The sequence below is a fragment of the Microtus pennsylvanicus genome, chromosome 11 (genome assembly GCF_037038515.1).
Source record: "Microtus pennsylvanicus isolate mMicPen1 chromosome 11, mMicPen1.hap1, whole genome shotgun sequence".
Lineage (NCBI taxonomy): Eukaryota > Metazoa > Chordata > Mammalia > Rodentia > Cricetidae > Microtus > Microtus pennsylvanicus.
The window spans coordinates 5227478-5299566 of NC_134589.1; positions in this window are offsets into that span (position 1 = coordinate 5227478).

Genomic DNA, 72089 nt, shown 5'->3' on the forward strand with positions numbered 1-72089 from the left:
AGATTCTGCTTAGGGAGAGTTTACCAAACAGAGGCTCTGCCTTTCCCCTTTTTCATTCTCCCTTCATTTTTTTTTCAGAATAAAAGTCCCAGAACAAAAGTCTTTTAATTTTCTGTTTTAAAGCTCGAGATTCTTGTGATCTTATCATTTTGTTACCTACTTATAGACTTTTCTATCCTGTTTATATTCATATTTAAGTACTCACGTTTTATGACTACACCCAACTGTGATGTAACAGACCATCACAAACAAACCTTCAACTCTACCTTTCACTATAGTTTTCAAAGGCTTTAGAAAACTTATGCCCTGATTTTTCCCATATTAGGATTGTGCACACAAAAAGCACTAGCTCATCGTTGTCAGACTGCCGATGACATTACTAGTAAAGTGTCCACAGGCTTTCTTTCTTCAATTCTATTTGTATTATAAGGTTCTACTCCAAAACATATAACAGTTACTTGTCCTGTAATATTAACTGTTGTGAGATATTTGTACACTGTGTGAAAATGTATTGCTGTGATTGGTGAAATAAAAAGCTGGAGGGCCAATAGCTAGGCATGATGTGTAGGTGGGACTTCCAGGCATAGAGAGGGGAAGGGGAGAAGATAATTGAGGTGCAGAGATGCCAAGGAGACATGGAGGGAGTCTGACATACAGGATGAAAGAAAGGTAAAAAGCCATGAGGTAAAGTGTAGATTAATATAAATGGGTTAATTTGAGTTATAAGAGCCAGTTAGGCACAAGTCTAAGTAAGTTACAGTCAATTAACAAGAAGTCTCCATGTTGTTATTCGGGGAGTTGCCAGTACAGAGAAAGACTCACTAAAATTAACCACACCTTCCTATCTGCTTTCAGAAAGTTCTTCGCTTATTCCACACTTAACCACACTCCTACCCCAGCTTCTTCTCTGTCTTTTGAATGTTCATTCCTCCTCCCTGCCTTGCTTCCGTCATGAACCTTACCAATGATATCTTGATTTTATGTTTCTGTCTTTTTGTATCTTTGTTTTCTTTTTCACTTGATCTGGTTCACGCAGGAATTGCCAGAAAACATTTGATTGCTAGCTCATCATTTAATTGCAATCAATACACATGTATGCATTGTTATTTTGTATCCTTTAAGACTTGCTTTTTGGTGAAATTGCTCAGTGGTTAAAGATGCTTATATCCAAGGCTGAAATTAATCCTGAGGACCCGCTTCACAGAAGGAGATAACAAGCTCTTGCCAGTGTCCTTTGCCACAGTCGCTCCGGAACCCATGCATGTGCACAGACACACACAAAATAAATAGGCTATGATTCCAAAATCCTACTTTCTAAGATATACAATGCCAACTTTCGTATTGTTTCTTTCACCTGTCACTTTTCACTATACCCTGCCCCTTGTTAAGAATTGATTCTAGAACTTAGGGTAAAGCTACTACTTCCTTTCCCAGACTCAAGCTACTGTATTGTGGTGGACCCCAGAGCACGGCCAAACCAATCACATTCTCTAGAGACTTTGCACTTCTACCGAGACATGCATTCTGACCTGTGATGGTTTCTTCATTTTGGAGGAATCAAATCCAAAAACTGTAAGGACAGACAGTCCATAAAATAAAGGAGTTATACTAAAAAATGTGCAGGTCAGAGAAGAAGAGGGTGTAGCTATAGGGTATTTTCTTGATTTCTGATTGATATAAGGAGGGACCAGCTCACTGTGAGCTGTGCTATCCCTAGGCATGTAGCCTGGGCTGTTTAAGAGAACATTAGCTAATGTGAGCATGACAGAAAGTCAGTAAGCAGCAGCGTTGCTCTGTAGGCCCTGCTTCAGTTCCTGTCCTAAGTTTTCTCAATGGTAAAAGTGACTTGGAAGTGTAAATCAAATAAACCCTTGCTTCCCCAAGTTGCTTTTGGACATGGTGTTTATCAAAGAACCATAAAATCAAAATAGGATATTGTGTGTGTGTGTGTGTGTGTGTGTGTGTGTGTGCATTAAAGAGGACGATCTAGGGTATGGTTGTACTTTTCTACCTTTTTCAAGGCAAGTTTTTGTTATTGTTTTCCAGTTGCTGGAGATATTCCATCTTTAACTCTATCCCCCTACAGGAACATTAGTGTATCCAGATAAGATTATATGTATCCTGGGGGTTCAGATTCAAGTGCTTGCACTTGCCTGGCAAATGTGTTACACACTGAGCCGTTTTCCTAGCCCTGATAATTTTAGTCCCATGTTTTTAGTCATAGCAGACTACATCATTCTCTTCCCTGCAACAGCATGGAGAGTTAATCAAAACTAATTTTCTTTTGAAGCTGTGAGGCTGAAGATAAAACTTAACTGAGGTGTGGAGTTTGAAGTCAGAAACACTGAGGTTTAATTGCTTGTGGACTTCATCCTCACTGTAAGTGTCTAAAAGGAATGCCGAAGAAGTAAAAAAAAAAAGAGAGAGAAAAGTGTAGCTGGATGCCTGGGAATGTTGCTCGGTAGGTAAGAGATGAGCACTGGCTACGCAGTAATACAGGCCTGAGTTTAAATCCTCCAGCAGTCAAATGCCAGGCTTAGCCATACACACCTGTAACCTCCACACTGCAGGATAAAGACAGGATGATCATTGCCTACCAGCCAAGTCCTACCAGCCGCATCCCAGGTGCAGTGAGAGACCATCTCTGTAATTAGATGGACCATGAGAGGGCAGAGTGATTGCCATCTTGCTGTGGCCTCCATGTCTGTGCACATGTATGCAGACACATGTGTGCATGCATTCTCACTCACACACACACACATACACAAGCACACACAAGCACACACACACACAACATACATAAGGAAAGGAAAAATGCAGGTGAAGCCAAATTATAGATAAGGATTAAGCTATTCTTCTCAAGGTTCTGGTACCAGGAGATCATTCTAGATTGAGAGATATTTTGAGAATTATAAAAATTTCCTAATTATAAAATTGTAAAATAATAGGGGCACTAGACATCTAGTTGGATTGGATTCTGGATTGAACTAAACTAAGACTCTACAGGGAAGATTTTTGCTCTCCAAGAATATCTCCCCCCATGACTTGCAAACTGTCTCCTCCTTCCCGAGAAAGGAAATTGGGGCCAGGGTGTTGTTTGTCACCAACTTCCCTACAATGACTGTGGTGAAGAGCTGAGCTATATAGCATAGAGGTTTCTAGTGAAGCTCTTTATTTCAGTTCTGACCATCCCTGCCTTGGACTGGACCACCGTCATCACTGGTCGGCTCTCCTTTGGTATAGTTCAACACTGTGCTTGCTTCCACCCACCCTTGTCTGTGCAGTCTATTAAAGGCATCACAATCAGCGGGATCCTTTAAAGCTATAACTGAAACCCCATGGTTCTGATAAGGGTGAGTGTTTATTTCTGTCTAAAAGCAGTCCTTCCCAAAACCTTTAAGAGCTCTTTTTTTTTCTCTTTCTTTTTTATTATTACTTAAAAAAAATACCAATCCAAATTCTCACTTCCTCTCCTCCTCCCAGTCCTGTCCCTCTCCCTCCACAGACCCTCCCCCAACCCCTCCAACCCTAAGGGAGTGCCATGCATCCCGCCCTGTGGAAAGTCCAAGGCCCTCCCTACTACATCTAGGTTGCTCTTGTGCCTAGGTCCTATTTCCATTCCTTGGTAATGTACATCTCAACAGGCCTTTTCCTTTCATGATTTCCAGCGGTTTGGTTTCCATTCTGGATCTCAAACATCTGGAATATGTCTTCCCCTTAGGCCTTTCCACTGACTGTATCCCCACCAAGGATGTTTATCCTTCTGTTAGCTACAGGTTTAACTTTCTATCTTAGATCGCTTTCTAGAATGTATCTTCTTTGAAAGAGATCTACTACTATAGCAATTAAACTCTCCTGTTTTCTCTCTCAGGCTCCATCTACCCTGCATTACTTCTCTTAATATGTGAAGTAATTTAATTATTTAGTATTTTTTTTAAATGTCACTTAGCCCTAATTAGAATATGAGCTTACTCAAAAACAGAGCACACGTGTTCACTGATGTATTCTAAACACTTGCAACAGTACCCAATATGATGTATGCTCAATAAGTATTTACTAAGTTTTTTAATTGCTTTGGGGAATCCCCATAAGAGCACTGTAGCCATTTTTAGCATTATTTTATTGTTTATGATTGAAGCTTTAATTAGCTTCCTTGACTTTTCCCTAATTTTGAAATTAATGTTGTATAAAGTCTTACATACACGACCCCACATTATTTATATAATTTACATTTTATGAGAACTGGATTACGGCTTAAAGGAAATTTCTGAAACACGATGTGGCGTGATTTTTAAATTTATTATTTCTGCTTAAGTGAATTTACAATCCTTGGAGCTAATAGGCAGCATTTTTATTGAAAACATTTGCTTTGAAACCTATAATACTGCCGCACAAAAGTCCTTTTCAAACATTCTAATCAATCTCTCGTTTCTGTTTACATCTGAGAATTCCAGTTCATCACTTCCACTAAAGACTGCAGTCATTTGCTCCTAATTGGGCATCTTGTGCACTCTATCTCAATTGCAGAGCAAAGCTGCCCGAAGCTCCTCATTACAGAGGCAGAAGGCTGGCAATAAACATCCTTGTGCAGCCTCCATTTCTGCCATGAAATGAGCTTGCCTTCTCTGCCTGGCTAATGGTGCTCTCAGCCTATAATTGCCTTACATCAGAAGTCACGGAGTGCTTATGTGTTCTCTCAACCGAAGAAACAAAAGCATCCACATGGTGGAATGTGTAGCTCCATCTCATCACAGGAGACCCCCTTTGAGGGATAGAGCCAACCTGGCTCAGCCACAGCTCCAGGGACTTAGAAAGGAAGTAGCTTAACAGTGTAAGCCACTCTCCAGAGAGCAACCACTAGTGCTAAACTAATTTTCCTCCATTTCCCCTCCCTTTTCTCAAGTGTCCTTTCTCCTATTCTTCCAATGTTCTTGGAATCTTAATAGTTACTCCAAAGACCAGAAGGCAATAGATTCTTGTAAACTCCTGTGCTTTCCAATTGAAGAGATGGGTCAGAAAAGGTCAGATATTTAGGGATGAGCATATTCCAGATAGGAAAAAAGAAAACAAGGCACTTTAGAAATAGTTTGGCCATCATCTTTTTAAATTGAGTGCAATTATAAAGGTCCCATGCTCTTAACCTAGGTTCAAAGTAATTTTGTAGAATTTGTCACTGTTGATGCTTGACTAGGTATTATTGATCTGTGACTTAATGGTAGCTTCTGGGACACAATAAATATACTGTAGATATTTGCTGTTAGTAGTAAAGGCAAGATGAATATTCTCGTTATCCAACATTATTTCTGTGCAACAGGTCTGATGAGCCTTACTTTACCCTTCAAACTTGCTTTCAGTTTTCTGAGAAAACTGAAAAAGGTTTAAATTGTGCTGCAACTTTCACGTGGTCATTCTGCTTAAAGGAATCTGCCACACGGCTATGGAGTCATATTTATGTAAATTCCTGGGCATTTGATCAAAATGCATCTGGTTTGTCTCACAGATAAAATTATTTAGTCTTTGACACACACATTTGCAGTTTGGAGTGCAGTTTGGACTGAGTAATCCTCTACGATGTTCCTTGCTGCTTTCTGCCGTTCTTATACATCAGTCTTGCTCCTGTTTTCAATACAGATTCACTGATGGCCTCTGACATGCCAGGCGATGTCATTAGGGCGGATGATAGAACTTTAAGCATGGTATATAAAAAGGGCTTGCTCTCAAAGGAGTTTACAATCTCTGCACGAGGGCAGTTGTTTTATAATGGAAATATAAAAAGGGGGAGGGCAGGAGAAGGGAAGGGAGGGGAAACTGGGGCTAGTATGTAAAATTTTAAAAAATTAAATGAAAAAGATGGCAATTTCTTTGCCACTAGAGGCATCCCTAAATAGGCTTCCTCGCTATGTAAGATTATAAGCCTATATATGTATATATGGTATAAGAGCACCCTAAGTTGCAGGTATCATATATATTTATTTTCTGAAATAGACTTTGTAATCCCTTTGTACAATGGGATTTTCACCTTCAAGGAATGCTTCTTCTGGTTTAGACAGTGTCTCCAGTATTATAATGCTAAAAACATATATTTTGGAAGAATGTTAGTATATATGTTGTAACCATTTTTCCATACATGTTCAATCTACATGGGTAATGATAGGGAGTCTAAGGAGTTACCCATGCCATGGTAATTAAAGTCCCATCTGAAGATGATCTTCTTAGACAAAGGGATACATTTTCACAAATATACAAAGTGAACTATAAAGAGAGAAGTTGAAAAGACTATTTGAACCTGGTCTAAGCTGCATGAAGAGTTGGGAACTAAAATAGAGTATTTTTCTTTTTATTTTTAACTCCAATTTGTCACACAGATAACACTGGAAGTTAGTAAACATTAAGTTTTGATGGAATTATATCTAATGAAACATTACTCTTTGTGTTTGGCAGAGTCCTTTAGTCAAACAGGATCAATATGACCTGCAGGTATGGATGTAGATGTGTTGAGATATAGGCATAGATATCGACATAGATGTAAGAGGTTTATTATTAAGGTTTTTTTCTTATTATTACAGAGCATGAAAATACTGACATTCTGTTGATGACCCAGTTCTTTTCGCTCTTAAAGTTAAGATCTGAGAATTGGGGCTCATCAGAAAGTTTGGGTCTGAATCGCCCCAAACCAAGGCATCAGAACCTAGTGTTGTGATGTCTTAGGGCAGGAAAAGATTCATTAACACTCACATTGAGCAGAATAATGAATTCTTCACCCTCCACCTATCTTTAATTTAGATTCTTAAAAGATCAAAGGATGTGCAGGTATCTTGAGGACTATGATGTTCTTTGTTCTCTGAAACAGTTCATATGCTAATCTTTTCTACACACACATTTTTAGATATGCCCAGACATTACCCTATCTGCTGCATATGTATCTGCAACACAGGTAAATAGACATATAAAGTTAGCCATTGCATTTACCATTATCGAATGGACTTTGTGAGTTCCTCATGTTGAGGTGACACACACTTCACTGGAAAACACGAGGAGGAATTCTCAGTCGTAAATGGGTGCAGAGCACTGTCTTGCACCCCCAGGTCCTATCTTTGCGGTTTAAACCCTGGTAGGGTACTGAGAGGATGGTAGCAGTGATACTCATTCAGAAATCTCCATGACTCTCTTTCTTCCCTGTAAATTTGGTGCACGGCATCACCTGAGCTTAGAGTAGGGTACCAGAATGGTGTCATCTGGAATTGTCTTGGTACTCTCGTCACTGAACTGTGGTGTAGCACTACTTGATGTCCCCTTCAAAATGCCACAGCTATTGTCAATCAATCCATAACCTCGCTAACATCTTGATTTCCACTCTGGTTGGCAGTACATGTTTTACAGCCTCATTCCTCTTAAACCTTATCGATCTTGTGTGTGCATTTGTATTTGTATGTGGGTATATGTTTATGTACATAGGTGCCCCTGTGTGCATGTACTTATGGGGGTTAGACAACAGCTTCACTTGTTTCTCAGGTTTTGGGGACAAGGCCTTTCATCACCCTGGATCTTGCCAAGTAAGCTAGGGTGGATGCCCAAGGATCACCAGGGGTCTGCCTTTTTAGGCTTCCCCAGCACTGAGAATATGATCTGTTATCACCACACCTAGCCTTTTACATGGGTTTCTGGGACTGAACTCAGTTCTTTTTGTTCATAAGTCATGAACATTTCTAATTAAGCTATCACCCAGCCCAGTCTCTCTCTGTGCTTTTCTGTGTGTATCCATTTTTATTTAATTTATTTGCAAGTATGTGTGTGCACACACGAATGTATTTATGTATGTATGTATGTGCCTAAATAGGCCAGAATATGAATGATGTCTGTTTTCTAGGCAGCTGGGATCTTCCAGATGTGGATGTTGGGAACTGAGCTTAGGTTCTCTGAAAGACCAGAAAATGTTCTTATCCTCTTGTAGTAGGAGCTGCGGGCCTCTTCCCACAGCCCGGCTCCTGGCCGCCTGGCTAGCTTACGCCCTGAAACAACAACACACAAACTGTATTCATTTAAACACTGCCTGGCCCATTTCTAATAAGTGTGTAGCACAGAGGTGTGCTTACCGGGAAGATTCTAGCCTACATCCATCCTGGGTCAGAGCTTCATCGGTGTCTCCCTGGAGAGGAGAGTGCGTCTGAGCTCACTTCCCTTGTTCCCAGCATTCTGCTCTGTTTACTCCGCCTACCTAATTTTCTGTCCTATCAGGGCCAAGGCAGTTTCTTTATTTAACCAATGACCTTCCTCCATCATCCTCTGAGTAATTTCTCCAGCCCCTTAAATAGTCAATTTCAAGCTAAATTCAACTTACATATTTATTTTCTGTCATGACTCTGACTAACTCATTCTCTAGCTCTAAATGTTAGCATTGGCTGTTTCTCATCATTGTCTATGCCTAAGAAGTGCTAAATGAATTATTGAGTTAGCTTTTTTTTTGTATTTTTCCCTCCTTGCACATTGCTAGTTTGGCATTTTTTATTTTTCTCCCATCACAGCTAGTGAATTGTTCTATTAGTTTCACCATTGTCCAATTGAATAAGATGAAGCCAGTAAAATAATTTGCCCTAACTTAGCCAAATAGGAGCAACAAATCAAACCCAAGGAACTTGGCGACAATTATAATGCATTATAGGTGGAAAAAGAATGGACTCATGCATGGTGGTGTATGAAATAAGTCCACTAAAGAAAAGCAAATAATTTTCAGGGATGAAAGTCAGCAAACAGTGACAGGAAGGCCCTAAAAGGAAAAAAATGAGGAACTGAATTTATAAAATGATTGAAAATGGGATCGTTTGTCTTATTTGTTCAGAGGACCTGAGTTTGGTTCTCAGTACCCGTGTCAGGTGGCATATGTTCACATTTAACTACAGTTCCAATTGAGCTGAAGCCTTTCTCAGACTTATGTAGGCATCAATATCAAAGTAGCATGCATGTATACATACCCACATATAAATAAAATTGATGTATATATATACTCATTATTAATCTTATTAAAGTAAGATAATTTATGGAAAAGTATTTTAACAAGATAAAAACAGATGTTTTAAAGAGTTCTTATAAATTAATTTTCATTTACATTGATATCATGATCCTATTGTACATTATTTTATGCCTTGACACTTTATAAGAATATCTTCCTAGTAGAAGAGGAAATGGGAAAATTCTATTTCTTTTATGATATATTAATAAAAGTAGAAGAAATACTGGATGAATTCAATTTGAGTTCAACTGGAATTTCTTTTCCTATTTCCATCTCAATTTTTCTTAAGAAAAAAAAATCTCCCCCTGCCACAAGCAGCAGAGAAAGGGCATTTTTAAAGAGAGAAGGAAAGTGAAAATGATGCTCAAGTTATACTTTGGATCCTGGGCTAATGAGACCTTCATTTGGTAACTAGAAGCTTTGTAAGCAGTGACGTTTTTGTACAGCAAAGCTTTTCCCTGGAAGTCTTGGGCACTTGGATGCCTTCTGGATTAGTCACACCCCTGACCTAAGACATTTTCTTGCACACAACACAAAGAGAGCCCCTTCTTATTCATCTTATAAATGTATTATATATGTTTATTTCCACTTTTCCATTTCTATTTTAGGTATTCAAATATTCAGTGCTTTGAAAAAAATGAGAATGAAATTATTATAAGCAGAGTATGAGATAAAATGCTACCAAAGATGGAAATAAACTCCACAGCTGTCTGTTGAATATCAATAGAGAGTATTTGATCTGTTGTTTGCTTAATGTGCTACGTATTAAATAACTCCTTTATACTCACAATTCAACTTTGGATATTTTAACTATAATTTTGTAGCAGTCAATAAATACATATACCATAAATTTACTCTGAGTTTCAGTAGGTTTATTTTTGAAGAGCACTATAGAATTTACTACCTTTTTATTCATGAATGTGTCTTCTGGGAAAGTTAGTATTGTATTACATACTTTGTCTATTTATCTTCTGAAGAAGTCAATTTCTCTCTTATCGTAGTTTACTAATCTTCATCTACAACTGATATAGAATAGTTTTAATCAATCTGAGAAAAATAGAGATGAAATGTTTATAAGAAAACTCAGCAGTAGGGATATATTGGGTCCCCACCAAGGGCACATAGACTAGAAATATTACAATGTTCTCTTGGGAGAACTGTGTCTACTCTTGACCCCAAATCAATAAATCTTTTCCCATCCCTCAACCAAATCTTTATAATTCTTCCACCTTCATGTTCATTATATTATCCAGCTCTCAATAATAATTCAGACTCTCAGTTCCGATAGCAAACATCGTGCTGCAAACTTGGATCACAATATTTCAAAAAAGTCCCTGGCATTATGTCAAGATTACTCAGTAGAGAATCCCTAGAGGGAGGCTTCCCCATGGAAAAGAGATGTGTATAGTAAAGAATACCTGTAGAGGTGACTATAAGCATGCTAATGTCTTCTTCATACCCTTCCCTTCATCGGTGGTTTCTGAACTTTATCAACACTAGCTTGTTTTGCATCCAACATAAATTTAATTTAGTGGGCTATCATTTAAAGTTGTTTTGGTAAATGCGCAGACTCTACTAAGGGCAAAAGTCAATGAGATCAACTGAGATTAGAGCTGGAAAATTTTATGGACAAATTTTATATGCAATGACTAAAGGTGAATATATTTATTTCTACTGCTGACAGCTCAGATCACTATTCTTAGATTCCTTATTTCCCTTTTTGTTCCATATTCCTGCTTCCACAGCCTTGAGTATTGAAATTATATCCTATTTTAAAATTATGTATTAGATGCTAGAGAATATTTCAAAAATACAAAATGTGTATGTTGGTATTATATATATAATATATATTACATATACATGTACAAAACAGCTATTTATAGCCTTTAACCAATGAAGCAGCATGTCCCTGTTACTTCCCACACAATGTAATAGGAAATGGAGTTTGTTAAAGTCACTGCAGAGAGCTCCTCCTGCCAAGGGTCTAAATGCTCTCGTTGAACTTACCTCCAAGTTAATTCTTATTCATGATTATTTTCTCTTTAGTGATTTCACTCAGTCTTCGGCCTGGATATGTGGTCACTCTCATTCCCGCATGCATTAAGTTCTTATATTTCTTTCGCGGTATCATCTGCATTTTAATCTTTCTGTTGGAAGGATTACACATAACATCTGACGCGGTATCATCTGCATTTTAATCTTTCTGTTGGAAGGATTACACATAACATCTGACTTCCAAGCCTGCCCATCGTATCCCCAGTAGAACAGTTTGTTTCTCCAGGAGGAAGAAAGAAGATACTTAAACTCTGGGCAGTAAACTTTTCTTTCTCCTCCAAAGAATTCTGGTGTGTGTCTATTGTGTTGTACTATGAATTATATTCAACCTGATTTTTCATCAACGAGGTTAGTCTGGTTCAACAGGTAGATGCCCCTGCAGCAGTCAGCTCATCATCACTGGAGCTAAATACCCGAGATAACTCCCACAGAGTAGTTAAAGGCTTACTCTAGTTTAGTTATGGAGGGTCCAGTCCAGGACTGGGCAGACTCATTGCTCTGGGCCCCCAGTGGGCATACTACATGGGTGACAATATGACAAGCAATAAACCAGGAAAGCCACTTACACCAAATGCTAAAGTCTGGATTGCTTTGTACACATGAGTCCATCATTTCTTCCCCAGCACTGAAAAAGAAAGAGGGGGCAGAAGGGAGGGGAGTGGAAGGGAAGGGAGGAACAATAATGAAAGAAAAAGAAAAATGAGTAGGCTAGCTAGAGTCTCCTGAATCCCCTTAAAAGCCATGCTCCAGGTTACCTAAGCATATCCCGTCAGCCCTCATATCCTAAAGGTGTCTTTACCTCCTAATAATTGTACAGGGACCAAGATATTAGGACATGGACCTAGGGACACATTTTACATCCAAACTACATTGCTGCCAGTATAGCTCATTTTTGTATAAGGACACAGGGCAGAGATAAATAAGGAGTATGTTTGGTTATAGCTCATTTTCATATAAAGACAGAAAACAGAAATAGATAGTTTGCTTGGCTAGCAAAGGGGTTTTGAATAGCGTTCCCTGTTCAAATGCTACAGATTTTCTATTACAACTTTTTTCTTTTCTTGCTGTCCAGGACTTATCTCTAACCCTCAGGCAGTACTCAGTATCTCCTGCTTTCTTTCTAGCAATTATCCATATCTCCGTCTCTTTCTCCTTTCCTGCTCAGAGCATTTTAACTTGATTTATTATAAACATATTCCCAGAATACAACCTTTCAGTTACCGTTACTTAGAAATGAAGAACAATAACACACACACACACACATATTACATGGCTTTCAGAAATACTATTTTAATAATTAGTACAAAACATGGGCATAGCTATTATAGTTTCTTTAAATAATATTTGCTTCATATTTAAGACCATTTCATGATAATCATTGCAATAATTTAACCCAACTAAATTTATTTTATGTCAATTTTTTTCTTTTTTTATTGTGACTTATTGAAGTAGAACTAAACCCTTCAGGAGAAAAAAAATGTACAAAAATCTTTGACCTATACTGAGTCTCAAAAGCAATGTATGGGAGAATCATTTTACCAAACCTAATCATATAGGGGTGTATAGAGTATAACCTTTCAAAAAGATGTTCCCTAATAAATCAAAATGATTTAGTTCAGTTTTCATATCTAGTAACACATAATTGTTTACAGGCTGGATGTTGGGTTTGTCAGTTTTATAATTGTACAGTTATGCTTTGAATAAATCATGAAGCATTTAGTCATGCTGTGATAATGTACCAACCACAGAAAATCAGTGGCTTAACACGCAGCCATTTATTTCTCAATTATGTAAAGCTGTTTGGGATCCAACTACGCTCTTGGGCATTTCCTCTGCAACAGGAGCACAGAACAGGCTGTGTCACCTGGAAGCCATGACTTCCCGAGGTGCTAAGTCAGGAGAGGACACGGTCCCATGCCAACTTTTTGCAAGTTCAGCTCATGAGGCGGTCCACATGTGGATGCAAATGCACGTACACAGGCGTTCTTTGTGGAGGTCAGAGGAGGATGTTAGCATCCTTCTCTATCAGTCGTCACTTGGTTCCTTGGAGATGGGGTTTCGTACTGAGCCTGAAAGCAGTCTGGCAGGGCTAGCTACCCGACTTTCCACCCTGCACAGGCTGGGTTTGCATAGGTCACAAGGCCACACCCAGAGCTATACATAAGTACTGGGGGCTAGAGTTCAGGTCCTCAAGCCTATGCAGCAAGAACTCTTAACATAATAATCTATCTCCTCAGCCCTCATGATTTTCCTTTTAAAGCATTTGCGTTTGCCTTCTCTTAGTATGTTTTGAATTCGCAGTGGGACCTTTTCTGTCAGAAGTGCTGGAAATACCTAGAGAAAACCAAGGTGTTCTATTATTTGTGCAAAAGTTAAGAGCAAAAGCTTGTCTTGAAGTGATGATTTCTCTAAAGAAACCGGTGTCAGGTGAGACCTAAAGAGGGCGCAGTGTCTGATGAGGAGGTGCTAACATTGGGACCACACAGGGAAGGAGAAAAGTTCAAAAAAGGGATGTCATTGAATCCAACTGTTTACTTGAAAACAGGCTGCTGACATTGCAAATCCAAAGTCCAGGTGCTTGTCTTTTCTGAAGTTTTTTCACTTTCATTATGGTTAAAATTTCCCCAGAAGATCATTTGGATTCTGTCTTCTCGGAGGAAGAGCACCCACACAAATGAATTAAAATACAAGCTAAATTCAGCCTTGTTCAAACGCGCCTCCACCTAGCGTCTCACCCCTTCTCCCCATCCTGCATCCCACCCCCACCCCTACCCAGGAAGAAAAGAGGACAACATGGCTATATCCCTGCTTTGAGCTAGAAGGTACTAGATCTTTCTTTATTTCCTTGACATTGCCACCGACTAGTAATTGTATGAAACTTGCATTTTGACCAAAACAACTTCACTGTAATTCCTTATAAGTCTCTGACCTGTCCCAAGAAAAGCAAGGGATTGATGAGCAACATTGTAACCACTGTGGTCCCCAGATAAGCACCTCAATGACATTTCTTCCTGTGTTTCTTCCATTCCGCCTTGATGAGCAAGCTCTCTCCCTCTGAGGTTCATTGTACAAGTCTCCTTGCTTCCTTCTTAATGTAGACAGCAATTTCAGCCCATCCCAAAGCATTTATTTTGAGTTGTTTTACTGAGCTTTTTTTGACCTAGAACTTTAAAATTTAATTTTAATTTTAGCTGAACTCTGCTACTGAAATTGCTTTCCTGTGCCTTATGTAATTTTACACTTAATTTCCATTACTTCTGCAGTCTGCTTTGCTACAAGTAACAGGGATAAAATATGCCTATTAAGTCTCCCAAGGCAGCTCATCACTGGCTCAGTTTTGCTAGAAGATGGTATTTAAATGAAAAGGAAAAAAAAATCAGGAGTTCAGATAAGTTACCACACAATTTTACACAGCAAAGTAATTGGATTAGTATCAGAGCTGCCTGCCCCAGGCCACACAGTAGAGCTGACCCTGTTGGTGGAGGCCAGAGCGAGCTGGCCCTGGGGGTGTGAGAATGGGGTAGCTAGTCACACCTCGCTCCTCCATCACAAGGTGGGGAGGGATAGGGAACGGTGCCCCCCTTCTTGCCCCTGCCACCTATGGTACCTGTGGGAGTCAAAGGAGCTGACCCACGCCCTACAGCTCACCTGAGCAGCACAGTAGAGCTTACCCAAAGGACAAAGGTTCAAGTAAAAAAGCTAAGAGCCTAAACAAGCAAGATCTGGCCCCGCCCCTCATCCGCCATGTGGTGGTGTGAGGGAGGTAGGGATGCTCACCAGTCCTTTGCCTCCTGTGGCAGGTGGAAGAGCTGGCCCTGCCCCTCTCCAGCTGTAGCACACAGGAGAGTGGTCTCTGCACCTTGTCTGGGCAACACAGTGGGGCTGCTCCTAATGGGTGTAGGTGTGGAAAGCAGGAGAACTGGCCCCACCACTTGCTCATCACTGCAAGAGGTGATCTAGTTGGGGCAGTGCCAGAGAGCTCACCCTGGTGCTGAGGACAAGGGAAAGCTGGCCAACCGCTCAACCCTGCAACTACCCAAGCCCTCAGAACCACTCTAACATCCACCCCATCTATGATCTATGGGAGCAAGTGAAGGGGCCAGGCCTGAGACCCAAAACTGCAGGATTTCCACAACGAAGTACAACAACAGGATGTTCAAAGAGGAGTCCCAGTAAGGGTCGAGGATCAACAATATAGCAGAAACTAGACCAATGACTCTTCGCAAGGAACACTTACAAGTAAAGATACATGGACCAAAAGATCTACTGAGTGTCTCACTGTGTCACACTACAGCTTCCATGGCAATTTTTTTCCTTTCTTCTTTCTTTCTTTTTCTTAAATTATATTTCATTTGGGGGTGAGTTGCATGGGCAGAGGGCAGATACGAACGACAGAGAAATAAAAAGGAGCGAGATGCACGATATGAAAGACACGAAGAATAAATAAAATGAAAGTTAAGAAAGAATCAGAGTGGCCCTCTACTAGTAGGAAGCATATGTAGGAAAACAGAAATTACACAAATAAATGTGTTTAAATATCTAATTATTAAAAAAGTTGCTGTCCTTGAGGCAAGCTGCAAGCATTCATGTTATTAAAAACTTGCTTGATTTGAGGCAAGTGTGGTGACACATGCCTGTAAGACAGAGAGAGTGGAGAATTGCTACTGATTTAAAGCCAGCTTGGGCTACAAAGTAAATATTAGGTGAGCTAGAGGGGTCTTAAAAGCAGACAAACATACATGCATACAAACATACAAACAGGCTGGGCGGTGGTGGAGCACGCCTTTAATCCCAGTACTCGGGAGGCAGAGACAGGCGGATCTTTGTGAGTTTGAGGCCAGCCTGGTATACAAGAGCTAGTTCCAGGACAGGCTCCAAAGCTACAGAGAAACCCTGTCTTGAAAAAACAAACAAACAAACAAAAAAAAAAACAAAAAACAAACATATAATACATGCATAATACATACATATGCACTTGATGTCTGATGAGATTTAAAACTAAATTTCAGAAAGAAGTATCAGTAAGGGGAAAGATCCCAAAATATTTATTTAGTTTGCAACATTGAGTTTTTTGAATTGTGGGGAAGGATGGGTAAGCACGAATAGTTTGTCACAAATTGCTTCTTTCCTAGGACGCAGATAACTGTTGAAGGACCTAAAGAGGTCCTACTTGGCTCACTACCAGGAACACAGTTTTAGATATAGTGTCTTAGAGCAGAGGAAATCACCATCTCACACACTGCATAGATAGCGCGTAAATGAGTTCCTGAAATCTAGGCAAAGCATTTTACACACATCAGGCTGCGGAAGCTCATGGAGATCTAGGATCCCGGTAGGAAGAGCAAGAATACGGAAGTCTGTAATGTTGCCAAAATTCCTAAGTGTTTTTAGCTCCTCCTTGGTGGCTGAGGGAAGAGAGCTATGCTCACGAGCATATGGCCAAGGTTGATAAGATCTAATTATAAGTTTGCAGCTGCTGTGAATCTGTAAATATCCTAAAGTTGGTCAACATTATCGACACATGACAAAGGCAGTATAAATAAAGGAAATTGGTGAAAATTTGAAACAACAACAACAACAGGCCCTTTTGAAGGGAGGAAATTAGACTGAGTTTTCTAAGTGTTACTTAAATAGTTTAAGGATCAGAACAGCAGTGTTCTATGCACATAAGAGGTTCACACCTTATTAGCAGGAGCAGTGGGCATAATATGGGGGGACTGCAGGAACTCTTAAAAATTTTCTCACCAGTATGGAGCCCTTTGAAGAGACACAATTCATCAACGTTATTAAAGAACTAAAGCAATCATTTAGACAAACTTTAAATACGATTACCATCCATGGCAAACCATCATTCAATCATCTTTTTTTTTTTTGCATGGGGACTGTAATGTCTGCAACAGGTCCTCTGCATGAATATTATGGCTGTTAGTCTGGTGGGTTTGTGGGACGTAGGTGTATCTCTGACTTTCTTTGCCTGCCCATGGGACTGTTTTCCTCCTCTTGGGTTGCCTTGTTCAGTCTCTGCATAAGGGGATTTGCCTTGTCCCATTTTATCTGGTTTTGCTGTGTTTGGTTGTTATCTCTTAGAAGACAACTCTTTTCTGAAGGGAAATCAAGGGGGAGTGGATTTAGGGGGGAAGGGAAGAGAGAGGACTTGGAGGAGTGGAGCGCAGGGAAACTATAATCATGTTGTATTGTGTGATAAAAAGAATCTATTTTCAATAAAGAAAGGAATGAAGAAAGCAAAAATATTATTCCATTCAAATAGGTGGGAAGCCGGGAATTGGAAGTGATTAAAATCCTGGTGATCTATGTTAACTGTTGGGCCAGGTCATAACAAGTTCCTACAACCAGGACTGGAGGTAGCTAGGAATATAAGGGATACTTATAGCCAGGAGCTCTCCAGACTCTCACAAACAGCACTAGAGGTAGTTAATAGACCAAATAACTTCTATGACCTCTATGTATGACCAAGGCCAGGCCAGAGCCTTCCCTAGGCCCTTCAACTAATGCAGGTAGCCTATCACTAGAACCCATCTTCTCGGAAGAAATGACATGCTTGCTGAGTCAAGTTTTGATGTGATTATGCTTCCTTGCACACTAGAGATTGTATTACACCAGGAAATATGCTGATACAGACCCACCTGTCATCTGACTCCTTAAGTCTGATTCCGACTAATAAAATCTACCTTAACCGAGTTGTCATTCTCATCACTTAGTGGGTTCGCTTTCTTGCCTGGACACCTGCAGAGTCCCCCTCATTTGGCCATGCTTCTTCTTGGTCATCTATTGCTCTGCCTTCTCTCCTTTTTGCTCTCTCTCTCTCTCTCTCTCTCTCTCTCTCTCTCTCTCTCTCACTTTTCCTCCTCTGCTCCCACTCCTCTCGTGACCTAGTTCAGTCTATTGGCCATGTTTAATCTACTACATTCTCTCCCTGTTCTGGAATCTTCCAGCTGTCTCAAACCCTACTCTCCTGTAGAAGGAGCTGCAGGCAAGCCTGCTTTTTGTCTTGCCTGGCTCCAGCATGGCTAGCTTAGCCCTAGAAATAATAACACAGAAACTGTTCCCTGAGTCCTAAGTGTAGGGACTGCATTGTATTGCTTTACTCATAGAGAACTAACTATTGGATTTTCAGGTTGAATGAATGTAAAGGGTATTTGAGCTATCTATAGACTGTCTCCACAGAAATTTCATGCACTGGGGGAACTTCAATAAGTGATAGTTACTTGCTAATGGTAAGTATGGTGGCTTCAGAGATAAAAGGAAAAGAGGCAAATCAGGGTTGGAGTGTTTGCCTAGCACTAGAAAGGCCCTTCATTTGACAATCCAGAATTGGGGGTGGGCTTAGGAGTTGTATTCGTTATCCAGGAGAAGAAATAAGTAAATCTCATGATATCCAAAATAGTTAAAGTCATGGCACATTCTAAAGTATAATCTTACTATTACCATTGCTATTGTTTATGGCTTAAGTAAAAAGAAAATGTCAGTTAGGTCTTTCAGTAATAATGTAGCCTAGAATATGACCGTGCTTATCTGGATCCTCAGAGTGTACTCTTTTTTTTTAAATACGTTTTTTAAATTAAAACAAAATAACATCACTTCCCTTGTTCCTTTTCTCCCTCCAATCTCTCCCATGTTCATCCCCCAATGATATTTCTCATATTCATGACCTTCTTCTCTTTTATTTTTGTAACATATGTCTTTGATTGATCTTACACTCACAGACACACAGATACACATATTCTTAAACAAATAAATATATCCGGCTTAGTCATGTTATGCTACTTATATGTAAATGATTATATGATTTCAGGACTGACCATTTAGTATTGAATAGCAAATAGGGATTTGCTCTTGTGGGGCATACTATTTCTCTTACTCTCAACCATCCTTAGTTGCCTGGAGTTGTTATGGGAGATGAAAAGGATGTAAGCATTAGAGGATCAGGGAGTTCTTTGTGAGATTGTGCTTTTTAGAAATGTCAGGGAAGCAACATCCATGAAATCTCAACCAGGCTGACAAAATAAAACCTGAATAAAGAAGATGATATCCACAGACATGAGAAAGACGTCAGCCATTGGCATGTTTACATGTAAGGGCAAATGTCATGGTTTCAAACTTGGGTTTGTTCTGCTTTGTTGTCAGTCTCCAACAGACAGTAGAAATGCACATTATCTATGTCAGAATTAATAACTGTGTCTTTAGAAGACAGACTCTATTACACGCCTAATAGTTCCCCGCTATTTGTACCTAATTTTCACTGATACCTAGGCTCACGTGTCAATTGTTTGGCCCATCCATGAAGATGATGACATGTAATATCTTAATAAATGAAGTTCTGATTAAATGGTTTCCTACTATAAATTCAGGGTTCGAGGAAGGCAAATCCCATTCCCGTATAGTTGCTTGTATTGAAAACTATAAAATAGAGATAGTATCAAAAGAATGGAGAAGTGATTGTTACCAGTTTATAAGAGAAGCAGACAACTATCTTCCCTCCATAGTGAGATATTGAGATAGTACACGTAGAAGACAAGAATCAGGGGTCAAACAAGCTTTAAAGTTTTAGATATCTTGCAACTTAAAAGGTTGAGAATATTTAAAGACAGGAAATGAAAAATGAAAACTAGCAAATGACTCTCTACCTGATTGGCTGTGAGTGGTATATTTGAGAAGTTACTAATAGACATTTTACACTATCAAGAGTTTGTAATGGGAGATTTAGGTGAGTGATTCCTGCTGTATTCAGATGACTATGACTATCAGCTGAAGTCATAAACATATTTACTTTAGAGTCTGTTTGCAATAGACAAAGAACAGAAGGAATATAAATACATCTGAGTTCTCCCTGTACTCTACTGACTGCACAGAATTAGTCAAGAAAATAAAGTTCCTGTGTTTCTCCCGTAACTGAACAAAGAAAACAAATATCGATATGAGATTTTCTAACGTTGTTTGAGATAAACGCTAAGGAGGAAATCAAGCAATGTGAAGAAAATACAAAGGGAGGTTCTTGAAGTTTTATCAGTGTGCGTCAGAGCGTGCCTCACTGGCAAGGTTTAATTCACAGATGAAGAGAGAAAATGCACGAAACAGAAATGATTCAATAATGATATGAACACAGGCATGCTTCAAGGAGAGGAAGAGTGAGTCTAAATGATGTACGATCTTGAAGTCAGGTCTGAATTCCAGCCCCTCAGAAGATCAAGGTAAGAGAATTAGAAGTTCAAAGCCAGCCAGGGCTATGGAGTGAATTCAAGGTCACCCTGGACATCTGGGGGACACCCTGGCCAAAAATCAGAAATAAAATAGACATGAGCGTGTGCCATAGTTATGGAGCACAGACCTAGCAAGCACAGGGCTCTAGATTCTAACCCTACAAAGAGTAAATAATGAATGAATATTTTTAAACTAAAAGAAATTGCATATTAGCTTCCACCAAATCTAAGGAATTTTATCAATTGAATATAGTAAAGAAACAGGGAAATGTCAGCATATTCTGTACTACAGACATGTAACCAGGGTTTTCTGATGAACATGTGCTAACATTTAGAAAGTTATCATGAGTTACAATGCATTCCCTAAGCTCTTTAGTATGAAAAACTACTTAAAAATAATTCCTGGATCTTTGAGAAAGTTAAATCTGTAATTTTAGACTAAATAACAATTATTAGCAACATGGTACTTTGAACTAGAGCCAACAATAAAATTCAACATTAACTTCAGTTGTCAGAACATATGAAAACAAGTCAAAGGAATGTACCTGAAGTGGCTAGAAAAAAAACAAAAATAAAAGGGAAATATTGGAGAATAAATTCATTAGTATGAAACCAGAAACTGATGGGTGAGGTAACATGCAAAATGATCTAAAAGATAGCTCTCCTCTCTGGGGCAGACGCGATGAGCTCCTACCCAGGATGGACATAGGCTAGAATCTTCCCGGTAAGCACACCTTGGGGTGCTACACACATTATTAGAAATGGGCTAGTCCAGGTGCGAGAGTTAGCCGAGAAGAGGCTAGATATAATGGGCCAAGCAGTGTTTAAAAGAATACAGTTTGTGTGTTGTTATTTCAGGGCATAAGCTAGCCAGGAGACCAGGAGCTGGGGCGGCAGGAACACAGCCCGCAGCTCCTACTACAATTTTCAATGTTACTACACCTGTACTATTTAGGTAAAAATATAAAACTTTAGGAACATAAGTGATAATTATGGTCCTGGTAAAATTTGTTGTAAAGCATACAAGGGACCTTATATAATTTCATTTGAAGCTTGACTGTGCAGGATATTTTTATAGGAAATATCAACTGGATAATTGTCTCATTAAAAACATCCAACAGTGTTAAACTTGAGAAATGAAAAAGTAGCAGAATAAATCAATAGGGGGAGAAAAGAGTCAGGTACCAGATAAACTTTTCTCTATGGAAATCAGTCCTGTATTAATTTTAACTGAAGTTGTATAAATACAAAAAAGATGAACGTGCATGCTTCCTATACCCTCACTGTGTATGAGTTGATCAATATCCATATTCTCATCTCTCAAAGACATGCTTCCACAAATGTTTAAGCTCACAGGTTTAAAGCACCCCCTTCAGCTAATTGTATTTCCCTTCCACTATTTTCTTTTCTTCTTAAGCATCCACTCAAGGGCAGAGGGTGACAGGGAAATAATTAAATTTAAAAAAAAAAAGGGAACCTATTTGGGAAAGGAAGCAACTTGTATCCTTGAACCTCAGAGGCCTCATCTTTTCTTGGACTATTGATTCAACATGTGCTCAATAATTATCTAATTTCCCTTAATGAGCCTATAATGTTTTCAGGACTGGAGGTGATCCCCAAAGAAAACAGCCTTACAGCGTGCAAAAGTTCCACACACTACCAAGAATCTACTACCCATGTCTTCAATTCAGCATCTGTAGAGTGCTTCTGTTTAAAAAACATTGATTTCTTTAGCAAGAAACCTAGCTCTAGAAAAATTCCCAGGAATCCACAAGGATGACCCCAGCTAAGACCCTAAGCAATAGAGGAAAAGGTACCTGAACTGGCCTTTCCCTGTAGTTGGACTGATGATTATTTTAAATATCACCATATAAACAGAGGCAGAGACCCACATCGGCACACTGGACTGAACTCCCAAGGTCCAGTTGAAGAGTGAAAGGAGTGAGAGTATGAGCAAAGAAGTCAAGAGCATGAAGGTTTCACCTACTGAGACAATGTGCTTGAGCTAATGGGAGATCACCAACTCCAACTCGACTGGGAATGAATGAGCATGGGATCAAACTTGTCCCTCTGAATGTGGTTGACAGTTAAGGCAGACTGAGGGGCCAATGACAGTGGCACTGGGAATTGTCTCTAATGCATGTACTGGCTTTTTGGGATCCCATTTTCTTTGGATGTATACCTTGCTCCACCTAGATGTAGTAGGGAGGGCCTTGGAATTTCCACAAGGCAGAGTTCCTTGCCCTCTCTTAGGATTGGAGGGGGTGGGGAGGAGGGTGTCTAGAGGGAGAGGGAGGGGAGTGGGAAAAGGGAGGGAGTGAGAATTTGAATTGGTATTTTTTAAAGTAATAAAATAAAGTACTATTAATAAAACGATTGATTTCAGCATAAACACTAAATGTAAGGATGACTATCATGCCCTTGTTAGTAGAAATTGTGTTAATCACAGAGCTAGTTGACAGAGTTGGCACACCAAGATTAAATTATAAAGATTTTTAAAAAATGGGGATAGGCTCACAGAGGTTTTAGAAAATGTGTCAAGGGATAATGCAACATTCTGTGGCAATAAGCATTTGTAAACACAGCTGAGCAGGCAGAGGCAGGAGCCATAGGAACCCTAACAATGAGGAATAATACAGAGCCTTCTCTGAAGGTTTGCAGCCAACCTATAGAAACACACCAGTGTGGGTCAAGAGAAAAGAGTGCCTGGAACTCAGTTGTCCAATACTGTCAGTTCTTGATGATTCCATCCTCCACCCCCTGCAAAGATCAAATTCTGTGAAAAGGCAGAGAGCAAGACCATCCATGTAAGCAATCTTGATGGGTCGACTGTCTCCTGAAAAAGAGGTGGAGAAAGAACAGCGAGTAACCTGTAAGGGTAAATAGTGCATCTCAAATAGAATCCTGGAAACTTGCGCCTCTATCATTTAAAAAACAAAAAACAAAAAACAACTCTCCATTTTCCTGTATCTTCAGATGTATTTGAAGACCTTTTGTAATTTGGCAAGCATTAAGTTGGCAGAAACTTCAGAACATGCTATTTCATGATTCTGTGGAAAAATGAGCCTGCCCTACCATCGCTTGGCCACAATATACTTACAGAAAGTTTTTACATTTCTAAGCATTTATCCTTAACCATATTCTGTAAATCTTCAATACCAGACGCATTTACTGAGCCCGAAGCAAGAGATGAATAGGAAGCCCACATACCGTTTGTCAAACAAACATTACATTTCATGCTAACACACTGTTAAAATAAAACCTGTTCTGTCATTTATTCTTGACAGAGATATTTTCATAATTATAAATCGAAATATATGTTCTATGATTTGTCTTTTATCAGACTTAGAAATGGCAAGACACCAACATGAGCGAATCACTTGTTACTGAGCCTACTGTTCTGTTTATTGTTACAAGTCTGAATGAGTAATGAAATAGGCTATAAGTATTTTATAAACAACTGCATGTTACTAATATTTATTCTTATTATTTATACGAAAACCAATTTGTATCTGTTTTTCTTAATAAACTTACCTAAATAATATACTACTGATAAACATGAGTTACAGTCTTAACATTGAGAATAAACAAAGCTAAAGATCACAAAACTATCTTTAAATTTTATCTACTTATTTAACAACTATTTTAACAGTAAATCAGCAACTTTTTATTATCATAATACAAAATATATTTGAATAAAAATGATGTTTATTTTCTACTTTCAAAGCAACATTTTTTTTCTAAAATATTTTATGCTGTTTTTGAGACATGTTCTTAGATTTGAGCCCATGAACTTACTACGTGCCCAAGTTAAACAAGAAGTCTTGGTGATATTACTGCTTCACCCTTCCAAATGGTGAGATTACAGGCATAAGTCATCTTTCCCAACTTCAAAGGCACTTAAAGGGGTTTGAAGGAAAGTGGCCCCCAAAAGGAATGGCACTATTAAGAGGTGTGTCCTTGTGGGGGTAAGTTTGTCACTGTGGTGGCAGGCTTTGAGGTCTCTTTTGCTCCAGTTTTTCTCAGTGTGACAGTTTGTCCGACTTTCTGCTGCCTTCTGGTCAAGATGTAGCCAGCAACATGTCTGCCAGCATGCTGCCATGTTCCCCGTCATGAACCTCTGAAATTGTAAGCCATCACTTCAATTAAATGTTTCCTTTGTTAAGTATTATCATCATCACGGTGTCTCTTCGCACCAATAAAAACTCAGACTAAGACAGTATTTATTCAAATTCAAAGATAAAATGCAAGACATGAGGAGCTTGTTCAGATCATAACGTACATGCCTTGTAAGCACATGGCCCTGAGCTAGAATCCTAGATTTTACACAAAACAGACAAGCATGGTGTCGTATGCTTATAAACCCAACACTGAAGAGGCAGAGATAGAGAACATAAGAAGTCCTTGTGTTCACAGATAAGCGCCGAGGAAAGCAGTAATGTTAAACATGCAGTATTGTCTCTTCAAAAACAAAGATATATAACCCATTTTCCACCCAGAAGGCTAAGAAGGCATGCGATCTATACCCTGGTGACCTCTGCACTAACTGTATGGTCAGACCACATCTGAATCCCCCAAACTTTTACCTTCTAGGTGTAGAGATAGACTCTAGCCTGTGAACCTTTGCACCCTGTGACCCATCCTCTAGATCCTCCTGAGACACATAATATATCATAATCTATATAAACCATCTTTGTGGAAAAGGTCACATGTACTTTACAAAGAGTTTCCATGTAGTCAGGCCTTCAGCTTTATTGTGCACACAGATTGAGTTAATTATCACCAGGAAACTTTCCCAAATTTTATTGTACTTAAATGTGCCTGAAATAAAGTGCCTAGTGTTAGACTTTTGAAGTTTGAACCAACACTAGCTACTGAGTTGTTTCACATGTATGAATACTCTAATGTCTTTGATGGTCTCAAACATCCCTCTCCCCTAAACAGACAGGCAGGTGAGAAACCCTTATAAATAAGGTGGACAGTGTTCCTGTGTAATGACAGTGTCCAATGATGCCTTATATTTCCTGATGCATGTGCACACACACAGACACACACAAATATACACACACTTCACAGAGGAACACACATGCACACATAGGAATACACACACATACACACACAGATACACACATCAAAGGTGGATTTCAAATTATAAATAGTAGATATCATAATCGATATCTATTGTTTTAACTAAGATAAAAATTTAATATATATTTAAAATTTAAATTTCATGAATTTTATTTTCTAAAACTATTGGAAAGTAATTTATCTCATAAACTATTAGGAACTTAACAATCCATGTCTTTTTAGTTAAAACAAAAATGATGAAAATCTAAGGGGTAGGTATGAAGTTCTTTGACAGAGTATTTTTCTGACAAACACATCGTCCTGGGATCAGTCCCGAGCACTGGAAAGAAAATGAAAAAAAGGAACCTTCCTGCTTGTGTTATCTAGATTAGATACCTAGAAATTCAAAGTATCAATAAGAGCTAGTTCCAGGACAGGAACCAAAAAAGCTACAGAGAAACCCCGTCTCAAAAAACAAAAAATGAAAAAAAAAAGAAATATGTACAAAGTCACGAATTGAGACTTCACAATTAAATCAGGTAACCTTGGTGCTACTAAAAAAGGAGACCCATAGCCCATAGGTCTTAACACTGCCTCTAAAGAGAAGGTGATGAGGTAACTAACACGTCTGTTCCTCTTATGAAGAATCTCTGCTAAGCACTTGAAGTCTCCTTCCTTCTCTGAAACATTCCTAAAATATTGTCTCAAAATATTGGATGAGGTCCAAGTCGAAAGTTCAGTGTGTGCAACTTGCTAGAGCTGTGACGCAGCAAAGAATTCAGGAGTTATGGAGCTGCATCTCAGGGATGGTCCTGGAGTGTGCTCCCCACTGACAGAAGTGCTGCAGACTGTGGAGGGCACTCTGCCTATAGAATGCCAGCATGTGGGTGAAGCTCCCACACTTCTCCACAGCATTCATTATGTGCCTGGAATCTGCTGGATTCCCCGACATACAAGGCTCAAGTATGGATTCACTTGGATGAAGAGTCATTTCTCAAAAGATAAAAAAATGTGTATTCAAATAAAGGTCTCCGTATGCATCCACCTTCACTCACATCCCCACTATGCCTCTGTTGAGGTGCTTACACCTCTTATTAGCATGTAGATGGAGATTTATCTGACAGAGCTGTTTAACATTTGCTGTAAATCCTGTCAGGTACTTACAATGTTCAAAATATAGCTGTTACGCAATGAGTGACCCATCTTCAGCCTGCTGAGAATCCAGTTCAGAGAATAATGCTCTTAAAGAGGTCTAAAGATTCAGGAGGTCAGGGGGTAGGATGGGAGAGATGGCTTAGCAGTTAAGAGAAAGTCTTGATCTTGCAGAGGAGCCAGATTCAACTCCTAAGACCCACGTGATGGCTCACAGCCATTTACAACTACAATCTCAGGGGAATCTAATGTCCTTTTCTGACCTCTTTGGGCCTCAGGAGCACACGCTGCACATACATACATGCAGAGTAAACACTCACACACATAAAATTAAATAAGTAAATCTTTTTAAAAACATGATGCAGGGGATACATAAAGTAGCAGTTTATACAGGGATCCTACCCAGAACCAACGGCTCTTCTCTTCTAGACAGAGTTACCCCAACAGGTACCCCAATTGAGGTGACTGCATTTTAAAGTCAGAGAGAAGGTTAATCTGTTCAAAGGATCTTGTGACTGTCGCTAAAACTGCCTTCTTCAGATTTAGTACCTGCCCAAAATTCACTTTTGAAGGTACTATTAAAACCCTGCATCTCACAGTGTTTACCTTACTTTCCTCTAGGGCAGTGAGTTTTTCTTTACTTTTACTTTTCTTACTTGGTTAATTTTTAATGGAACAACAAAAAAATAAAGCTATAAAAGTTCCTCGAACACCATATTCTTCCAAGACAAGAGCTTTTCATATTAAAAAGAACTAAGTTAATTTATGTACACAGTTTTCTTTCAAAATTACAATTTTTATTGTTTCAGTTTTAGCTGTTCTTTATAGTAAGGTAAGTTTCTAAGTTAAATGTGAACAAAAGCAATGTTTCTTTATCTTTCCTATATAGCAACAGAAAACAACTAGGTGGATAGCTTTTAAAAGAAAAACATGGAAAAATAGATGACTCTACCATAATTTTACATAGAAATGATTGTTTCTAATCTACGCAAGGATTTTTGTTAAATTGAAGCACCACACTTTCAAACTTCCAAGCCACACTTTGGGTTTTGGAGGGCTGATGTGGGAGTGTCATATATCAATCTGTTGATTTCATTGGTTAAGCAATAAAGAAACTGCTTGGCCCTCATAGGTTAAAACATAGGTGGGAGGAGTAAACAGAACAGAATGCTGGGAGGAAGAGGAAGTGAGGTAAGACTTGACAGCTCTGCTTTCTGGAGCAGAGACGCCATGCTCCGCTCTCCCAGGTAGATGCGATAGCTCTGCTCTCTGAGGCACATGCAATGAAGCTTCGACCCAGGATGGACGTAGGCTAGAATCTCCCTGGTAAGCCACCTCGTGGGCTACACAGATTATTAGAAATGGGCTAGTCCAGGTGCGAGAGTTAGCCGAGAAGAGGCTAGATATAATGGGCCAAGCAGTGTTTAAAAGAATACAATTTGTGTGTTATTTCGGGGCATAAGCTAGCCAGGTGGCCGGGGTGCTGGGGATGCAGACCCGCCGCTCCTACTACAACAGAGGGCCAGAGAGGGATTGGGAGTTGGCCCAAGCTTCCTATTAAAATTCTACTCTTTCTCTGGTTTTGCTTCTTTTTATGAAAAAAAAAAATAAGGAAACTAAAACAATTATGATATAAATGGCAGCCTATAAATCTCAAAATCTTTCTGGTGACGGTGACTCTGGTCATGAATTACACTCATGAATGAAGGCAACTTGGAACAAAAGTTCAGGGTTTATGGGCACAGAGTTCATGGCCAGTGGTTGTTTAAAGTTCCGCTGTTACATGATTGAGGTAGAGTAGAGACAAGGAAAGATGATAAAAAGTTTCCGGCAAGCATTTTCTTCCACCAAATCTACGGACCTAGAGCACGTGCAGTATGCCCCGGTCAATCTTGCTGGTAAGGTGCTGGCCTGCTTGGGACTTAACAGCCTCATACTTTCCAAAACACACCATGTGATCCCCTGTAGAGTACAGAATATCTACCCATTGCCCAGTTAAGTATGCAAATCCAAGCTACTACCATTTAGAATTACATACATTTGATTTTTAATCTGACAACTATTGCTACCATTAGGGTGCTTTTTGTATAATTTCCCCTCTATTTTGTTACTTTAAATATCCTATTTCCACTAGATTTCAAAACTAATAATCCACTTGTCACATCTGTTAAGCATTTCTGATTTAATCTACTGAAAGCTTTCGGAGTGCATTAGATGTCATTGCAGCCCTCAAAATTTGCTACTGCAGAATCCTAACAATTATTTTTGAAATTTGTTTCCCTCTTCTATTTTATGCAGTTCTATTATCTATCTATGCATCTTTATTCATTTACTTAACGTCTATTATCTATCTATCTGTGCTGGTTAGTTTTATGTCAACTTGACACAAACTAGAGTCATTTGGGAAGAGCTGCTCCCAGCTCCTTAAGACTGGCGTGTGGGTAAGTCTGTGAGGTATTGGCTTGGTTAGTGATTAATGTTTGCGAGCCCAGACCACTAGTGACACTGCTGCCCCGGGATAATGGTCCTGGCTTGTAGAAGAAGGCAGGTTGAGCACATCATGGGGGCAAGCCAGTAAGCAGTGTTCCTGCATGGTTTCTTCTTGAGTTCCTGCCTCCATGTTTCTGCCTTAAGTTTTGATTTTGCTTGATGATGGAATCCAAGTGTAATTTGAAATTAACCCATTATTCCTCATGTTGATTTTGGTTGTGTTTTATGACAGTGATAGAAACCCTAACTAAGACACTATTTGTACATCTAGCCACTATCTATCAATCATCTATCCATCTATCTCTTATCTTTCTACTTTGGCTTTCTCCTCTGTCTTAAATAATTGTATTCCATTTTTTACACTTTAAATAGGTTCTCATACAGTACAGTCTACTCTCAAACTAACTATGTAGTTGTGGATGACCTTGAGCTTTTGATCCTTCTTCTGCTATCACACAAATGTTGTATTAAAGCAAGTACCACTGTTCCTGCCTTTCATGTGGTATTGGAGACAAAACTCAGAGTTTTGCTTGCTAAGCAAGTGACCAAACCATTTATCAATACCTCATATGCAGGTTTTTGGGTCCAGGTTTTCTTTTTTCATTATGACTCTAGTCATTTGGGATTAGTACTCACCCCAGTGACTGCATGTTAATTTGACTATTTCTATAAAGGCACATTCTAAGTTACAATATGTTAAGATTATACGTGAGAATTTGCCTGGAGACAAAGTCCAACTCACAACACATTCCTACCCACAGTTTTAAGGTGCCAAGTTAACTAAACATGTCTTTGCAAATTGATAATATATTAACATTTTATACTTGAACTGAGGTGGATTTTCCATAAGTTTAAGTATATCATTGTTTTCCATTGGCCTCTGTCAGGCCAAATGTCAATTATTTTTAAATGTGTATTTGAGTGGGTGCACCTTCTTTGTAGACCACCTGTTGGGACCACAAGCCAATCAACCTGCCCATGTCATGAATGTATCAACGCATAAAAGGGATGTAATAAATAAGATAAATATGCCACCTGTTTTTTAGGGACTATTATGTTAGAGGAAATTAGCATGATCATCTCATTGAGAAATTTTGATGTTTATAGACACTTGTTAGCTTAATTAGAAATAGTTATGCAGAAGCTATAAGTCTTTAGACTTTCGTATGAAAAACTCATATTTCAAAAGTGCCTTAACTGATTTCATAGACCTGACCACAACTTATTCCCTTCTGTCTTATCATTTTCTTTGAAATCATTCAGCAAAGAAAGTATAAGGTTGGGAAGACTTGTTAAAATGCTTATTTCCATAAAATACAATCTACAGACATGAATTTTATTGTCCTTAGATAACCTTTGTTTGCAACAGGGCCTCATGTAGCCCAGGCCTTCCTCAAACTTGCCATGTAGCTCAGAGACACAATGTACATCTATCCCTCCTGTTCCTGTGTCATGAGTGCTGGGATTATAGATAGGCAGCATCATGCCTGCTTTTATGTGCTGGGTACAGAACCCAGGGCTCGCTGCAGGCTAGATAATCTCTTCAACCTTGTCTTCAGAGACACAACTTCAGCAGGAAAAGTAAGTCTCATCTACTTGTGTGCACTAATACATATACAGCCCTCAAATATGTGATGGTATCTCTCTTTCGTTTTCTGCTTCCCTTCTCTTTAAGCCATTACTACAAGCTAAATTCTCTGTGTGGTAGTTTCTGAACCAATCGGAGTTCTTTAAAAGTATTTTTGTATAGTCATATAACATGGATCCCCCAAATTTTACACAATACATGAGAAATAATAATAAGGATAGTACCAGGAGTAATTATACACATATTGTTTATAATAAAATATATTAATCAAACAAATATTCCAGATATGTAGAATTTTCAAAAGCACTAAACATTATTAGATAAATTGGTGTTCCTGTGACCTTGGGTTTCTTGTATCTGATGGCTGCTCATGAATGGTTCCAGATCTCTTGCTATTTCATTTTCTTTAGATTAACAAGCTTGAAGGACAAGCAAGTTGATACAAATAGAGACTCAAATTAAGCCTGCTGTATCAGCATCACTGTTGTACAGACAATAGAATGTGTCCAATTTAATGCTGTATACTTTGTAGCACCCAGAGAGGTGGTCCAATCCAAAATAATCATCCCCAACAAACACATGTACAAAGAAGCAACACCAGATGAGCTTAATAGTTTCTCTTTCCTTTTCTCCTTCTCTCTCTCCTCTCCTTCCCTCCCTCACACACACACACACACACACACACACACACACACACACACACACACACACACATACACAGAGGGTAGCTGAACATGAGCCTAGAAGAAAGCCGGTAAATAGCATTTCTTCAAGGCCTCTCCTTCAGTTCTGTCTTCAGAGTCTCACTTTAAGCTCCTGCCAATTTCCCTTCATGATAAATGGAAAGCTGTAAACTAAAGTAAACCCTTTCTTCCTCACGTTGGTTCGGGTCAGTGTTTTTACCACAGAGATAGAAAACAAAATATATAAAAAATGGTAATTTACTAAATTGAAAAACAATGAAACCTACCCAATTCAGCGAAGCTAAGAAACATCAGCATGCGTGTTCACTGCAAATAGCCACAACAAGGGCTAAAGTGAATCATGGATGGAGATGTAGTACCAATAAAAACCCAGAGATATATATTAGGGTACAACCTGAAGATCAGAAAAGAAAAACATCCAAGCCACTAGAGAGCTCTTACCTCTAAGAAATCCTCAGACTGAAAGACAACAATTTCCTATCTCATCCTGCCTTATATTCTTCTCTGTTGCCTTTTCCTCTGGGTTCTGCATCCAGAACAGCCTCAAGACTGCTGATTGAGATGATTCAGCCTCCCAGGATACTCTAGTTTGACCATAGCTATAAATTTTCTTTGGGTCACCATAAGATTATCAGTGCTCTCAATTATCAGGAAGTAGCCTGACAAACTATGCCCACATTCCCAAAAAATGGATTATGGATTTTGTCTTTGCTTAGATTGTTGGTGGCCAGTTGTTATGGATAACAGTAAGGAAAAAGCTAAACAAAGGAAATTATATTCAGAGTTTTTAATAGAAAAGGGGAAATGCTGTGGGATAATGCTCTTGTACACTGTAAAGATTTGCCACTCATATTGGTTTAATAAAAAAAAATGATTTGACAGTAGCCAGGCAGGAAGTATATGGGGCAACCAGACTAAGAGAATTCTGGGAAGAGGAAAGACAGAGATGCAGTTGGCACCCAGACACAGAGTAAGCAAGATGAGAATGCCTTATTGAGAAAAGTTACCAAGTCACTTGGCTAAACATACATAAGAATTATGAGTTAATATAAGATTTAAGAGCTAGTTAATAAGAAGCCTGAGCTAATAGTCAAACAGGTTAAAATTAATAAGCCTCTGTGTGTTTTTTTGGGACTGAATGGCTATGGGACCAGGTAGAACAGAAACTTCCATCATCATAAAATCTGTTAAAATTTAAGATATAATTCTTCTGGAGAGGTTGAGTGGAAACATTAATTTAAAAAGTAAAAATTTTTATTTTACTTTGGAGTATTGAAAAGCTGGTTCATGGATGCTGGAGTGGTAGTACAGTAATTAAGAACGTTTGTTTTATAATAAAGATTAGTGTTTTAGTCTCCACATCCACATACCAAGCCATGTACAAAATACCAGTTCAGTATCCTGTTCAGTCCTAAGTACTGTGGAACAATAAAAGATTCAAGCTTATTTTTAAAAACAAAGAGATTTGATTCATATAATACTTTTATTATGGCATCTGTCAAATCATTTTGAAATTTATATCACATACCCAACAAACATATACAGATAGGATAAAAAAAAGAACCTGGGCACATATCCCAGGCCATGCTTAAACTGTAGATCTCCCTGTGCACAATTCCCAATGTCTGGAATTACATATGTGTACCACTGTGGTAGGCTTATATTCTACAGATATATATAAAAGGTGACATTTAGGATGCTCCTAATATTTTCAAATATCAGTATTTTCAGCACACTAGAATTTCTTCCATGCTAATTTCACAGGATGATGAATTAAACATCAACACACCAATTTCAATACAGGAGTGTGACTTCATGGTTCCCTAAAAGTATTTCAAAAGCCAATTTTCTAGATGCTAGAAGTATCCGAAAGCTGAAGCTAGGCACAGCTTGTGAGGCCCTGTATAATTTGAAATACAATCCTCCTTCCTTATCATGCCAGTAACTGCAACTATAGCCCATCAGCTGCTGGTTTGAACCATGTGGGCAGATGCCCATGAACACCGGAAGAAGCTCCGTTGGTATTTTATTGGCAATAACTCAAAGCTTATTAAAATCCAGATGGAAAGGGACCTGCAGTTTATTGAAGTTCATAGACCCAAATGGGCACCATGCTATTTAATTGCTTGCATTTCAGTTGTGATTCACTTCTCTTGTCTTACTCTGACATTTCCCTAAAGCCTCACAGAACCTTTCAGTGAATATGTCCCCGTCTCATCTTTAAAACCTAATGCTCATTGGCAAAACACTTAGGTTGAACCCTTTGTTTGATATTTTACTATTTTTGTATTGGTGTTAAATGAACATTGCACCGTGAAGAGGCAATTGGGTGAGTCATTTATGATTCTTTCTAATGTAGCTATTAAATTAAAAATGTCTGGTTTCTAATTCAATAATATTTTCCTAAACACATTAAGCTTATTACATACACATGGCATGCCATCCCTGCAGTTTGCCTCATTTATAAAGGACTCCTGCCATTACAAATCTTGGATTCATTAGTTGATACCTAGACCATACATCCTATTAGTTAGTTAGGCCAGTGGTACTATTTGTGGTTTTAATAATATGAAATCAAGCAAATTGTAAATAAAAACAAGCCATTTGCCCCAATGGCCAGGAACTGAGACCTCATAATTCTATACATAGCTATTGGCCTGATTATCCTCAGCTGTAGTTTCCTCAACTCAAAATCAAGTCTTACTTCCTGTCTCAAGTCTGTATAATCAGACAGGGTCTCCTTTTCTACCAGTTGCTATGAAGTTGAAGAGCCTTTAGCATTCATTGCACTCTGGATTTTGTACTGTTTCAAATTGGTATTTGTGGTGTTCCAGCTTTGTCTTGCCTCTCCAAATTAGAAAACTAAAAAGTCTTGAGATAAAAGGCTATAAATGACCTGCACTTTTGCAGCCATTGGGGATTTGTATTCCACATATTAAAATTGCCACAGATGGATTTTCACTTCTGTAATAGCCCACAATATATTGTGTTATGTTTTTGCCCTTGCTGCTCTGCTACTTTCATGTGGTGCCTTATTCTTAGAGTTCTCCCCATGCCTCTGCGCATGCACATATGTGCACATGTGCACACACACACACGCACACACACACACACACACATACGAGTACATGCATGCATATTTACAAATTTGTTTTATATAATTAATCATGGGGTATTTGCATAACCCCAGAGATATGTGCATATGTAGTGTACTTAACTCTCAGGCTTTGGCAGCAATGGAATTTTGGTAACTTTTCTGTAATGCTTCTGAAACATTGTTGAACTTCCTTGAATGCACCTCATTTTCTCCACCGTGAGGATCTGAGTAAATATTTTAAAAAGATATAACAAGTTATCTAAGTTTAATTATTACTTATTGAATGCACATATCAGGTTATCTTTTTATACACTGTATTTATGCATCATGTATCTATCACATTTTTTTAAATGGTGAGAAAATCAACAGAAAGGGAAACTTTCAGTTGAATTTAATTTTAATACTCCCTTTCCAGCCATTCCTAATATTGACAAAGGATTATATTGTCTTAAGTTCTCAATGACTTAAAAGAAAATGGGGACTGTAACATTGCCATTTAAATGTATTCAAGTGAGTTGTTGACTTAAATGTCTCCAGTAAATCTTCTGAGAAACCACAAGAGCCAAATGGACTGACAACAGATGAAAGAAAGGTAAGTAAAACGTATCTTTAAGTACTCCAAAAATTAAATGTACACAGCTAAGAAAAACAAGAGACAGTGAAGAGAATTAATTGTAAGATACAAATATACTGACCACAGTTTAAAAGTAGGATTATCTTCAATTGAGTTGATAGACAAAGGTTTTATTTGCTTTGACTCTGATGTGAGATACCTATGCAAGGTCTATTTGTGTGTGATTATTATGATTCCATGAGGAATCAGAGGAAGTGAGTGAGAGTGGCTTGGAATCATGAGCTGATATGTGTCCCACTTTGTCTTGAACCAAGAGCAGAGGACATTTAATCGTGATTCAGGTGCACTCTGCATACAAAGAAAGATAGCTTTCCCCTTCCTTTATCTGAACCTCATCTTTCTACTGCGTTAAGTTGCACTTATGATTCCATCTGCCTGTTCCCTTTGAGGAAACCGATTTTGATACAACTGCCTTTGGGTCCCCTCCTCTAGACACTGTGAGAGATAATATAATACTGCTTTCACAGTGGAGCAGAACATTGACACAGAAAACCATCAGAACTATTGTGCAGCTTTATGAATTAGTAAAAGATAAGCATTCTTTCCTTCATTGTTTATTTATAATTTATTTGCTGGAGAAACCAGATCTTTGATCTGATGTTTTTCCATAGTCCTGATTTTGTTGAATGTGTTTCCATGGTGAAGGTGAACATGCTTGCCCATATTTCCTGATTGGTTTTAGTCTACAGGCTTGAGATTCTGGTTGGCTAACTCAGGAAAGACTTCATTGAAGGTGTGTTATCCAACAGGGCAGGAGGCTCACACTTCTGGTTGTTCCTCACACAGCTTCATAGAGTAAGTCAATGGAAGATCTCTGAAGATTATAAAGTAAAAAGCATTTTCTGGAATCCTTTGTATATTTAGCCATACTATCATAGATTAAGCATAAATTAGCCCTGTGGGCTTATGAGTTTGAACATTTGGTCCCCAGTTGATTGCACTACTTTGGTTGCTTTGGAGCTTTTAGTAAGGACTTGCTAAAGTAAGTGAACCTCTAGGGATAGGGTCTTGAGGGCTGTATACTGGTCCCACTTCCCAGCCAACCTCTCTGCTTCCTGTCCTGCAAGCTCCCACCACCTTAGACAGAGACCTAGTTTTTCATTTATTTCCTCACAATGGACAGCGGCCCCCAAAACTGTGGGCTCTCATTCTCTTAAATGGCTTCTGTCAGGCACTCTGATAGAGGGAGGAGAAAAGTAATATATTTGGTCAGAGACAAAAATCATTTTTTAACATATATATTTTTTTTTCCCTGAGGCGCTGATGTGAGAACTCTTACAGACATTTTCTGGAGAACATGTGCTTACTTTTTTATTGTCCTTCACCTGGGGTGACACTGCTGAATCACGTGGGCACCTTATGCTTAGCATTTCTAAATACCACTTAGCAGTCAATCTGGTCACACCAGTTACTGTCCCCAAGGTAGTGAAAGAATATCAGGTCTTCTTCTATACTTGGCCTATACATGTTATTGCTGTTATTGTTCTGTTGCTGCTGTTGTTTGAATGGATATCATGTTAAGCATGATTCATTTCTCATTATGTATATATACTTTGAGTATCTGTTATGACAAATGAAGTCAAACTGTTCTTACATGAACTTAATATTTGATGACTGCTTTTGCCAATCATTTATTCTAGACTGTTGCCTATGTTTATTTTGAGTTTTCCCTCTTTTGGTTTTTTTTACAAAATTTGAAGCTATTTATTTACTTTTATTTTATTTATTTTTATTTATGTGTGTGTGACATTGACTTTTGTTTATCTGTGTGTATAAGTTTATGTGCATACCACATGCATGAAGGTGACTGCAGAGGCCAGAGAGAGTCAGATCTCTGGAAACCAGAGTTCAAGTTTTTGTGAACCATGTGTTTTCTGGGAACTAAATCTGAATCCTCAGCAACAACAGCAAGTGAGTAAGGGCTCTTACTACTAAACCATTTCTCCAACCCCAATTTTTATGAATTTTCATAAACAGAAATCACTTCTTAATTGATTTGCTCTCACAAATTATGCCATTAACATACTTCCTAGAGCTCAGGGGAAATATAACTTAAGAATTATATAAAATCCAGATTTCATAAGTCAATATTCAATATTATATAAGGTCCATAACTTACTGGCCAATTTTCATATAAAATTAAATTGAAAACCTATTTTATTATAGCAATCACGATTATTAAGGCGAGGCTTAGCCAGAGTTTTACGTCTCCACAAGATCGCGTCCCTCCACAGGGTGGTGTGCGTGGCAGCTGCAGCATGGGATCGGTTTGCAGAGAAGGGTTGCAGGTCTGGCATGGTGTCAGGCACTGGATGCAGCCTTGCTGGGTTAATGAGCTCCATCTCAGAGCACTAATGGCAACCACCCCAGATGCAGAAAACACACAGCATATAGTCCAAAGCAGTTGTATTTCCTGAAAACTCCTGGAGTTGTATGCTATAGTAGATGTCCATTGAAAGTACCAGGAATTGTTTCCCCAACATTGACAAAGACAACTGTAACTATCAGACTATGACAACTGTAACATTTTCATGAGTGGAATTAAACTCCACTGTGTTGTGTGGAGCGGCGGGATGCGTTCCTGCCCAGCTCCCGCATGGCAAGAACAACACATGAACTGTATTTTTTTAAAACACGGCTTGGCCCATTAGTTTCGTCCTCTTACTGGCTAACTCTCACATCTCGATGAACCCATTTCTGTGTAGCACCACGAGGTGCTAGCTTACCAGGAAAGATCTTAACCTGCGTCCATCTTGAAGAGGAGAGCTATGATGACTGCCTGACTCGACTTTTTTTCTCCCAGAATTCTGTTCTGTCTACTTCACCCACCTAAGGGCTGGTCTATCAAAGGCCAAGCAGTTTCTTTATTAATTAACCAATGAAAGCAACAGATAGATGACACTCCCACATAACCACTGGGAGAAGCCTTCCATGCTTTTGTTATTTACACACTATATACGACACGTGGCAGGGGCGGAATGGGATTATGGCAATTAGAGTCTTCATACCGTGTTCATAGTTAACAGGACAATTATACAAAATAATACTGATAGATGTTAGTAGGTGGCAGGCACAAAGTACCTGTGTGGGGGATACTAATGAACCTATCAACTTTATGTATGAACATACTGATTGAAATAAAGTTTGGCTAACACACTCATTCATGTCTTCAGAGTCGGATGGCAGTTTTGCCTGCCGTGAGTGGTGGGTTTTAACCAAAGCTCCCCTTTTTCATTCCCCTCTAAGCTATCTTTCTGAGTTCTGTTGCTATACTAAGTATTGTCTTTCTAGGGACCCAACCTTCTTTCCTCCCATGCACAGGCAGATTTAGTTCTCAGCCACAAGGCCTGATATGCCACATTTTCCTTGTGTGCTAAAGCTCTGAGAAATTTACCTCATAGCAAAGACTTTCCCTCACCCCTACAGCCAGTATGATCGAGAAAAATAACTCTCATGGATCCCTGAAGGCAGGCAGCTGGGATGTTTCTGCAGCTTTCATCTCCGGAGTAATTGGAGCCCAGTACTTTCTGCAGCAACATTATACAACACTGGCTGTCCTCACCTTTCGAATATTCTAAGCCTTGAAAGTGTTTCTTTTCACTGTGTCTTTTTTTCTGCGGAGGTGGATTATGTCTTTGATTCCATTTGGTCCTGTGCCTAGCATGCTAACTCGCTTCTCCTGAAACTGCTTCTTTCTTTACAGGAGCTCTTAGTAAGAAGCAGAGAGTAGTCATATCACTGAACAATATATTGTGTGTTATATATTAATGCACAGCAAATATGAGAAATAGGAGGGAGAAGAAAGATGCAGAGTTACAAATGTGAAAAAGAGTTGGAGGGTGATCTTAGGCTGAATATTTGTTGTTTGATAGAGACACTGTAATATATAGTTACAGATGTGGGAGCCAGTTAATGTAGAGAGCATGCAACTCAACGGGGGGAAACTGAGCAATTAAGTGCAACGGATGTATAAGTGAACACACCGTGTATCAGAGAAATAAGTAAAAGTGAGAAGCTGGTGGGTGGAGTATTCAGGAATTCCACACATATATGGGGGCCACATGGGTGAAAGAAAAGAGGTTTGCATGTCACCAACTGTGAAGTAGAAGGTAAGGTCACCCAACACCACTGCCACCCAGAGAAGAAAGATTGAGAGACACGGTTGGCTAATTTGAGAGGCCTTTTTTTTGGTAGGGGAATAAGCTAACTAGAGAAACCCAAGCAGAACTGACAGTAAATGGCAACAGAAAGCTGTAGGCTGCGTGCAGAGCTCATGGATATTATGCAAGTTGTGCCTAGTCTATGACTGAGTTTTAATTAACTTTATTATACTGATAAGATTTAATGTCTTGTCTACCAGCCCTTCATCTTTCAAGGCTGACTTGAATCTATTTGATGCTAAGAGATCTATTAGGAGATATTTTAAATGTCAGATGCCGTGTCAATAGAGCTAATTATATTTGGAGGAAAAAAAATAACCAAACCCAGTGATGTAAGCCAGTAGTTGCTACGTAGTTTGTCTAAAGAAACAATGAAGGAGTCTTTTCTCTAACTCAAAACCTTCCTGGCTCTTTCTTTCTAACTCAAATTTAATTTCAGATGGAGAAGATCTGCCCTTTAAGGCCGGGATCTGATTCATGATTTTGTTCTAACCTGAGTCTTTATTTCTTTTGCTGTGATATTGAAATGTGATCATAACTCAGATCCTAGACAATCTACTGTCAGATCCGGAAATATGATTTTGAAAAAGCAACAAAGAGAAACCTCCAGGATTATCTGAGCACAATATCCAGCTGTTTCCCTCATCTCCTTGAGGAGTGGTCTGGTGAATAAAGAGTTTGGATGCCAGAGATGCTGTTCAGATTGAAAGGCAACATCTCTTTATGGAAGGAAAATGGAAACATCAGGGTGAGCTATGGGTTGCCACTCTGAGCAGTGCTTCCTGTGAGGTCAAAAAGGGGATGAAGCTCAAGTTGGGGGGAAGGAACAGAATCATGTCTTGCTCACCAACAGGTGAAGCCTAAAAATTTCACTGGAAAAAGTCATGGAAGAAGTAACAGCTGCAGGCCTGTTTGAGGAAAGTCAGCAGAGCAAGTTCCATCTGGTGTCTGTTTTAGCAGCAGGTTCCCCCCTCCTTCGTAAATAGGGTTTGAGCTGAAAGCCCACTTTATTTAGAAAATGTTGTGTCCTGAGGTACTAAAGACTTTGCAAGCTCCCTATAGATTCTCTTCATCCCCTTTCTAATATGTCTCTACCTACCCTCATCTTATAATCGGAAGTAAAAAGAATATCTATCTACAGTCATTAAATTCACTGTAGTGCAAGGTGAGAGCATCCAGACAACATGTGGCCTCCCTTGGCTTTATTGAGATCAATGGATCTGAAGAAAAAAGCATATTTACATTTGAGGTCAATATACTGAGAAGAGCATTAAATTTTGAGGTCAATATATTGTACCATGATCATAGATGCTCAATGAACTATATGATTTGTGAGATAAAGTCATTTGGTTAATTAGTTACTGCTTTTTCAAAAGAAGCAACAAACAGCTAAATGTCTATGAGTAGTAGGATAGGGCCAAGAGTTAGAAAAATTCCTAAAAGTCATTTTAGAGTTTAATCTAATACGAACTTTGTAGCATTGAGTATTACATGATCCTTTCAAGAAGATGTTTTGCTTAAGAAGAATCTGGTTCTGTAATGAAATATATAGAAATCAGATATAAACTTGATGGAGTAGAGGTGATATCATATGAAAAACTCACCAAGAATTAAAGATGAACGTAGTCATGGAATCTGAATCAACATAAATACACTTACTATGCTATAGCTCTCTGAACCAATAGGAGGCAAAACTAAAGAAAACCAAACCAAACTTCATTTTCTCAGATCAGCCAGCAGAAGTGAAGATAGCTTTTGGATTTCTTTCTTCATCAGAATTTTTGGCACAAATTAAGAGAGCAGGATTTATTCAGGCTCCTGGTTTCAGAGAGTTCAGTCTATGATTGGATAGCTCCATTTCTTTAGGCTTGTGGTCATAGAGTAATGGGGGTGTGTATTTATGCAGTGAGTTCTGGTTGTCTCATGGATGACAAGAAAGGACCCAGAACCCGATATAATCTTGCACTGCCAACCACTCCAGCTGTACTGTCTCCTCCAGCTATACCCAATTTCCTCAAAATTTTACCACCTTCCAAAGTAGTGCAAGAAACTGAAGACAAAGAGTTCATGGTAAACATTTCATATTCAAATCATAACCCCACATTCTAAGAGTTGCAACCACCCAAATCTATCTCATAATAAAATAATGAGTTTAGTCAGTCTAAAGGTCTGCAAAGTCTTAGTAGTGCTGACATTGTTAAAAAGTTCAAAGTGAAATTCCTCCTCTGAGTCTCAAGGAAAACTTTTAGATATGGGCCATTTTAGTAAACATTTCTCATTCCCATGCATAATTTCACAGTAACATTTCCTTCTTCTAACGATGTGCAAAAATGAAGATTGGGGTGAAATCCAGACTGGAATCTTTCAGGGAAAGTATTCCATTCTTTAACTCCACGCCTGGCATACAGGATACATAGTACTGTGATGAAAACTTCAATAGCCTTGGGTGGCCCTGTGCTGATGCCTTTGATTTTTATAGCCTGCAAAGTATCTCTAATGGACAGCTTCTTAATTCCTGAAAATTTTCTCCACCAGTATTTTGCATTCTTAGTGCGATTCGCCTTCTCAGGCTCTCCATTGCAGCTTAGACTTCGCCTTGATAGTTTCAAACATCAAAGTCCTGAGGCATCCTGCAGGGATCCTGGCCCTCTCACAAGGTGGCTGGCCTCTCAGGATTTCTTTGAAATATGATTGGAAGACTCGAAGATGCTACGCTGCTGCATCCTGGAAACCTGTAAATCAAGCATGATGTAAACGGCATCATGGCATGCTGCCAGCTTCATCAGCAACCAGGTCCCTTTGGATCATAGCTGCTGTAGCCTCCAAGGCCCTGGGATGCTGAATACAGAGAAGCATTTCTGAAGTCACGCAGCCCTGGGTAAGCAAGGTGTTATTACAGCCTTCTCTTCTCTAGAGAAAATCTTTAACATACATTTATACTTTTACACCCTTGACGCTGTGGTGGGTAAGGTCTCATCAGTTCCTGAGAGGCCTGCAAGGCTTCTTCCCATGATTCAATACAATGCGCTTGTTCTTGATTTTCACACACGCACAAGTGGCCTTAAAAATCCTTATTTTAAATGAAGTAATTCACTCTCACAAAGTTCTGTGTGAAATTATATCTTTCATGAGTAGAATAAAAAAAAACTGAAAGGAATTTCAAAAGATATGGCTTCCTTTTAGGACATGACTACCTTTAGAAACCTTCTTTTCCTTAATCCCGACTTAATATAGGCTTTCCTGACCAAAGCGTGAGTTTTCAAATCATACCACTCTGCTGATTGCTCCATATCTCACTGCAAACCTGACTAAAAATAGCTAGCAGAAACTGTGCTAAGGCTTAAAAGCTCTTCCACCTTCAAATCTCCTCTGCCAGCCATGGCAGTGTGCACAGGGCCTTCACAGGTCCAAGCCAGATCAAGTCCCAGAACTAACAAGGGAAGTGGACACATGTCCCCATTCCTATCCAAGAAGCTTTCTCCAAATGGCAACCACTCACAAAGGAAAAATGAGGCTTTGTCAATGGAGTCCCACTGGGTATACAAATCACACTTAAGATCAGTCCCCAAGCTCAGCAGTAGATGGCCAACATAAAACAAACTGAGTAGTGACTTTATCTCATAATGCGCTGCTTGGGCTTCTTTTTGGTGTCTTTTTGGTCTTTTGCTTATGGTTTTGTAGGATGAAGAAGACATGAGGGAAGGAAAACCATGGCCAGAATATATTGTATGAAAAAGGATTTTCAATTCATTAAAAAAGGAAGAAATCTCCCCTGCCACATTAGTTAGTCCATTACTTTTACAATAAGCCTCCCACACAGGATGAAGATGCAAAAACCAGGTAGACAGAAATCTTTGCCAGAATGTAACTAAATGGCTTTTTACTATAGTTCCAACAGATTCTTTCTCAGGCTGAATATCCTGACAATAGGGGTATGTGGAGGAAAAGGCTGCTCATGTAATGATGGACAAGAAACAGAAAGAAAGGAAGAGAGCAGGCAGCAAGTATATCCTTCAAAAGAGGAAGCCCTCCCCACCCCCAGTGAGACACTTTCTTGCAGAGGCCTCACCTCTTGAAGTTTTTACGCCCACCCAAATGGCAGCACTATCTAGGGAGGAGTTCAAATTCCTTTTGTTTTCAAAAGCAAAGAATTTAATCTGCCTAGCTTTATCTTCATATTCTTTATTTGGAATTTACAATAACAGGATAATAAACTCCTGGTTGAATGATTGGCTGCACACAGGTTGAATTTATCTTGGGTAGAAAATACAAATGAAGATGCAATAGGCAGTGACGTGAAGCAATATTGTAAGTTTAATGAGAGGAAAAATTCTGAGAAATGTATTCACTCGTCTAGAAAGTAACTTCAATAAAGGCAATCGTGTTTTTGAAAGAGAAGAGCTGATTTGCCATCACTCTGAACAGGATTATCCCACCCTAAGGAGACTAGAAAGGGGCTTCCCATTTTCATTCCCAACCACTAACAAATTTATACTTTTAGCAGGTCAAATTTCAAATCACCTCAAATGAGATTATCAAGCTAAACTGTCACACACATTCAGTCACTGGGAACAAAATGAATTTATTCTTCTTGACTGCTTCTCAATCTAAAGATCATCTTTCCCGCTTAGCTGGGATGATAGCACTAAATCAGCCAAAGAGAGAATCACAGAGAAGATGAAAAGTGGAAGGATACTCTTTTTAAAAATTGAGTGCATTTGTTCTTTGACAATTTCACATGTGTATTTAGTGGGGTTTTTTTTGTTTATTATCAATCCGCACCCATTTTTATTTCCCTCCTTCTTCTGCCATCTCTTTACCTCCCTAAAGGCTCCTTGCCCATATTCATGGTCTTTTGTTTCCTGTAGTTAACTTTAGCAGGATAATCTGTGGGACCATGGATTTGAAACTGTCCATTGGAGCTTGATCCACTGGATACACACCTGAAGACAGTGACTGCCTGTCCACAAAGACAGCATCAATAGCCAAAAGTTTAGCAAGGAGAGGCAAGGCGTCAGCCCCTCTCAATCCATGAGGGGCTATTGACAGTCTCAGTCTGGTTCAGACCAACTGCAAGCAGAAGCAGCTGCTGTGCTACTGTGTTTGCAGTGGCTGTGTCATGGCCCGAAGATAGCATTTTCCATCTCTTCTCCCTATGTCCTGGCTCTTACATTCTTTCCACTCCCTCTTCTGCAGGTTCCTGGAGTCTTTGGGGATGGTGTAAATGTCCTGTTTAGGGTTCAGCATTCAATCTTCGTGTAGTGTGAATATTCTCAACACTTAGTGATACTCCAGAAGGTTATTCAGTGATGTTAGGTATTATATAGACATTCATTTTAGAGGATTCTTCTTGGGAACAATAGCATTGTTATTTTTCCCCTCAAGGGGAAAAGGGTGATTTCATAAGTGTATCATGCTTATGGCATCGCTATTGCACACACACACACACACACACACACACACACACACACACACACATACACACGTTTATATGTGACATATATATATATATATATATACTATATATATATATCACATACACAGACAGACAGACAAATGGCTAATCTCTGTTAAATATAATGGCAATGGCTATTCTCTGTTAAAGTTAAAAAGAAAATCCTGAAAATATTTAGAGACTAGGAGCACTTCCCAGGTTTTGTGGACATGCATTTGAAAGTAGAGAACCTTGCTTCTTTAAATTTACAGTGTCTAAGAAACATTCAGAGCTTTGTTAAGATACATTCTTTGCTTCAGTATGGTGCTGGTTTGTCTGAGATTTTATTTCTCAGGTTTTGTGGACATGCATTTGAAAGTAGAGAACCTTGCTGCTTTAAATTTACAGTGTCTAAGAAACATTTAGAGCTTTGTTAAGAAACATTCTTTGCTTCATTATGGTGCTGGTTTGTCTGAGATTTTATTTCTCACATGCTCCAAGGGGATACTGCTGATGTTTACCCAAGGATCACATCAGAGAGTCTCTTCAGAGAAATCATTGACCATACTTTCTTCTCCATCATTTGGCATAGATATAGAAACAAGGCAGTCGTTCAGGGCAGTGAAGGCATTTTATGCACATTAGGTAAGAAAGATATCAGACAATTTGTATCGAGCCCCCAGAGCAGAGTACTAAGGAAGCCTGAGTATAGTCTGGGTTAAAAATAATGTCGAAGCTTCTGCTTTGGAATGTACAGTGGAAATCTCCATTACTCACACAGTGTATTCAGAAAAGAGTTCTGAGAAAAATGTACAGCCTCCAGTTTGGGATTTGACTGTGACCAAAAGAAGCCAAGAATACACATGCTAAGAAGCCAAATGATATATGAAATACAAACCCAGATATAATTATTGACCTATACTAAGCATTCGCCTGCGTGGACCTCTCCAAATGATGTGTAAATCTCAACATTATCATTACCATTTTATTTGGAAAAATACCTTTGAGTACTGAAAGGTGGTGAGAATTAACTAGAACTCAAATCCCCTAGCTCTAAACTACTAAGTCTAGTGACCACATTCCATTACACAAAAGCAGGAATATCTGTTTCCATTTTCAGCTTGAACAAATAAAAACAAAGTTTTCTTCCCTCCTCCTTCTACCTTCTTCAATAATTCAGTTGGTCAGGAGCCTTTATAAGTAAGAGCTACCTTTTCTTTCACATCCTCTCACCTTGTGTATAACTTGTGTTCTCCTTGTCTTTGTTTATAGTCACACCTGCAAACTGTACTAACACACCTGCTTTCTGTTAGGAAAGCTCTTGCTGTTAATGAATCACAGCTTCCTGAGGTGACACAAAGGAAAGCGATCACAGAAGAATCGAGTCATGTATTATAGAGAGATTTCTCAATAAAATGTTCCACTTACCATCCAGTTTAAGAGATTACATCTTACCTGTTTGAACGGTAGCTGGTACAAATTCATTAGTGCCATATTTTAAATAATAACTTCTAAATAAATGCATTTTTTTTATTTTTTGCTTTTTGAAACAGGGTTTCTATACCCAGCCCTGGCTGTCCTGGAACTCGCTGTATAGACTAGGCTGGCCTCAAACTCACTGAGATCCTCCTGCCTCTGCCTCGCATGTGCTGGGATTAAAGGCTTGTGCCACCGCTGTCCATGATGTTTCTTAGTAAATGTTTGTCAGTGTTTTTGAAATTCATGAAATGATTTTAAATGTTTCCACTTATAGCTTTCCCCCGAATTGGCTTTATGTCTATGAGATTTATACACTTGTGTGCTGGGTTCGTTCATCTTTTATTCACAGAATAATGAGACATTAGGTTGACCAAAAACTCATAAATTCATCTATTTGCTGCCAGAAGACATAGGGTTTGATCCCAAGTTGCTTTGCTATTGTTATCAAAGAAGCCATGACTTCCTTAATCTGTTCCTGACCTCCTTGTCACACCCTTTTCTTTCTCACATCACTTCAACGCAAGAGTTCCCATCCTTGGTGACATATTAGAATCACCTGGGGGAATTTTGCAGTGCCCGATGCCCTTATTGTATTCTAAACCCAATATATCAGAATTTTGGGAGACCAGATTCAGTTATTAGTATTATGTAACTCTCTCCAGATGCTGCCCTTGAGAGAGAAATTTTATATCATTGCTTTATTTCTACCTCATTTAAAAGGAAAAATTGCTCTCTCAGCTCCAGCTGCATTTATATAATTTCTCAGAACAATGTCCTCAAAAATCAGAAGCTAAAATGTTCCATCACATACCTGGAAATCTATCCTCATTATCTGATTTTAGTTTGAGTAGCATGACCTGCATGTCAATCTGTCTGCTCATGTTAAATGTGCCCCATGGTGACATCATTGTTTAATAAGCCGGTGAGCAGTAGCTTCCCGAGGAAGTGTTATTGATTCATGGGATTCTGTGTAACTTTGCCAATCATAGATCTGGTTTACATTGAGCCCAGAGGTTAAAACCTCAAGTTAGAACCAATCTTTCAACTATTCAAATCAGAAGGAAAAATATGTGTAGTATTTTGCTTTCAAGTTATTAATTGCTCAAATTAGGGTCATAAATTCTACTCAGAGTATTTGAAACCACAGGCATACTATCATTTTTTTAAGGAGATATGTTCTTTTGGCCATTAGCCATCTCTTAAAACAAAGCCCCTGAGAGAGGATGAGTCAAACGGTGCATGGTGACTCAGCTCCAAGGAAAAAAAAAACCTCATTTAATGTCTTAAGAGTAGCTTGTTATATAAACCACAGCCCAATATTCAAGATGACAATTACCCAACATGATCTATGATGTGGAGCTAAGCACCTCACTATCCCAGTGGGAAAGCGTTAGATAAAGGGCTATCCTTCATTCTTAATGGAGCTCAATAACAAGACAGGTAATTTGGGCAGTTAAGCAGCCACTATTCTGCCAGAACAGTGTGCAACAGCATATGTCTGCTAGCTACAAGATCAGCCTCTTGGAATAGAGCTTCTAACTATTTATTTTCTTGGTCAGCCATATTAAATATATTTCCCAATGAATGCTAGACTAAGAATCCAATAATTTCAAGAATTATTTTCATCTCCTTCTATTCCATCATCTTCTTTTGACTACCAAACAAGTTTTTAAAAAATTATTTTTTATACTTTCTATTTTCAGTAATAAAGATCAGAAATAACTTGCTACTAAGAATAATTGAGACTCAAATCATATATATTCATGTGACTTATGAGAGTTTATAGAACTTTTATGGCATAATGCTTATTCAAAGAGCTAATTTTGCCAAATGATTGCATGAAATTCATATATTTAGTTGGTGTGGTAAGTTCATCTGTATATGTGTTGCTTTTATGTGGTTAATGAATAAATCCATTTCGGCCAGTGGCCTAGCAGAAATAGAGCTAGGCAGGAAAACTAAACTGAATGCTGGAAGAAAGAAGGCAGAGCCAAAGAGATGTCATGTACCAGCCAGAGGGGAATGACATGAGCTACCAGCTGGAACATTGCCTATAGGCCATGATCTTCATGGTAAAATGTAAAATAATAGAAATGGGTTAATTTAATCTATAAGAACTTGCTGGGAATATGCTATGGTAAAATATAAAATAATAGAAATGGGTTAATTTAATATGTAAGAACTTGCTAGGAATATGCTATAGTGATTGGCCAACCAATTTAATTAATGCAGTTTCTGTGTGGTTATTTCAGGAGTCTGGGCAGCCAGGAAAGAAACAAGCAACCTCCTACATTAAGTGTTTGAATAAAACCATAATTTGACTTCTTTTCTTGGACAATGATGCATTTTGAGCTCCAGTTCTCTTGGCTCTGTTACCTTACAAGGATCACACATAGGATGCATATTAACATATTGAAAATTCCGCAACTGTAATGGCGTGTCCCACTTGTCATTTCCCTCTACAGGACCATTTGTGTCACAGGAAACTTAGATCAGCCTACTTTAAAGACACATTTTGTCAACAGGAAAAAACCTGTTTTCAAATAGATGAGTCTTGAACCATCTGTAAACCACTAAAGTCTAGATTATTTTACTCTGTCAGGGAGACAGAAAAGTAAAAATACCATAGGTCAGGTAAGCTGAGCTCTTTTTCCTGCTTGTTTATTTTCTCAAGAACATTAAATTGCTATTTGATTGTGAACAGTTTGCAAATGGTATTACTGGATACCCCAGGTTTTCTTCAGATGCATCTACATACCCAGAATAAAAACTCAGTTCATATATTCACTTTACTATAGCCCAAAAGAAAGTTGCTTGAGAGCCAACCCTTGTGAACCAAAGGCAGTTTTGATACTAGCTTGTTCTATACAGTAATACTCTATCTCATAAAACCAAATGCACAGGTCAAAGGCCTTGATTGCATGATATCTATCTATCTATCTATCTATCTATCTATCTATCTATCTATCTATCTATCTATCTATCTACCTATCTACGTATCTATCTATCATCTATCTATATCTATCTATCTATCTACCTATCTATCTATCATCTTTCTATCTAACATCTATCTGCCTATCCATCTATCCCTTAGCTATCTATCATCTGTCAACCTTTCTAAAAATCTTCTCTCTATAATCTACCTATCTGTCTATCCATCTTAGCTATCAGTTGTTGCAAGGAGAGCCAGGCTGCTTGTTCATCCTGGCTGCCTGGCTAGCTTAGCCACAAAATAACCACATAGAAACTGTATTGATTAAAACACTGCTTGGTCCATTATCTCAAGATTCTTATTAACTCTTATAACTTATATTAGCTCATTATTTTTGTCCATGTTAGCCACATGGCTCCATACCTTATTTGATGAGGCAGTCACATCTTGCACTACTGCAGACTAGGACTTCCTCCTTCCCAGGATTCTCCTTTTCTCATTGACCTGTCTCTACTTTCTGTCTGGTTGTCCCACCTATACTTCCTGCCTGGCTACTGGCCAATTGATGTTTTATTAAAATACAATTCATAGGGTACAAACCATTGTCCCACAGCAATCTATCATTTGTCAATCCTTCTAAAAATCTCTCTATATCTAGTCTATCTACCTATCTATCAATCAGTCATCTACCTATTTATCATCTGTCATATACCTCTCATCTATCTATCATCTATCTATCTATCTATCTATCTATCTATCTATCTATCTATCATCTATCTATCTATTATATATTGTTATCTAGATGTATTTATATATATGGGTTTATATTAGATATTATACATTAGGTAAAATATGTTTGCATATTTTAATTATGCATGAGATAGATATACAAATTTATAACATCTAAAATTGGTCAGTTTATTTATTTATAGACAATATCCCAAAACTAAAAATATAACAAAAGGAGGTAAAATTCCAGAAAACATTTCAATAAAGAAGTTAGAAAGAAGGACAACCCCTTTTATCTATTTCTTTTTCCTTTATTGGAGAGTAAGATGGCTAGAATCATTCGTAAAGAAGCATAAAGAATATTCTACACTCTTGAACAAGCATTTGTGTGTAAACAATAGGATTAAAGGAGGTGCTATGCAGATTTTTGTCTCTATGCTTTACAACCGAAATTCCTCTACTGAATAGAAAATCTCCCTGTAACATAAAAGCAAGGCTGCAAATCATGCATGCATTGGAGAACCTTCTATTCCAGATTTTCTAGATTGCTAGCTCTCCATTTCTGTCTATTAAAGTCTGTGAACACAAAGTATCCTCCATTAAGGAATACCTTATGTCAACTGATGGCATTCTACTTACCACATCTATTCCACGTGACCTGACTTCTAATAAGAGCACAAGTAGAGAGTGAAATGTATTCTTAGGCTTTGCTTGGTATTTTTGAGGTTAGCCATTATTAAATTGTTTTCACTGATGGACTTTGATGGCAGAAAATGTAAAATAAATGAAGCAGCTCAAATTACGGTTTTATTGCCTGTGGCCATCTGGCTCAATTGGCAAGGAAAGAATAGCAAAGTTTGTGAGGTTACAGGCTTAATAAGGATACAGGCAAGGATTTTCCCGTTACTCCTCCCTTGTAGGCATATCTTTTCCAGTGAGATACATTTTGTAAATGAAGGTTCAAGAGCAACTGTGTACTTGGATCAACACTCCCATAGGTACACATACACACATGCACACACACATACACAGACACACACACACACACACACAGAGACATACACAAACAAACACACGCACCCCTTAAATTAGATCTCTCTTCTGCTATTTCACCAGTGTTCTATCCTGTTTAAATATGACAACTTACTAGTGTGTTGTTTACCATTGCTAAGATTTAATGAACTCACATAAGGAAGAAAATCCAGCAGGCTCTTTTAATTTGCTCCCCAGGATAAGCATAGCACACCTAAGGAAGTTACTTCATAAAAGCAAAATAAAATAGAAAATAGAGTCCAAAGATATATTTACAGATATATTTACTGGAACTAGTACATGTGGGTTTTCTTCAGGGTGCTATTGCCATGACTCAAAGAAAAACTTTTTCATTGCCCCTTCCCCTTCCCCTTGCCTCATTATTCCTTCTTTATCTTTTATATTTAATATTAACTGCTCATTATTAATAACAATAAAAGTCACATAATATGCTTCAGGGCCCACTCTGAGGATATCCATATACTAAGTTGTATGATCCTTGTATAGACATTATGAAATGGATGATGTTATTATTTCACAGATGCAGAAGGTTAGCTTCAGAAACTATATAATAAACTTAATGTTAAAATGGTAACTTATACCACAGTCAAGATTTATACAAAAGCAACTTCATTAGCTCCAGAATGTATGCTTCTAGATTTTTTTATTATTATTATTGGCTATAGGTATGTAGCTTGAACTTCAAATTGAAAATATGCCCCTCTCCAGGAACATGGAAGATCTTTCCATTTTCTGGTATCTTCAATTTCTTTCTTCAAAGACTTAAAGTTTTTGTTGAAAAGGTCTTTCACTTCTTTGGTTAGTGTTACCCCAAGAAATTTTATGTTATTTATGGCTATTGTGAAAGATGATATTTCTCTAATTTCTTTCTAAACTTCTTTATCATTTGTATATAGGAGGACTACTTATCATTTTGAGTTGATCTTGTTTCCTGCCACTGAAGGTGTTTATCAGCTGTAGGAGTTTCATGGTAGATCTATTGGATTCATTATATATATACTTTGTCTTGTTCCTGATTTTAGTGTGATCACTTTGAGTTTCTTTCCATTTAATTTGGTGTTGGCTGTCAGCTTGTTGTATATTTCTTCTATTATGTTTAAATATCTTCCTTATATCCCCGATGTCTCCAAGACCTTTATCGTGAAGGTATGATGGATTTTGTAAAATTCATTACAGCATCTAATGAGATGATTATATGTTTTTTCTTTCAGTTTCTTCATATGATGGATTACATTGATAGAGTTTTGTATGTTGTACCATCCCTGCATCTCTGGGATGAATCCAACTGGATCATGGTGGATGATTTTTTTATGTGTTCTTGGATTTGGTTTGCCAGTATTTTATTGAGTATTTTTGCATCTATGTTAATGAGTGATATTGGTCTATAATTTTCTTTCTTGATTGAGTCTTTGGGTGGCTTTGGTATCAGGGTAACTGTAGCTTCATAAAAAGAGTTTGGCAATGTTTCTTCTGTTTCTATTATGTGGAACACTTTGAAGAGTATAGGTATTAGCTCTTCTTGGAAGTTCTGGTAAAATTCTGCACTAAAACTAACTGGCTTCAGGTTTTTATTTTTGTTTTTGGTAGGCTTTTGATGACAGTTTCTATTTCCTTGAAGTTTATAGGTCTATTTAAATTGTTCACCTGGTTTTGATTTAATTTTGGTATATGGTATCCATTCTGAAAATTGAGGCTCACCAACACCAGGTAGATTAGGAAGGAACAATCATAGGATCAAAATAGTCCCTCTTTATGTGGTTGACAGTTGCATGGCTGGGACAGACTGAGGGGTAACTGGCAGTGGCACCAGGATTCATCCCTACTGCTTATATTGGCTTTTTGGGAACCTATTCTCTTTGGATGGATACCTTGCTCAACCTGGATAGAGTAGGAAGGGTCTTGGGCCTTCCCCAAAACAATGTGCCTTACCCTCTCTGAGGAGTGGATGGGGCGAGGGGTGAGGGTAAGTGAAGGGAATGGGAGGAGGAGAGGGAGTGGGAACTTGGATTGGTATGTAAAATGAAAATATATGATTTGTTTTCTTTTTTAAAAAAACAAAAAAAATAGAAAATGTGCTTCATTTACTTTATTTAACTGAGCCTTGAGAGAAAATGTGATAGAAATGCACACACACACACACACACACACACACACACACACTAAATTGGGGTTGTAAATTTTTGTCATTTTCAGAAACATGAGTCCATTTCTAACGCTACAAAATACAGATATAAAAATCTGTAAAATTATTGTAACTTTCATTTATTAGGCTTGCTTTAGGTATCTTAACATAAATGATACTTTTATTACTGTAATGGATGGGACCATTGTTATCACAAACTTGAAAAGGTAGCCTTTCTTCTAAGGAGAGGTTAATCAACTTCAAGTCATGTTTGCCCTAACTTCTATTGAAAAATATTCACACTTACTGCAAATGAAAAATTTAGCTTTTGGGGATTTTCAGTATTTATTAGGCAGTGGATCCAATTAGATGAAAATTAATGTGATTTTCCTATTAATGTGCTGAAGAAATCAAAATACATCTGATAAAGCACTTCCAAAATCCAGTACTCAGTAGATATCACAAGAAACGGTAATCTTTTTTTTATATTTATTTATTTATTTAGGATTTCTGCCTCCCCCCCCTCATCCGCCTCCCATTTCCCTCCCCCTCCTCCGATCAAGTCACCCTCCCTCATCTGCTCAAAGAGCAATCAGGGTTCCCTGACCTGTGGGAAGCCCAAGGACCGCCCACCTCTATCCAGGTCTCCAAAGGTGAGCATCCAAACTGCCTAGACTCCCCCAAAGCCAGTACGTGCAGTAGGATCAAAAACCCACTGCGATTGTTCCTGAGTTCTCAGTATTCCTCATTGTCCTCTATGTTCAGCTAGTCCGGATTTATCCCATGCTTTTTCAGACCCTTGAATGATTAACTAGATTATTTTTATACATAAGTGGTTTATTATTATTTCATATAGTAATATTTTTCATATGTGAGGTCAGCAGTGTGCCATATATGTGGTAAGAGAAAAGGAGTGCAATGGGATGTTGATGGCTATTTGAAACAACATTCATTTTCATCAAAGAGTTAATAATGCCATATTGATTGCACATTGATTCCATACCAAAGATTGTGGACATAGAGTCAATGACAGACAACTTACTTTACTATCAAGAAGATAGTAAAAAAGCCCACATAACCATTTAAGACATTCAGTTTACACACCCTTAGCTCCTGCTGCAGTGAACTTTATTATGGTTCTCTTTAATGAGTGGCCAGAATGAAAAAGTACCTTGTAGAATATTTCTTCAGTTCTTGCTCAGGTGATTCAGGACAACTGTCAATCTCTCCTCTTGGTAAGCCAATGTCCCCTGAAATGTTATATGCCATAGTAACTATCATGAGAGGTAGAAAATGTTAAACAAAGGCGAACCCCCAGCAGAGAACGTTCTTTCCATTATGACTAGGATGCTACACTGTAATCTCACTCAGTGGTTTTGTGTATTATTCACGATGGAACAGGTGCTCCGTGCTAGACAGTCTCTCCCCATTATTCCCAGCACATGCAACCAAAATCAACCCTGCGGTCTCTATTCTTTGGTGGAGATCCATTTATTATATACAGCTTTGAAGGGAAATAAAAATAGACCTATCGTGTAACAGAACACCAATCTCTTTCAGCGTGGCCTTGAATTGTCTCTGCACCTTTGTATGCTCCAGATGTATTCCCTGGGCAGCATTTCCTCTTGAGTCTAATTAGATCCCATTCTGTGTATATACAAACAGGAAGCAGCAAGGTTGTGACCTGAGAATCTTCCAGAAAAGGGCTCCTCAATTAACATAAAGTGTTAATTTTTTTGGGGGGGATGAACATTAGGTTCCCTATGAATCCTCTGTAGAACAAAGATAAGTGATATGTTTTCTGTATCTTAAAAATGACAATCATTATACTGTTTTTATATTAGCACTTAAAGTTATTTTTTAATTTTTTTAAGCTTTTTGTTTTAAATAATAACTGAATTCCACTAGCATTAGGAAGAACTGATAGAAAACACAGTATGTATGTGTGTGTGTCTGTGTGTGTATGTACATATATACATACACATACACACAAATATAAATATACATTATATTATATATTGTATTGTATATTATACTATATAACATATACAATTGTGTAATGTATTATATATTTATTATATGTATTATATATAATATAAATGTTATATTATATATTGAGTTAACTTGAATGACAAGCTCATAGCTGATGTGGGATTCCCCTCTGTATGCTGTGAATGTATTTGGTTAATAAATAAAGCCTCTTAGGTCTATCACAGGAAAGAATAGAGTAAGGTGGAAATTCTAAGCAAAGATAGAGGAGAAAGTAGGCAGAGTCAGGGAGACAACATGTAGCCACTAGAGCAGACAGACACTGGAAACTTGTTTGTAGGCCATGACCTCGTGGCAATACACAGATAAATAGAGATGGGTTGATTTAAGATGTAAGAGTTAGCTAGAAATATGCATAAACTAATAGGCCAAACAGTACTGTCATTGATATAGTTTCTGAGTGATTAGTTCAGGTCTGGGCAGCTGGGAAACTAATGAGCAGCCTCTGGGAAAAATCCATTTGATATCAAGTAGGATGTAATGAAAGACAGAGTATCAGAGAGTGTGCATATTTTGGAGTCTTCAGGGAGACCTTTTCACCTTTAAACTGATAATATCTTCATAAACTTTTGAAACATACTTATGCACACAAACAAATTTATGAGAAACAATTAGGGACTCAAAGATGACTGCAAATAATAAAAATTTCTTCTTAGAATCTTTTTGATACTGTGGCTTTAACCCTATACAATGAAAATATTTTACAGAAATAAACTTGATCTAATTGGAATAAATATTGTCACTCTCTTCTTCATTTCTTTTACATGTAGTATTAATTTTGTGTGTGTCTCTTCACTTCATGCATATCTCAGAAATCAAACTTAGACAACCAGGCTTGTTGGCAGGCATATTTAACCTCTGACCCATCTTGCTGATCATAATGATGTTCTTTAGAAATAATTTTTTAAAACTTTGCAGGTATTGAATTTACATGTAGGGTATGCACATGTTACACCTCAAGCATGGAAGATCCATGGACGACATGTGTGATTTGATTGTCTCTTTACATCATGTGGATTCTAAGGACTGAATTTAGTGCACATGCTGTTACATGCTGATTCATTTCAGCAGCCCTATTATCAATTCTCATATTTTTTTAGATAATGAGCACATATTTTTGCATAATTATGGAAATAGTTTTAAATTACTGAACATGTATGTTATATAAGTTTCAAGAATTTGAGCCCTAATAATATTTATTATGTGAATATAATTAAATAGAGCCATCTAGATATTAAAAAATATTTTTTCTATATTCATAATTATCTTTTTAACAAAGTACTAAAAACTCAGAACAAGGTATATCTTTTCTGCTCCTCTTTAAGGGTAAAGTCCCTTCCAACCCTTAACTATGAACTTGGTACAGTCACTTAGCCTAACACAATAACACAAATCTGAATTTAATTGGAGTTTGTCACTGTAGGTTCTAATGGATTTGTAGCATAGCTCACCAATATTGCTGAAAATTAGCAAACATAGCCTACCCTTTAAATGTCAGTCTGTTCTTTATGTACTGAAATGTCATGGTTCTTGGAAAAACAATATCAGGAATATCCTATTAGAAAATCAATTTATTATCCAAACTGAAGTTCAGTCTTTCCTACTCAGATTTAATGACTTATTGTTCTAGTTTGATTTATTTTGCTGTAATAAACATCACCACCAAATGCAAATTGGGGAGTAGAGCATTTATTAAATCTTTTTATTAACATTTTTATTAATTAATTTTTTCATTTATTTTATATACCAACCTTTTACGCTTCCAACTCCCCTCTATCCTCCCACTCCTCCTCCATATCCTTTCAGAGAGGGCCAGGTCTCTCATGGGAGGAGTCTCCAAAGCACGGCATAAAATCAAGGCAGGACCAATCTCCTCTTCCTGCATCTAGGCTGGGTCAGGCAACCCACCAAGGGGATTAGGTTTCCAAAAGCCCACTCAAGTGCCAGGAACAGGTCCTGATTTTACTGCTAAGAGCCCCACAAATGGACCAAGCTACTCAACAGTCACACACATGCAGAGGGCCTAGATCAGTTCCATGCAGGCTCCTTTGCTGTCTGTCCATAATCCGAGAGGTACCACGAGCTCAGGTCAGCTGTCTCTGTAGGTTCCACTGTCATGACCTTGACCCCCATTCTCTTCAACAGGACTCCCAAAGTTAGCACAGGACTTGATTTTAGATCCTATTTGTTTCCATCAGTTACTGGATGAATGCTCTCTGATGACAATTAGAATAGTTACTAATCTGATTATAGGAGATGACCAGTTCAGACAACCTCTCCACTATTGTTAGGAGTCTTAGCAATGACTTAGCAATGACTGTTGCTAGGTCATCCTTGTGGATTCCTGGAAATTTCCATGGTACCAAGTTTCTCCCTAATTCTGGAAAGCACCCCCTCCCCGCCCTATCAAGACATCTCTTTTACTAACTCTCCCTTTCCTTCCTGCCCCAAACTGCCAAACCCAATCCAGGGACATCTGATGTTGCATTCAAGAGGTTGTTGTAGAAAACAAAAATCATAAGAAGGATGATGGATGCTTTGAAAGTTCCCTAGAGCTGCAGATAACCAGTAGTCCACATGGAGATGAGAGAAGCACTTAATGATGGAGAAGCCAGAGAGGGCTGTAGGTAGGAAGGAGTGGATGTGGAGAAGGCAGAGAACTTAGAGGGAGGGGCCTTCTTCGGTCATGAGAGCAAAGGGAAAGGAGTGTGTCAAATGCACAGGCCAGTATGCAAATTCTCAGAAACAGCCTTTCCTCAGTGTTTTCCTAAGTAGGAGAAAGATGGGAAGACAGACTCCTAACATCTGATTAGCAAAACTGGTTCCCAGAAGTAGCCCCAACCCAAAGGATATGATGGTTGAGAATGAATCATCAGAGCTATGCTTCTACAATCGTTACAGTTCATATTCAGTCTGGTTTGGGGGATTTGACCTCTGGGAGTATAAACTGAGTTGAGCTCAGAATTCTATTAAGCAAAACTTGCTTTTTTTGAAGGCTTACTGCAAGCCATGTTCACCTTATTTTTGGTAAGTTTAGTTACAAACACGAACAAATGATATTTCAGAATTCATATAACTGACTCACAAAGATTACTTATTGATAATATATTACATATATTATGTGTTAGATTTAAGCTGTGAATATCAATGCTGTATTTAAACCAAGGGTATTCACTTAACACACTGGAGAGGTGTTTGTGTGTTTATCTTACATGGTTTGATTGAATTCCTCAACATAGTTTTGTAGTCTTGAGACAAAGACAATGTGCTTCTTTATATATCCCAGTCTGAACTTGAGTTTGCAGCAACAGTTCTGCATCAGCCTCTGAAGTGGTGGGATTAGAGGCATGGGCCACCACTTCTAGCTCATTTTCTGAAATGTATTATGTCATGTCTTCTTTCTCAGTCACCTGCCAAGCCGATCTTATGGAGTATATGATGACATCCTGTTTCGAACAAGGTGTTTTTTTTTTTCTTTTCCAACAGCTACAGAGGATCTACATGGCGGTGCAATAAGGACAGAAAATTGGTTCTGAGTATTTTTGTTTTTCGTCACTCTGGTGGATGGTCAAAGGCCACTTATAAAAACAAGAGGGAGCATAGCCCCTCAACTCTTGCTAATGTGTCTCAACAAGCATAGATAAGACCTTTCAACACTGCAATCATTAAATAGCAAAAGTGAGCGAGGTTTCTAGACTTTTAAAATATTACATTGATTCATTCTTTAAGGGTGCTGTCTAAATGAAACTTGGGAAGCTGACAGGGTCTGAGAAAGTCTAGAGGATTTTCTTTTCCCATCTGATTTGGCACGTCAGCCTGAGGGAATAGGAGAGGCTACAGTAACGAGAGTCAGACATTGAGAGTTCTTATAGATGTATGGAAGCTGGGGAAATAGTAAGGAAATAACTCATGGACTAACATAGGATTTTTTTTCTTGGTATAAAACATGTAAAAAGCCAGTAGCTGAAGTAAGTTATAGGCAATGTTTTAAAGAGGAAACCAGAAGAAAAATGGTCAGAGGAAAGGAAATTTGGTTTGCAAAAGGATTTATGGACATTTGATGTTGAGATAACATTAGGAAACCCGAGCCTTACTGGCTCCTGTAGTCTTCCACACTGGTTAGGGAAAAAAAATCTTTTCATAATATCTAACCCCAAGGGTTTGAGTGTGATTGATAGGAATTACAAAAAATACAAATAATAACAAACTGCTTTTCCCATGTTTGTTTCCAGCGAACTGAAGTAACTGATTGTTGAATAAGAAAGCCAAACACTAAGAGCAAGCTGCGTGCAAGACCTGTATCAGCATTTGAAAATTCCTGCAGAAACTGGATGTCACATAAATATAATTTGCAAAAATCTCTGCTTTTGAGACTCGTGAATTGAACTTTCTTCTTTCATCGTTTACCTCTGAACAAAAATGAGTTAAATAAAAAGGTTCTCTCAGATTAGTGAAAGGCTCCGCGTATAGGTAAAGGCACTTGCCACCGAGACTGACAACTCTGATCCCTGGGAAGCACATGGAATTAGATTCCAAATTCTCACACCTTAACCTCTGACTTCCACACACGTATTCTCTCTCTCTCTCTCTCTCTCTCTCTCTCTCTCTCTCTCTGTGTGTGTGTGTGTGTGTGTGTGTGTGTGTGCGTGTGATACAGAAACAAAAAATGTAACACAAATATATCACCATGTTTGTTCGTCTTTTATCAGCTTCTTTTTGAGGATAGGTTTCTCATCTGAGGTGAAAAGGTTTTTTTTTTTTTCTCGGTTATTGATGATGGTGGTTTCTTTTTTTTTTCTTTTTAAAAGTAATTTAAAGAAGTGTGATGAAGCCATCCAGAGGTGCTGTAGTTTTATGAGAACCAGGCTCTGAGACACTGAGTAACTACTGAGAAACGAAGACTGGAACTTGCCTGAGGGTCTTTAACTTCCTGGACGGAAGTCGTTTCTGACAATAATTTTGTGAGGAGCTGATTGAGATCTCATCTGAATGTCTTATAGTCAGTATTTGGAAAAGTCACCTCATCATTTGGGGTCTCATTTTTCTCATCTGTAAAGTAGGGGTAAAACTACTGCCCATTCCCAAGAGTTGCTCTGTAGGTTAACTGGAACGGCCATTTCCAAGAGCAGTATGTACTCATCATTGCTACAGATAACACTGCACCTTGATCAGATCAAATCATATAAAGGGTTAGTGATCAGTAAAAAAATTCCTGAGGGAGCCACAACACTCAGGAGGCAGAGGCAGGCAGATCTCTGTGAGTTCGAGGCCAGCCTGGTCTACAAGAGTTAGTTCCAGGTCAGACTTCAAAGCTACAGAGAAACCCTGTCTCAAAAAAAAAAAAAAAAAAAAAAAAACCTTGAGGGAAATAGACACGACTGAGCAATAGTAAAAGAGGAAAGGAGAAGAAAATGAAGTAAAGGTGAAGAAAAGGGATGGCAAGGAAGAGAAAGGGCAAAAGGGGGAGGGGAGAAAAGGAAGGGAAGAGAAGAATAGAGATGAGAAGGGGAGGGGAGGGGGGAAGGAAGAGAAGGGAAGGGAAGAGAAAAGAAGGGAAGAGAAGGGAAGGGAAGAGAGAAGAGAAGGGAAGGGAAGGGAAGAGAAGAGAAGAGAAGAGAAGAGAAGAGAGAAGAGAAGAGAGAAGAGAAGAGAAGAGAAGAGAAGAGAAGAGAAGAGAAGAGAAGAGAAGAGAAGAGAAGAGAAGAGTAGGGATGAGAAGGGAGCAGAATGAAGAGAAAAAAAGGAAAGAGAAGGGATGGTGGTTTGAATCAAAATTGTCCCCCATATGCTCATTTATTTTAATGTTCAGTTACCAGAGAATGGAACTGTTTAAGAAGATTAGGAGGTATGGACTTGTTGGAGTGGGTGTTCCCTTATAGAAAGTAGAAGGAGATGTGTCTCTGGGAGTGGGCTTTGAGGATTCAAAAGCCCAAACAAGTACCCAGTTCCAAGGCTTCCCCCGCCCCTCTGCTTGTTGCCTTCAGATAAGGATGTAAAACTCTCAGCTACCGGTCTAGCAACACGATAGGCTGTTTCTTGCCATGATAACCATGAAGGAAACCTCTACCATTGTGAACAAGCCTCCGAAGTGTTATCTTGGTATGGTCTATTTTCTCAGCCATAGAATAATAATTAAAACAGAAGGTAAAGTAGGGTAAGAAGATGGAAACACCACGGTTAATACTATCTCACAGAAGGTATCTCTCAGGAAGAGATACTGCAGCTAAGATCTAATCAAGAATTTCATGAAGCAGAAGCCCACTACGTGTTGGTCAAATAAAAGGAAATTCAGCCAATTAATGACTTCTGCATCTATCGCTCAAAAATAATATCAGTTATTTACTTTTCTCATCTATGGAGTTGACTAGAAGAAAATTAAGAGAGAAGGAGTAGATTTTTGCATATGGTTTGTGGCCGTATCTGCTTTCAGGGAGGAAGGTGTGGAGGCAGGAGCAGCTGGTGATTGTGCCTGTAGGACAATGGGCAGCTTGCTGGGCTCGCAGCAGAAAAGCAAGCAGAGAATGGAGAATGAGTGGACCTAGCCAGCTCCCCTTCTTTCCCAGTTCTATTCTGTGCCACCCACATCCAGAGCAGGTCTTTTCCTCTTACTTCATCCTCGCTGGAAATATCCTCAGACAGGAACCAGTAGGAGTGCCTCGCTAGTGCCCTAGGCATTTCTTGATCCAATCAAGTTGACAATCTAAACTAACCTGAACCCTTAGTAATAAAAAAGTTTTTGTGGAGGATGAGGATCCAGGATTTAGGGGAAAATATTTCTACAGTCAAGTTTTCTACCCTTGAGCTATACCCCTGAGGAGAGGCTACTAATGGAGATCAATTAATGACTGAAACTGCCAGTCTTCTGAAAGACAAACTCACATCTCTAGAATATTACCTGAAGACATAAACAAATAGATGCTTAAATATATACATACAAGTTTATGGCATTCATTTAATATTAGTGGTTTTGTTTTTACTTTCAATTTTATGCATTATCAATGTATTCAAAATGTTGCAATAAAATTTAAAAATCAAATATTAATTGATCTAGAAGCCTAGGAATATAATTATGCATACTCATGGTTTATCTCATACATAAATATTACTACTACAATGTTTATGCATTTTGATACATACAACATGTTTATGCATTTTGATAATATAACAAAATGTATTGCATTCTTTGTGCTCATTGGACATTTTATCAATGTATTAAAGAAGGCATATATATATATATAAATTTGTGAGCTTGAGTGGTTGGTACATCTCTTCTAAGCATTTGCTCCTGAGTAACAATGATCTTCACTTCTTAATAAGAATATTTGTAACTCAGATAAATGAAATGAAGACAGATGATATTGATTTTTGTCTCCAAAGAAGCTAAACATCAGCCTAAACAGAAAGCAAAAGTAGCTGGTACCTTGATTTATTGTAAAACAGTGATTTGTGTATTTCAAATCACATTCTTCTTCCCTCTGTACTCCTTGTTGACTAAACTTTAAGGGGAATTATCTTTCTTGCTTGTCTATCATAGCCCATAACCTAAATTTCCCATCCTCCATGATCCTCTCCTCTTCTCTGATAGTTGGGTTCAAGGAAATAATTGATTGCCCATAACTTTGCAATCTTTGTGTGTGTGTGTGTGTGTGTGTGTGTGTTTTAAGTTTTTTTTTTTTTTGAGACAGGGTTTCTCCGTAGCTTTTGGTTCCTGTCCTGGAACTAGCTCTTGTAGACCAGGCTGGCCTTGAACTCACAGAAATCCACCTGCCTCTGCCTCGCGAGTGCTGGGATTAAAGGCATGCGCCACCACCACCCGGCATAACTTTGCAATCTTAACAGAAAATAAAATGTTTGCAAGCAAGCTGGCTCCAGCTGCCAGAGGACACAGGGGCTTAGTGCATCCTGTTATCTGAGACATAGTGATGAATTTCAGACACATCTTATACTGAAAATGGACCAGAATGATTTTAATTTTATACTATTAAAGAACACATCTTGTATCCCAGAGCTTGATTTTGATAGTCTTTCTATTATAGGTTAATTTCTGAGAAACACATTTCATGTACTTCATTTAAAGATTGAAAACAGTAGTATGGTTGTCAGGGACCTCTGTCAGGATTTGTTTTGTTTTTCCTCTTTATAAATGAGCTATGAAATCATGGAGAATGTCGTTTCAGGAGACAGATTACTTCACCATGGCTTGAGTGCTGTGTCATTGCCACTCTGTGAAGTTAATACATATGACCTGCTCAGGAGTCTACATGTGTGAAGTACTAGCTTAGCGTTTGACTTCTGTGGAATGCGGTACCACAGGTCAACCTTGGGAAGTAAAGGAGCCTTTTGAGAAGGACAAACTGGACTAAAAGCATGGTATTTACTCAAATCAAGAAACTTAATTTTCTGATGGCTGCAATGGACTTGGAGAAGTGGGATATAGAATAGGCATCTTCTACACTCACATACAAGACTATCTTGTGATCTGGAACAGAGAAATATTTTCTAAGAGGGATCAGGAACATATGAGAAACATGGGTTCTTCTCTTCTCTTCTCCCCTCCCCTCCCCTCCTCACGGCTCCTCTCTCTTCTCCTCTCTTTTTCCTTCCTTCCTTCCTTCCTTCCTTCCTTCCTTCCTTCCTTCCTTCCTTCTTTCCTTCCTTCTTTTCTTGGAAAGAACAAGTCTCTGTGACTGATTTTAGTGAGGACTAATCAGTTAACCCAATCCTGAGCATGGCACATTCATCTCAAATGTAAAGTTTGAGACTATGCCAACTTTCTACTTTTCAGTATTTGTTGTACAGCATCTTTTTGTTTGTTTTTTTTCTTTTCATTTTTTTATTGAAAATAGATCATACTCTCAAACAATATATTCCATCTAGTTTCCCCTCTTCCACTCCTCCTAGACACCCCCATATCCTTTCTGCCCTAGATCCATTCCCCTCTATTTCCTCAGTGGATCATTAAAATATCTTGATAGCAGTAAAATTTGTCATATTTTAATATATTATACAAATCTTTTATACCATTCATACAAGCAACCTCTTCTTTATAGTTTATATAGTACTTATATGCTTCAGTTAATTCCTTAGCTATAAATACATTTTATCTCTAGGGGCTGCAGAGAGGGGGTGAAGACCTAGGGCTAAGGTATGGCACAGGCACTTTTATCTTGGCTGCAGTTATGGTAGGAAACACAACCACCCGTCAATCTTAAGTCTCCAGTACCCCATTGTCCCACCACTTCCTCCTTTCTACTTCCATCTGCATGACTCATTTTCTGTCCCTTTTCATCTCACTCGGTCCTTTCTTTACCAGCTCTCCCAGTTTTCTTCCTCCTTCATGTAGCCCATACCTGTAAATGTGCCCTGCCAACCCAGTAGAGGACAAGAACTTCTCAAGCCACTTCCAGAGTCTCACCAATAAATACGTTTGATGCCTGAACTTCCTGCTGTTGTCACACAGGAAGCAAGGGGAGGAAACAGAGTATAGATGGCTGGATGATGGGAAGAATACTCTTTGTTGCTGCTGAAAATATCCAGCAAGTGTTGCTTGGGAGACCATTGACTAAACGATAAGAGGACTAAATGGGAAATGAAGTCCCAGTGATGTTTTAACTTTTGGAGAAATTACTAGAGAAAGCATAAAGGTATTATAGCAAAAAGTCCAGTCTCAGGTAGGGCAAGCATTACCAAACACATCTACTACTAGACTTGCTCATTTATTTGTTCCATTCTTCTAAGGTCTACTCAGCCATTCCACCTGCAACCCTGATTCTCAGATACACATGTCCCAGTGAGACTGCTGTTTTTATTGGACACTTGTAAAAATATTTTACCTTAAGGCTAAAACATCTCCTGAACCTTACAGGTTTTGTTTTGTTTGCTTGTTTTTTTTTTTCCCCATCTAACATAGTAGTACAACTTTGAGAGACATTTGATACTCTTTTTTGTTTTGTTTTGTTTTTTTGTTTGTTTGTTTTTTGAGACAGTGTTTCTCTGCAGCTTTTGTAGACCAGGCTGGCTTCAAACTCACAGAGATCCACCTGCCTTTGCCTCCCAAGTGCTGAGATTAAAGGCATGCACCACCGCCCAGAGACATTTGATACTTTTATCCCCAGAGTCGACTTATCTATAAGACACAACAGGTACAATACTCAGGACCACAATGTACAGGGGCTTTGGGTTAGATTTATGCTCAGTATATTTTAAAACCAGAAGATAATTTAAAACAATTAAGATCTAATGAAGTTTGGGATATTTGCATGATTACACCAACAAAAATATTAAAATATGATCATGAATTGTAAGAGTTTCCCAGCAAAGGATGAGGAGCCTGAGGTTTAGTGAGTCAACTCCATGGGCCTGTCTGGTTAAGCATTGCACTGTTAGTGGGACTTTGTATACAAATGGCTCATGTATCCGGGACCAGAAATAAACACAGAGGCAACAATTCACAGGTGTTTATAGTAAATAGCCTTTGATGGATAAGGGTGAATTGTGAAACTCTATGAAGGAACCAACAATATTTATGACAGGAAGTCACAGCTATTTTTTTCATGGACTTTCTTTTATATATTTGGCAAATAATTTTCATTCAATTCCAACAAACACTAAATTAGGCCCTTGGGAACCTGAGAAAAGGGAAACCTACCTAAAACAAAAAGAACAATGTGTGTAGAACAAGGCAGATTCTCTAGTGTGAGAAAATCGGGAACGTACAAAACAAGGCACGTTGGTGGCAGATAAAGGAACTTTACATGTACACAAAATTTACTGGCTCCTTAATGGATGAAAATTATGCTGCATTGATGAATGAGATGCAAACTCTATCAATGTACTTGTTTAAAAACTAACTGGAATTTCTAGAGAAAAAGGATTAGGTTGGGAAGACAAAATTTCTTATTCACAAATGTGGTCCAACTTTAATTTAAAACAGAAACACAAAAATAAAGAATATGGGCCTGGGGTACAGTGGCAGAGCATTTGCCTAGTATGTATGAGGCCCTGGATTGGAGTCCAAGCATCGAGGAGTCAAACAACAAAATATGCAATATGATGTTATATGATGTTGTACTGGGTGGTTTTGTATGTTAACTTGACACACGTTAGAATTATCAAAGAAAGGAACCACAGCTGAGGGAATGCCTCTTTGAGATCCAGCTGTAACACATTTTTTTTCCTCTAGTGATCATTGGGGGAGGGCCCAGCCCATTGTGGGTGGTGTTATCGCTGGGTTTTATAAGAAGGTGGCTTGAGGGAGCCATGGGAAGAAAGCAGCTCTCCCCTCCATGGCCTCTGCGTCAGTTCCTGCCTCCAGGGTCCTGCCCTGTTTGAGTTCCTCTCCTGACTTCCTTTAGTGATGAACAGTAATGCTGAAGTGTAAACCTAATAAAACCTTTCCTCTCCAGCTTGATCTTTGGTTATGTTATTTCATCCCAACAATAGAAATTGTAATTATGACAGATGTCTATTTGGATTTTTGAGTTTTTGACCATGTACTAAGAATGGGAGATTATATTCAGGTGGAGGCATAGACAGGTGGATCTTTATAAATAGGCCAGCCTAGTCTACATAGTGAATTCCAGGCCAGCCAGGGCTATGTAGAAACACCCTTTCAAACAAACAAACAAATAAACAAACAAACAAAAATGCGAAATTATTAGGTAGAATACCTTTATAATAAATGTTGATTGATGAAGTTTGTAATAAAATGGTAACAGATTTCAAGTATTCACTGTTAACAAAATTAATACAATAAAATGTAAAACAAAATAAATGCAAACATTAAGTGTGATGAAGGGTTTGCCAAACTCTAGTACCAGTGCATATAATCTACTCTGAAAATCAATATGTATTCTTTAAAAATTTGTCTATTTTTATGTTTATTAGTATCTGTACACATGATTGTGCACAGTGTGGTGGCCTGACACACATAGAAGGCAGAAGAGCACACATCAAATCTCCGGAAACTGAAGTTACAGGGAGTTGTGAGCAACTGCGTGGGTGCAGGGAATTGAACATTGGTCCTCTGTGAGAGTAGCCGATGCTCTTCACTGCTGAGCCGTCTCTCCACCTCTCAGACTAGAATTGCTATTTTTACAACATTTGTGGATATAGGTGTGGGAATTTTGTGTGTGTCAGAAAGGGAAGTAGCGTTAGAATGAAAAAAGAAAGAGTATCATGTTCTTCCAACATATTAGGGTTTCCTATAATTTCAGCATTTTAGTAATTTAGACAATATTTCTTATGAGTCTCAAGTGTGGTAATATTCAAAACTTCCCACTCTTCAAGCAGCAAACACAAAGTGGTATATTTCTGTATGTTGGATCTATGTTGTTTTTTTAAGTCAACTATCTTTTCTGATCATTTTCTCTAATGTCAATGATATTGGTCGAGCTTGACTTACCCACATGCTTACAAACTCCACTCATCAACTTCATATTTAGCTCTCTTGTTATAGCACTGCCTCTATTACTTCCATCACTACCTCTAGCTCACATCAATTTCCCAGTAATGAGTCACCTATACTCAACATTAGGCTAAGAAAAGAACAGCTGCTATAACCCAAAATGTCTTTAATACTAATGTTAAAACCTATACATAAAGTAGGAAATGAAATAATACACATTTTTGAGTGGGTGGAATGGAGAAAGAATGGAAGAGCATTGGTATAGATAGTGTTCCTCTAGTACACAGAACCTCAGCACTAAGGAGGTAGAGGCAGGAGGAATAAAAATTCAAGAACGCTCTCGAATGCATGGCTAGGTAGTAAATTCAAAACCAATCAGAGCTGGAAGACCCTACCTCAAAAAATATGTGTGTGTGTGTGTGTGTGTGTGTGTGTGTGTGTGTGTGTGTAATAAACAAAATGAACATTGATAATAAAGAAAAATAGAATAGGGTAATATTCTGAAGTTATATTAATTGTGATAAAACTTTAATATAAGTTGTGGTGAAAATGGTCTCAACATGTAGAATGAATTAGAACCCCACTGACCAAAACTAGACTGATTCTAATTGAGATGTGTGTGTGTGTGTGTTTGTGTGTGTGTGTGTATGTGTGTGTATGCATGCATATGCCTGTGCATGTGTGTTTGTGTGTTTGTGTATTTAATGACTATTTAGGAAATAGATTTTGTATTTAGGTCAAGTTGTCTTTGAAGTCGTTGGCTACCAAATCTCAAAGCTTCCTTCAAAGGATGCCAAAAACATAAATTTGTAAGAGACTGCATTATCCAATTTAATTAAAAAAAACAGGGCCCTTGATCTTTTCTCAGATACTGTTCTCACTTCTCCACCTAAAAAGTTATATTTTGGTTTTATCATTTTTTTTGGCAATCCTTCTTCACAAAAACTTAAGATTATAATTCTTTCATTTGAACCGTAATTAAAAGTAATTATTTATGCATATCTAATGTGACACCCATAAGATTTATTTGTCTCTGATGTGACATGCCTTAGTCCTTACAACATAACAAGTATGCAAATTCAACAATTTTCCTAGCTATTCCTCACTATGAAATTATAATTATCTGGAGAATGCATTTGAAAACAAATTTAAGCCTGGGGAGCCCTGAAATAAATCACACAAACTCGATAAAGTCAGAAGTCAAAACAGAAAATAGGTATAACAATTTGAAAGCAGGATATCTCTGAGACCATATCCTACGCTTCATGGAAACTTTCTAAGGTACAAAAATAAAGCAAGCCAATAGTATTATAGAAAATGTGATATCCAAATAGAATTGTTTATAAATAGAATGGTTTTCAAAGTTTCCATGAGGCGTCAGCTGTTCTTTAACCCCCTGAATGCTGAGATTTTCCACCTCACTAGTTAACTGGAGGGATAGGAAAATGTTACCTATGCATTGTCTTTCGAGGGAGCTGTTGATCTATTTTTACATGTTGTGGATTATGTCTTCAGTTTAAGCAGCCTTCGGCCCATGCACAAAAACAACACACGGAGACAGACAGCCACCAGAATGAATAAGAAATAGCTCTTTGAATTTTCGGCTGTGAAAAGAATTACAGCCCAATAAAAGAAGAAGGCAGCATGCTCGGTTTTCAGGGCATGTCCCTGGATAAACTTGTACTGCTTTAGTTAACCAGAGCAGTTCAGTGATTACATTAAAATTTGTTCTAAATGGTAGTTCTGCCATCGCCCATGTGTGACCCAACATCTTGGTGAGTTGTTCCAGCAGTCAGGGATGCTTTACTAGATGCGCTTGAATTCCTTACTCATCTAACCCAAAGAAAAATGTTCCATTAAAAACAAATTTCAGAAAACTTGGAATTATGAAGTCTACTTTAAGCTAGGGATAGCTTGCTACAAATCAATAAAAAAAATTGGAAGATACAGAACTTTATTCTTCTTTTAAAACTACTACTATTAATGTATGATCGACTTTTTTGTTTTCCCTTTATAGAGGTCGTCCATACACAGAAAACAATAGAAGGGCAACAGAGTTACACCTTCCCAGCTGTGAATACCTAAGGGAAAAGAAATGACTAGATCCGGGCTTTATTCCTGCACAGAGTTAAGCACCTTAAACACCAAGGATTAAGGATGGCCCTAATTTCAAGGTCTGTCCGGATGGAAGAGTGAAACCTTTTCTCACAAAAAGCAATCAGAAAAAAGTAAGTAATAATGCTTTATTAAAATGTATTCATACTGTGGTGTTCTTAAACCAATCTTAAACCAATACTTTTTATACTTACACTAATTTGAAATACTTCTGTAAGCATGTAGACCTTGTTATGTCGACTTGTTCCTTGTAAACAATTTGATGACTGCTGTCTGCTGTGAAAGAGAGAGCTAGATTTCCTCATGAACATTTTTTTTAAAGAGGGTACACATGCTCCATTGAGGAAGGTCCTCCACCTATGCTGTGCTAAATGGACTCAGAGAAGAAGAACATGACAAAGAGGAAAAGCAGGAGGAAGAAGAGGAGGAGGAGGAAGAGGTAAATAAGGAAAAAGAGGTAGATGAGGAGGAAGAAGGCAACACTAAAAGGACTCAGTGAAGAAGATGATGAAGAGGAAAAGGAGGAGGATGAAGAAGAGGAGGTAGATAAAGGAGGAGGAACAAGAGAAGGAAGAAGAAATAGAAGCTCTTGCAATTGGGAAGGCAATTTGGTAGGCAGTTGAGGAGTACCTGGGGTGGGTGGGAGAGTGAATTTTGTCAAGATGCATTAGATATTCTCAAGCAAAAGTATAAAATAGACAAAGTATAAAATGACAACCTGAGATGTTCAAAATTTCTGGTCCTTCTTTCAGTTAAAAAAAAGATTTTATTTTGAAAGAATCCTTAAAATAATCATTTTGTAAGTTGCATGTTAGTACCAAATACGTAGACATTGGGATTAGTATGTTGTGAGTATGCTGACAGACAACTCCATAAATGGGGAATGTTCTTTGAGACTGTACCAAGAGAGACCTTCCCCACATTCTGCTGCAAGAGCACTCCAAACTTTAGTTGTTCACAAAGTTTCTAGAAAGCAGAGTAAGGGTTGCTGAGATACCCCAGAGGTAAAGAACACCTGCTGATCTTCCAGAGGATCCAGGTTCAGCTCTCAGCACCCTATAGCATTTAGAACTATCTGTAACTCTAGTTCACGGCATATGGTGACCTCATATGGTGACCTCTTCTGGCATCCTTAGATCCAGGGACACCATGCATACACACAGTATACATACATGTGGGCAAAAGAACTCACACTCATAAACTCAAAACAATTTGCTCTTTAAAGAAAGGAACAATTAGAATTTCTAATGTACTCTGTTTCTTTTGTAAGTCAGATAAATCCTCACTGGACTTTGTGTATGAGAAGGAGGGGGAGAGAGAGAGAGAGAGAGAGAGAGAGAGAGAGAGAGAGAGAGAGAGAGAGAGAGAGAGAGAGAGGCTCTGTATGTAGTTGAGGATGTGTATTGTGTATGTTTTAATATAGTCACATGAGTCTGTCTGTATGTAAGTAATGTGTATTCATCAGAACATGGAATTGCCACAACTTTCCCTGTCATATTTCCTGGACACAAGGTCTCAAGGAAATCTTATAAATTTGACAAGGCTGACCAGCCAGGAAATGTTATTATCCAGTTTTCTCTGTACCATTCCCAGCTTTAATGTGTATTGTGGGGATTTGAACCCAGGTCCTTATTCTTGCAGAGGAAGCACTCCTATGCACTGAGCCATCTCCCCAGTCCCAATTCTGACTTAGGTTCTAATAACCACTGCAAACCTTTTAAAACTGTTCCTCCTTCCACCTACCTACTAGGTGAACTGATAATCTCTTAAAAATGATTTCAATTTTCTCAGACATCTGTTTTTCCTATAATCATTATAATTATCTTTGCTGGCATATTTGGAAATGACCTTGGCTTTGGGAAAGCAGACTTCAACATGTTCATAGAGAAAAAATAAATATTATCCCATGGCAGAGAGATTCTTTGAAAAAAATAGGCACGATTTTGATTTTTTAAATCACAAATAGTCCGATGAGAATGAGTTAGCAACAGAAGGGTTAGTCATCATGGTTTCCAGATAAGTCCAAAGGAAATTTTTGAAAATATGCAGGCACACACTGATCCCATAGATGAAAAAAAAAGAAAAATTTGAAAGATGAGAAGCATGATCTATTTAGATAAAAGTTCTGAAGGAACAAACGAATTTTAAAGGAGTAATTCCTTTCAAGGCAATACAATGGCACATCTGGACAATGGCTCATCTGGAAATGGAAGCCAGACCCAGTACATGGGGATTTATGTTCTAACTTAAAAAAAAATGTTTCTGTGTATGGTGAGGCCAGAGGAGGGTGTTTGGTGTCTTGTTTCATCACCTTCTGCCCTGTTCTCATAGTATATGGTCTTTACTGACCTTAAGGCTCACAATCCGAGCTATACTGGTTAGCTACCATTCCTTGGTGATTCCCCCTGTCTCTGTCCCTAGCAACTCTGTGGTTACAGGTATGTGCAGCTACACCTGACATATTTTACATGCATATTAAAGATATGAACTCCGATCCATATGATTCTACAAGTACTTTTTAACTACCCAACCATCTTCCCATGTCCACACCCGCACCCCATACCTGAATGTGAATTTTACTGCAGATACTTTTAGCAA